At 36.7% G+C, this 66,507-nt stretch overlaps 15 protein-coding genes and 1 long non-coding RNA gene across 20 annotated transcripts; 11 read left to right on the top strand and 5 right to left on the bottom strand.

Moving 5' to 3' along the window:
- The first annotated feature begins 207 nt into the window (after positions 1-207).
- On the top strand, positions 208-1,050 carry LOC108825861 (F-box protein SNE). The gene has a single exon (XM_018599217.2). It carries the CDS (start codon positions 406-408, stop codon positions 874-876), a length of 471 nt encoding a protein of 156 aa, XP_018454719.1. The 5' UTR covers positions 208-405; the 3' UTR covers positions 877-1,050.
- A 3,324-nt stretch (positions 1,051-4,374) lies between these two features.
- On the top strand, positions 4,375-7,290 carry LOC108828047 (protein OBERON 2). Of its 2 annotated transcripts, none has more exons than XM_018601595.2 (3): positions 4,375-4,526; positions 5,046-6,202; positions 6,563-7,290. In XM_018601595.2, exons 2-3 carry the CDS (start codon positions 5,074-5,076, stop codon positions 7,186-7,188), a joined length of 1,755 nt encoding a protein of 584 aa, XP_018457097.1. In that variant the 5' UTR covers positions 4,375-4,526; positions 5,046-5,073; the 3' UTR covers positions 7,189-7,290. The 2 variants fall into 2 exon arrangements, with proteins under 2 accessions (XP_018457097.1, XP_018457098.1); XM_018601596.2 differs by having other exon boundaries at positions 4,388-4,526; positions 5,049-6,202.
- Positions 7,291-10,258: 2,968 nt separating this feature from the next.
- On the top strand, positions 10,259-12,885 carry LOC108828661 (scarecrow-like transcription factor PAT1). Of its 3 annotated transcripts, none has more exons than XM_018602409.2 (3): positions 10,259-10,441; positions 10,880-11,942; positions 12,232-12,885. In XM_018602409.2, the coding sequence occupies exons 2-3, from the start codon at positions 10,906-10,908 to the stop codon at positions 12,680-12,682; spliced, it is 1,488 nt and encodes a 495-aa protein (XP_018457911.1). In that variant the 5' UTR covers positions 10,259-10,441; positions 10,880-10,905; the 3' UTR covers positions 12,683-12,885. The 3 variants fall into 3 exon arrangements, with proteins under 3 accessions (XP_018457911.1, XP_018457910.1, XP_056851061.1); XM_018602408.2 differs by having other exon boundaries at positions 10,260-10,629; XM_056995081.1 differs by lacking the exon at positions 10,259-10,441 and having other exon boundaries at positions 10,670-11,942.
- Positions 12,886-12,949: 64 nt separating this feature from the next.
- On the bottom strand, positions 12,950-14,444 carry LOC108825290 (F-box protein At3g28330-like). Its single transcript, XM_018598599.2, has one exon. It carries the CDS (start codon positions 14,396-14,398, stop codon positions 13,124-13,126), a length of 1,275 nt encoding a protein of 424 aa, XP_018454101.1. The 5' UTR covers positions 14,399-14,444; the 3' UTR covers positions 12,950-13,123.
- A 3,989-nt stretch (positions 14,445-18,433) lies between these two features.
- LOC108825288 (40S ribosomal protein S27-2) lies at positions 18,434-19,378 on the top strand. The gene is made up of 4 exons (XM_056995452.1): positions 18,434-18,559; positions 18,668-18,769; positions 18,853-18,881; positions 19,038-19,378. The coding sequence occupies exons 1-4, from the start codon at positions 18,557-18,559 to the stop codon at positions 19,156-19,158; spliced, it is 255 nt and encodes an 84-aa protein (XP_056851432.1). The 5' UTR covers positions 18,434-18,556; the 3' UTR covers positions 19,159-19,378.
- Positions 19,379-22,530: 3,152 nt separating this feature from the next.
- LOC108826099 (uncharacterized) lies at positions 22,531-23,450 on the top strand. The gene has a single exon (XM_018599475.2). The coding sequence runs from the start codon at positions 22,642-22,644 to the stop codon at positions 23,188-23,190; it is 549 nt and encodes a 182-aa protein (XP_018454977.2). The 5' UTR covers positions 22,531-22,641; the 3' UTR covers positions 23,191-23,450.
- An 86-nt stretch (positions 23,451-23,536) lies between these two features.
- On the bottom strand, positions 23,537-24,467 carry LOC108825823 (NADH dehydrogenase [ubiquinone] 1 alpha subcomplex subunit 2). Its single transcript, XM_018599174.2, has 3 exons — positions 24,307-24,467; positions 24,113-24,219; positions 23,537-23,823 (listed from the first exon to the last, which is right to left on the bottom strand). Exons 1-3 carry the CDS (start codon positions 24,390-24,392, stop codon positions 23,720-23,722), a joined length of 297 nt encoding a protein of 98 aa, XP_018454676.1. The 5' UTR covers positions 24,393-24,467; the 3' UTR covers positions 23,537-23,719.
- Positions 24,468-24,823: 356 nt separating this feature from the next.
- On the top strand, positions 24,824-25,870 carry LOC108824206 (enoyl-CoA delta isomerase 1, peroxisomal). Its single transcript, XM_018597579.2, has one exon. The coding sequence runs from the start codon at positions 24,972-24,974 to the stop codon at positions 25,689-25,691; it is 720 nt and encodes a 239-aa protein (XP_018453081.1). The 5' UTR covers positions 24,824-24,971; the 3' UTR covers positions 25,692-25,870.
- A 1,763-nt stretch (positions 25,871-27,633) lies between these two features.
- LOC108825287 (uncharacterized) lies at positions 27,634-29,082 on the top strand. The gene has a single exon (XM_018598596.1). The coding sequence runs from the start codon at positions 27,634-27,636 to the stop codon at positions 29,080-29,082; it is 1,449 nt and encodes a 482-aa protein (XP_018454098.1).
- Positions 29,083-30,617: 1,535 nt separating this feature from the next.
- LOC108825654 (DNA repair RAD52-like protein 2, chloroplastic) lies at positions 30,618-31,708 on the top strand. The gene is made up of 3 exons (XM_018598981.2): positions 30,618-31,104; positions 31,183-31,315; positions 31,409-31,708. The coding sequence occupies exons 1-3, from the start codon at positions 30,740-30,742 to the stop codon at positions 31,544-31,546; spliced, it is 636 nt and encodes a 211-aa protein (XP_018454483.1). The 5' UTR covers positions 30,618-30,739; the 3' UTR covers positions 31,547-31,708.
- A 1,283-nt stretch (positions 31,709-32,991) lies between these two features.
- On the top strand, positions 32,992-35,829 carry LOC108827280 (serine/threonine-protein kinase-like protein CCR4). The gene has a single exon (XM_018600658.2). It carries the CDS (start codon positions 33,309-33,311, stop codon positions 35,577-35,579), a length of 2,271 nt encoding a protein of 756 aa, XP_018456160.1. The 5' UTR covers positions 32,992-33,308; the 3' UTR covers positions 35,580-35,829.
- Positions 35,830-35,981: 152 nt separating this feature from the next.
- On the bottom strand, positions 35,982-37,961 carry LOC108823941 (adenylate kinase 2, chloroplastic). Its single transcript, XM_018597259.2, has 6 exons — positions 37,723-37,961; positions 37,557-37,661; positions 36,893-37,156; positions 36,656-36,802; positions 36,499-36,573; positions 35,982-36,404 (listed from the first exon to the last, which is right to left on the bottom strand). The coding sequence occupies exons 1-6, from the start codon at positions 37,891-37,893 to the stop codon at positions 36,300-36,302; spliced, it is 867 nt and encodes a 288-aa protein (XP_018452761.1). The 5' UTR covers positions 37,894-37,961; the 3' UTR covers positions 35,982-36,299.
- A 151-nt stretch (positions 37,962-38,112) lies between these two features.
- Positions 38,113-40,269, top strand: LOC108827665 (uncharacterized). Its single transcript, XR_001945711.2, has 2 exons — positions 38,113-39,294; positions 39,897-40,269. It is a non-coding gene; the product is annotated as an uncharacterized LOC108827665 (long non-coding RNA).
- Positions 40,270-40,316: 47 nt separating this feature from the next.
- Positions 40,317-46,708, bottom strand: LOC108827664 (kinesin-like protein KIN-4A). Of its 2 annotated transcripts, XR_001945710.2 has the most exons (22): positions 46,215-46,708; positions 45,491-45,787; positions 45,165-45,415; positions 44,650-44,837; positions 44,425-44,549; positions 44,306-44,342; positions 44,134-44,225; positions 43,793-44,029; positions 43,627-43,720; positions 43,435-43,544; positions 43,260-43,358; positions 42,945-43,172; positions 42,767-42,847; positions 42,614-42,685; positions 42,412-42,505; positions 42,304-42,335; positions 42,121-42,206; positions 41,715-42,035; positions 41,472-41,634; positions 41,150-41,305; positions 40,754-41,057; positions 40,317-40,655 (listed from the first exon to the last, which is right to left on the bottom strand). XR_001945710.2 is itself a non-coding variant. In XM_018601116.2 (21 exons), exons 1-21 carry the CDS (start codon positions 46,326-46,328, stop codon positions 40,827-40,829), a joined length of 3,108 nt encoding a protein of 1,035 aa, XP_018456618.1. In that variant the 5' UTR covers positions 46,329-46,708; the 3' UTR covers positions 40,317-40,826. The 2 variants fall into 2 exon arrangements, 1 of the variants encoding a protein (XP_018456618.1); XM_018601116.2 differs by having other exon boundaries at positions 40,317-41,057.
- A 2,944-nt stretch (positions 46,709-49,652) lies between these two features.
- On the bottom strand, positions 49,653-51,432 carry LOC108823960 (uncharacterized). Its single transcript, XM_018597276.2, has 4 exons — positions 51,069-51,432; positions 50,902-50,997; positions 50,096-50,268; positions 49,653-50,040 (listed from the first exon to the last, which is right to left on the bottom strand). Exons 1-4 carry the CDS (start codon positions 51,364-51,366, stop codon positions 49,846-49,848), a joined length of 762 nt encoding a protein of 253 aa, XP_018452778.1. The 5' UTR covers positions 51,367-51,432; the 3' UTR covers positions 49,653-49,845.
- Positions 51,433-61,192: 9,760 nt separating this feature from the next.
- On the top strand, positions 61,193-63,895 carry LOC108827282 (proline dehydrogenase 1, mitochondrial). The gene is made up of 4 exons (XM_018600660.2): positions 61,193-61,910; positions 62,458-63,109; positions 63,290-63,530; positions 63,607-63,895. The coding sequence occupies exons 1-4, from the start codon at positions 61,347-61,349 to the stop codon at positions 63,644-63,646; spliced, it is 1,497 nt and encodes a 498-aa protein (XP_018456162.1). The 5' UTR covers positions 61,193-61,346; the 3' UTR covers positions 63,647-63,895.
- Positions 63,896-66,507: the final 2,612 nt, after the last annotated feature.

Here is a 66,507-nt window from a genome sequence, read left to right on the forward strand (position 1 = left end):
AATTGGATATACATGTGTCGTTTTGTAGCAATGTTAGTCAGGTAACTCCATCCATCATATCAGGATAGATACGTTTAATTAGAAAAGTAAATAAACAAATAGTTATAAGTTCTACCAGCAGCTTTTAAAACAAAAAGACAACAAATAATGATATAGACTAAGGTTATAAAAGCAACAAGAACCACCCAACCAACATTAAATTTTATTCTTTTACAGATTGAATATAAACATCACTCCCCGTTGCTAAAAGAAAAGAATATAAACATCACTCCCTCTCTTCTCACTCACACAATATTTTTACATATATATATTTATATGTCCCCGTATGATTTCAATAGCTGTATCAACCTTCTCTCTTTGAAACACTAAACCTCTCTCTCTCTCTCTCTCTCTCTTTTTAGTACCATGTCGAGTAAACGAACTAGGATGGTCGAGAAAAGTAACAACAAGAGACAGCGAGTGGACCTCGTTTCCGAGTTCTCCATCAACGACCACCATGACGTGCTAGTAGAAATCCTACGGCGACTAGACGGCCCTTCTCTATGTTCAGCCGCTTGCGTGTGCCGTCTTTGGTCGGCTGTGGCTCGTAACGACTCAATATGGGAAGAGCTTTGTTTCCGGCAAGTGTCACCACGACCTTCACTTTCCATACGCTCCATTGTGTCGGCTCTCGGTGGCTACCGACGTCTCTACTTCCTTTGCATCCGTCCCGTCCTTGAACGACTCCCCAAGATTATTTGGAGCCGAGACCAGCTTCAGCTCTCGCTCTCTCTTTACTGTGTCCACTATTACGAGCGACTTTACGTCGGTGCGTGGCTTGGAGACGCGCCACCTTCTTCGCTCATGTTCCTCCGGAAGCCCGTCAACGTCGTCTGATAAGTCTTCTTGCCGGAACGGCCTATAATAAATTATTAGTTTCGAAGACTGTATTCTTTATCATATTCTTATTATTATTATCTGCTCGGATTTGTTATGAAATCATTTCCTTTTATCACCTTCATTACAAGATTTTGATTAATAAACGAGGGATCTTCTCCTTTTTTTTTCTCACTCTCACTTTATTTTTTCCCTATATACTGCCAAGTGCCAACGTTTAGCTATTTTTAGTGTTTTGTCTCTTTTGCTTTTCTTTTTTCTTTTAGACAAACATCTAAAGTTCACACTTCATTGATTTTGCTTTTTGGTTTAATGCGGAAAAAATTGTTTCGTTGAACATTTACTACTTCTCCACCCCCCCCCCCCCCCCCCCCCCCCCCCCCCCCCCCCCCAAAAAAAAACAGCAAAAGTACATAAAGAACCAGAGAAAAAAATAGTAAGTTAAAGTTTGTTTGATTTTTTTTTAATGTAATTGTAAATGATAAACAAAATTGAATTTTTATAGTAAAATATTAACTAACAGCAAAAGAAGTCTTAGAAGAATTTCAGTGAAAACCAGTCTAATTGTAATGGAACGGGGGAAGCTATACATTACAAAGACCACAAAAAGTCGAGTGCTATCCTTTTTGGGGAGAGTTTGGCTCCAATGGATGGTTATGTGTGCAATGTCAAAGGCGACAAAAGAAGAGTTGGATGATTTCATGCGAACTAAAATACTCATACCTTAAAATAGTTTAGGCTCGTAATACTTGTACCGTGATAATCTTATGACGAACAAAACATAAATGAAAAATGTCACAATACCGTCTTCTCAAAAACCAAAATACTCAAAAGTTCTAAACATGTGTGCATCAATCCACCATATCATCACTTGAATTTTATATATACTAATACATTGTGGCATGAAAGTATAGTCTCACGAGCATAAAGAGGACCATGATGTTAGGGAGGGTTCAAGTGTGCGCAAAAAATTTTTGTTTTAAAACAAACAAATGATACCAATATCTTTTCTACTCAAAATTTTTTATGTTAGTCAGTTATTTAGATTTCTAATGTACTTTGATTCAATTTGGTTGATCCATTAATTAGATTCTAGCTTTGTTAACTACAAATAAGGTGGATCTTCAAAATCTTTTGAAAGAAAATCATATACAGTGAAACCTCTATAAATTAATAATGTTGGGAGTACACCAAAACTATATTTTTATTAATTTATAGAGATTATTAATTTATCGAGATACTAATTGAACCAAAAACTCAATTTGGGATTATGAAATTATATTAATTTACAGAGATATTAATCTATCGATTATTAATTTAAAGAGGTTATACTGTAAATGAGTACATACCTGTTGGCCAACAATAGTTTTATACTAGATGATATATACAAACATACGCATACTAGAGTCCAACGCAGCAAACAACTCATTGTCTCATATGAAAAGGATATTGTGAGTAAGATGAGCTAGGAATTTGAAGAAGTGGATATTTTTGTGTATGTACTTTTGTTGTTGTAGTATAGATTCGTGAAAAGAGGTCAAGCTAGTTGATGGACCACAAAGACAAAGGCATACAACTTTCTTTGCTAATCCCTATCAAAATCTACTAAAGGCCCATTCAACAACAAAAACAGCCTGCCTTGATTTTGACATTTCCATCTCTATACTGGCCCATATAATTCATCTTTGTGCTAATTTTACTAACAGAAGTCATACAGAAAAAAATCTGGGAAAATCACATAAAAAACATTCAGAATGGCATTCACTTACACTTTAAATCCTGAAGTTATTTTACTAGCATATCAAACATTCAAGTTGGCTTTTGTATCACTAAAAACCTTCAATATGGTTTACTTGTTCATCAAGCAAAAATGATGACTTGTTGACCTGTTAAAATGGTGATGTATCAGTTTTTTATTTTTTATTAATATTTACTTATATTTAATTATAACCCATCTAAATTATAAATATTTAGTTAATATATATAACTAACAATAAATACAGAAAATGATTTTTTTTTAAAGTTGAAATATTTTCTTAAAAATGGAAAAGATTTCTTTTCTAAAAAAAATTATTTTCAATTTTTTTATTTTTAAATTCAAAAATGTTCTGAAATTTTCTAAAGAGTTAAGTGAAAGTCAATTTTTTTTTAAAAAAACATTGTTTGAAATTATTTATTAACTCTAATTTTCAGAAAATTTATTTTGAAAATAAATATATCAAAATTGGGTTTTAGATAAATATATCAAACTGTCATTTACATAAATTGATAAATAATTTCAAACAAAATATTTATACTTCCCATTTTGATATATTTATTTAAAAACCATCATTGTCATTATTAGTTTGTCAAAAGTCTTACAGTAAACAATGATATCGATTTAAAAGAAAAATTTAGAAAATTTCGAGATTTTGTATGATTTTCAAAAAATAACTCAATGTCTTACTAAAAATATTTTTATTTTATTTTGAAAATATTTAGTTTTATTTATTATTTATGTAATTAAAATATATTTTCTAAATAAAATTTTCTGAAATCAATAAATAATTTCAAACAAATTTTTAAATACATATATCAAATTTTGCATTCACTTAACTCTTTAGAAAATTTTAGACCTTTTTTACTTTAAAAAATAAAAATGTGAGAAGAAATTTGTTTTTTTATAAAATAAAATCCTTTTCATTTGAAAGAAAAATATTTCGATTTTTTAATGATCTATGATTTTTCAATTTTTATTTATTGTTAATTGCTTTAGTAACTAAATATAAGTAAATATTAATAATAAAACCAAAAAAACTGACATGTCATCATGTTAACAGGTCAACAGGTCACATTTTCGGCTTGATGAACAAGTAAGCCATGTTGAAGGTTTTTAGTGATACAAAAACCAACTTAAATGTTTAATATGCTAGTTAAATAACTTCAGGGTTTGAAGTGTAAATGATTGCCACTTTGAAGGTTTTTTATGCAATTTTCCCAAAAAAATCAAAGCGAAATAAAATAAAAATAGATACAACTCTTATTGGCATGAATGAGTTTAAACACTGGTGGTTATTTCCTGGATCTCAAAATAATTGATGTTTTAGAAAAAATATTTTAAAAATACATTTTTACATTTTAATATATTTTATTAGATACTAATGATGAATTGTAAAATTTGAAAATTTAATTATGATTAGATAAAAATTGTGAAAACAGTTAATTATATAAAGAATTTATAAGTAAAATCTGAATTTTTCCTTAAAATGTTTTTTGAAAAACTCTAATATATACTTTTTGAGTGTATTGTATTAACCCTTTTTTTTAGCAACATGAGTATTGTATTAACTTCAGAACGAAATCTTTGTTGGTGGGTCAATGGAGTCAGTGTAAGAAAATTTAGGAAAAAGACTGAAGTCAAAAGTCAACAAGACACAGAGATCACCGGCTGGTTCGGTGACCTTTACATAGTAAGAAACCGGCAGCTGTATGGAGAGAAGTTAGAACTTTCAACTATTTCAGTCAAACACCCCCAACATTCTTCTCTATTATTTATTTTTATCCTTAAAAAAAAATTTAAAAAGTAAATTATTCTTCTCCTTACAGGTTGTCTTTGCTCGCACTCTCCTCCCCCCTTCGTTCCTCGGCTTCATCTCCCGCCGTCCGTTCCGGTGAGTCATTCCCCCTTTGTTATGCTCGGATCTATTTTACCTGTTTTCCGATTTGAGTAAAAACGAAGATAAGCTTTCCTGATCGAGTTGTTGAAACTCGATGATTGTTTGAAAATCCGATGCTAGATCAATCGATTTCTAGTGACGATTAAGTTGTATATACACTATCTAATCTTGATATTTTATCTATATTTGTTATGAATCTGTAAGATTCTCCGTCTTTTTCGTTTCGGATTTGTTTAATCATAATAGGTCTGCGTGTTATTTGATGTTAACGTGTCTTGTAATGAAATGCTATAGAGAGAACATTACTCTTGATCTGGTTGTCTTAACGACACCGGAACGTGCTTTTGTCTTTTTAGAAAAAAAAAATTTACTGGGATTTTTCTAGGGATTTTGACTAATAATTTGGGTTAAAGTCAATTTTTCAGAGCTAAACTAGGTAAAATGTGTCTTTAGTTACATTTATTTACTTTTGAGATGATGATTCTAGGTTTTTTTTTTTTTCTTTTGATGCAGCAGCAAGCCTCTTGAAACTTTGTTGTGGATGGGCACATCATCCGGCTCCAATCATCCTCACCAAATGTTACCTCCACGTCAGCAGCTCCGAACCGGAGGAGGTCTAGAAACAACTCTTTCGCTGGTCTCACACGATGGCCATGAGCCACGTTCTAACAACAACTCCGACACCGTCCGCGAGTCTCCAGCCGAGAGCGCCAGCTCTCAAGAGACGTGGCCACTCGCTGATCCCGCTACGGCGAAGAAGTCGCCGGTGGTGAGACAAAAGACCGAGCCTGATTCCTCCTCTCAGGAGCAGCAACAACAACAACAACAACAACAACCAGTGATGCACCGTGTCTCTAGCGCAGATAGAGTATCTGTCCGGGACATAGCTAGAGAAAGAGTCGAAACAGTCGCCGAGAGGATGCACAGGTTGCCTGACGAGTTTCTCGAGGAGTTGAAGAGTGGTCTGAAGTCTGTACTCGAGGGAAACGCAGCGCACAGCGCCGAGGAGTTCGCGTTCTTGCAGAAGCTTGTTCAGAGCAGATCCGATCTGAACTCTGCGACGACGCTTGTTAGAGCTCACCGTGCGCAGCTCGAGATCCTTGTAGCGATCAACACAGGTATCCAAGCGTTCTTGCACCCCAACATAACTCTGTCACAGTCATCTCTCGTGGAGATTTTCTTGTACAAGAGGTGCAGAAACATACCCTGCCAAAGCCAGCTACCGGCTGATGATTGCCGCTGCGACGTATGCGCCAACAGGAAAGGGTTCTGTAGCCTTTGCATGTGTGTGATCTGCAACAAGTTTGACTTTTCTGTGAACACCTGCCGTTGGATCGGATGCGACTCGTGTTCCCACTGGACTCACACGGATTGTGCTATAAGAGATGGACAGATCACCACGGGTCCGGGTGAGATGTTGTTCAAGTGCAGGGCGTGTAATCACGCTTCTGAGCTGCTGGGGTTTGTTAAAGATGTGTTTCAGCACTGTGCACCGAACTGGGATAGGGAGTCTTTGGTGAAGGAGCTTGACTTTGTTAGTAGGATCTTCAGAGGAAGTGAGGATCAAAGAGGTAGGAAACTGTTCTGGAAGTGTGAGGAGCTTATGGATAAGATTAAAGGTGGCTTGGCTGAGACAACAGCTGCTAAACTGATATTAATGTTCTTCCAAGGTTAGTGTATGCACTTTATTTATGTATAAACATTACTTTGTGACCATGACCATTGTGTGAGAGGTAATATTACATATTACTTCCTCCATTCTATTTTTAAAAGATAGACTTTTTAGTGTTTCTACATATATTTTAAAAACGCATTAAATCACTATAATAAATTTGTCGTTTTCTTAATTTTTAATTTTTAATTTTCAATAAAACAAATTATTTTTCTTAAAGTTTGCAATCTTTTTCATACAAAACATAAAATATACATTTTTTGAAACAAAATATTTTTCCAAAACATGAATCTTTTAAGAACGGAGGGAGTATGTGTTTAGTCTTAACACTTTCTATGTTATGTCCATGTCATTGAAGAGATCGAGTTAGACTCTGGTAAGAGCTTTGAAAATGGAAGTCTGATAGCACCTCAAGATGCATGCACCCGAATCGCCGAAGTTGTGCAGGAGACACTGAGGAAGATGGAAGTAGTGTCCGAGGAGAAGATGAGAATGTTCAAGAAGGCACGGATGGCTCTCGAGACGTGCGACAGAGAGCTGGAAGACAAAGCCAAAGAAGTGGCGGAGCTGAAAGCAGAGAGGCAGAGGAAGAAGCTTCAGATAGACGAGCTGGAGAGGATCGTGAGGCTGAAGCAAGCGGAGGCGGACATGTTCCAGCTTAAAGCCAACGAGGCAAAGCGGGAAGGCGAGAGGCTGCAGAGGATTATGTTGGCGAAAACGGACAAGTCCGAGGAGGAGTACGCGAGTAACTATCTGAAGCAGAGGATGAGCGAGGCTGAGGCGGAGAAGCAGTATCTGTTTGAGAAGATTAAGCTGCAGGAGAGCTCGAGGGTTGCTGCAGCGTCACAGAGCAGTGGTGGTGGAGGAGATGCGTCGCAGGTGTTGATGTACTCAAAGATACGTGATCTGCTTCAAGGGTACAATCTCTCGCCTAAGGTAGATCCTCAGTCAAATGAGCGCCATCCGTTCAGATCCAACCCTTGATGCTTCTCTTCCCTTTTTATATATAATAGTTTTCATATCCTATAAAACTCTTTGTAAACCGAATGTTTTTAGCGTTAATAACTCTATCAACTTGTTATTCTATTGTGTGGTTTCTTTATTAGTTGATCAGGTGATTTGTGAAACGCAAAGAGACTTTGTTTGTAGAAACACAAGACTTTATGTCTTGTCTACAACTCTTGATTTGGCTTTGAGCTGAAGAAGAGATTGCTTAAAACAAACAACTTAATGGTTCATTCAATACCATATTAATTATAACTCAGCTATCCAGCCATGCTCGAATTTATTTTGTTCTTAACTTGACTTTGAAAACAAGTGTCTATTTGTGATTGTTCACATATGTGGTAAGCTTGTTCACATATGCTCGGGTGCCAGGAACCATCATTCCTGTTTGTACTCGAAGCGAGAAACCAAAAGTTTATGCATACTCTCTTGGGTTGTGAACTAGGGGAACACCTTTCAGTTTAAATATCTAATACATAAAATGGCTCACTCATTGAATCATACTTTTTATCCTTTATCTAGCAAGATTAAAATATTTGAACATTTGCACTTTTACGGCAATATAGATGATTAAAAAAGTGGTTAAACCGGCAGTAATTTTCTTTTAAAACATTTTATGTAAATAAATTTGGATAAATAACAAACGTTTTGGATAGTTTAACTGATATAACTTAAAAACATCAAGGGATGCTTGATCATTTTCATAATTTGCTATCTTCTGTGTGGATATTCAATTTATTAAGCATCCCACGGTGTCTTTGAGTTAAAGAAAGGCAATTATGTTATGACAATTAAATTGGTGCATATATTTTCGTTATTTCTAATTTGAGAACTACATGTGTTATTTCCATTAATAGGGGGTTAGGAGGACTGCAGAAATTTCTGCATTTGGTTGGAGATGGCGTGAAAGTAGTTGAAGACGCGGTTAATAGAATTAAGCCATGAAAAGAACAAGGAATGCAAGAAGAGTTAAATTAGATTTTCTTTTGGTTTACAAGTCATGTACATACAGATTCACATCACACAGATTGTCCATGGATCCTTCTTTGTATGAAGTTACAAAAAGACAGATTAGATGTATATAAGTTTTAAACACATTTCATATCTTTTTTTTTATTAAGTGATATCTCCATATTATAGTGGGACATGTGTTAAAACGAAAAGAATAAGGAACAGCAAGGGGGTTTTGTTGTGGGGTCAAAATGACACACCATTCAGTTCACTTAACAAAGAGAGAATAAAGGTGAAAAAGAAAGCTAATCCTCTATAAATTTCTTACTGCTTGGGATTCTAATTCAATTATATCTTGTTGCTTTGCAAAAGTGAATCTACCCCTATCTGACATTCTGACTTACTATTCCAAAAAAAAAAAAGAAAGAAAAGGATTGGAGTAATTCAATTTTATTTTTTCGGTTTAATATGTTAGTTTCATTCATAAGTTCATAACCTACAATTTATTTATGAAAATACCATCATGTCATTTGTTGATTCTATAAAAGATTATCAATCAATTATTTTCAGCTTAAATATTTAGTTTATAAAAAAAATGTTTAGTTTACAAAAATTCTCAGAAGTAAATAATGCTTTAAGTTAAATATACAATGGCTGTTCTTTTTTTTTTTTTGAACAATGGCTGTTCATATTTGACCACTTTTTTTTTTTTTTTTCCGTCAAAGTTGTATTAAAGGCCCATAGGCCCAGAAACTATTACAACTCTAAATCCCGAAAGCCCAAGAAACAAATGGGCCCAAAATTACAAGCAAACCAAGGTGGCAGTTAGGCCCAAACAAACCAGGCCCACACTCCGACCGACATAATCGAGGCGAGTCGTCCACGCGTTTCGATCTCCCGCATCGCGGAGACACGCGTCACGCCCTCGCCATCCCGATCAACACCACTACGCCTCACCGTTAAACCGCCGCGCCGGAACCACTTGTTCGACGGCGCACGCCTGATCTTGTTCGCTGAAAACGCCGGAGGCCGTAGCTACAATCAACTTGCTTCATCTGAACTTTCGCGGAGAGCTTCATCGAGGGTTTCTCGAGATCTCAAACCACCCAAAGCCATCGAACAACCCAAACAACACAGATCTATAAACCGAAAAGAAAATAAAAACCCTAAAACAAACCGCCGTTAACTAAGTAGGGCTAGACGACGCAAAACGCTAGAGCCGGCCGTTCTCCTTTAACGGAAAGGAGCCACGCCGGAGACAGGAGCCGAACGCCCACCGCTTGAAGGATGCGACGCCGGAAGCAAAAGCCGCACGCCCACCGCGAGATTGGAGCGACGCCGGAGACTTACGGAAGCTTACGGAGACTGGAGGTTGGTGTAGATCAAAGGCCGGACCGACGGCGGCTGTGAAAGCCCTCGCCGTCGGCCGGATTTACAGATCTCAATCGCTTTCTCTCTCTATCGCTTTCTCTCTCTCTTCGCTTTTTTCCAAAGTTAGCTTAATTTGTTTTTGTTCACCTTCCTATTTGACCACTTTACACTACTAGTTTTTTTTTTTTTTTTTTTTTTTTGTATTTTTCCTTATGCTCCAACATGTTTCCGACCAAAGATATATCGGTTCTGTTCGAATGCTTCTGTTCGCTCATCAAAATGTGGTCCTAAAATCAAAACAAAAACTAATTAGGAAACTTTGAACTTATTATTATTTTTTGAATTCAAACTTCAAACTAATTACAGAGGCTTGAAAAGCAATCAAAATCAACATAGCTGTGTTTTCAACAGTCGTCTGTGGCATGGAATCACATCATTTGAATTCTAACATTGTAATCTTTCTCTACGCGGTCAAGATGCTATGACTTTGATTTTCTATGGACTATGTTATTCCCCTCTTGTTTTGTTTTTTCCTCTTGTCTATATATTCTTGAATTAAAACTAATTATATAATTTCATACATTTTCCTTATGATATAGATTCGAAATGACTGAAAAGTTGAAAAAAACGGATTGAGACAAATATTGGACTGGGGACATGTATCTTAAATATTATTTGATGTGGTGGTGGTCAAGACATGTTTGAGTGGTATAATCGGTTAATAACACGCCTGATTGAGATTCCTCTCTCTCTCTCTCTCTCTCTCTCTCTCTCTCTCTGGTAAGAAGAGTGGCTTCTGTTTTTAAGTCACATGTTCCTTGTCTCCGACAACTTTATCTCTCTTCTTGCTCCTTGGCTCTGTTATAAGATTCACTAACTTTAAGGTGCTGTTTCATCTCAGAAGAGTCAGGTGGGTACTACTAAGATTATATTTTTTTTCTTCACAGCAATTCTATTTGATCTTGAATTCCTCTGGCACACATAAGATCATAAACCCCCCCCCCCCTCTCTCTCTCTCTCTCTCTCTCTCTCTCTCTCTCTCTCTCTCTCTCTGTCTTGATACTGTCTGCTCAAGTAATCTAGCCACCGACCAAAAAGGTATGAATTTGCTGCTCTGTTGAGTTCTTGATCTCTGTTTTCTATACAGAACTTTTTAGTAGATTTGATTGGCTTATTAGATATTCTTCAGTTAATTGAATTTCATTTTTTTTCCTTATTGGGTTCCTTTGCAAATAGAGAGAACTTGTGGTTATGTGTTACAAAACTATATGTTAAGACAATTCAAGTCTTGAAATATGAGCTATAGCTTCTTGGATGATGGTTTGTGTTTCTACTTGTAATTGTGCAGATCATTTTATTCTGTGAATTAACAAAATGTACAAGCATCCAAGACAAGAGGTTGAGGCTTACCCTTTGCCTCCTTCTGAGTCCAACTCTGTTGGTAAGCTTAGGTACGTACCGGTTAACAACTCTCGTAAACGGTATTGCATGCTCGAGCCATCATCATCACCTGACTCTACCGTTTTGGTATCAAACAACAACAACAACAACTCCGGATATGAGGATACATCCGCCTCTTGTGTGACGGACGATTTTAATGACAAGATAAAGGAACTGGAAACGGCGATGATGGGACCAGACTCCTCGGACTTACCCCTCTATTACAACGATTCCTTTGCGTCAACGTCATCTCAAGAGACTAATAGCTGGAGATCAACTCTAGAGGCCGTCTCAAGACGTGACCTAAGAGCTGATCTCGTCTCATGTGCAAAAGCCATGTCTGAAAACGATCTCATGATGGCGAATTCGATGATGGAGAAGCTACGTCTGATGGTTTCTGTTTCCGGCGAGCCTATCCAACGGTTGGGAGCTTACTTACTAGAAGGCCTAGTGGCTCGGCTAGCTTCATCAGGTAGCTCCATATACAAATCACTTAATAGATGCCCTGAACCCGCGAGCAACGAGCTTCTCTCCTACATGCACGTCCTCTACGAGGTTTGTCCTTACTTCAAGTTCGGATACATGTCAGCAAACGGTGCAATTGCTGAAGCCGTGAAGAATGAAAACAGAGTTCATATTATCGATTTCCAAATCGGTCAAGGGAGTCAATGGGTTACTCTTATCCAGGCTTTTGCGGAGAGGCCCGGTGGGCCTCCTTGGATACGTATAACGGGTATTGACGATATGACATCAGCGTATGCTCGTGGAGGTGGGTTGAGCATTGTGGGAAACAGACTCGCTAGGCTTGCTAAGAAGTTCAATGTTCCGTTTGAGTTCAACTCGGTGTCGGTGTCAGTGTCTGAAGTTAAACCTAACAACCTTGGAGTCCGTCCAGGGGAAGCTCTAGCCGTTAACTTTGCCTTTGTGCTTCATCATATGCCTGATGAGAGCGTGAGCACCGAGAATCACCGGTACAGTTTTTTTTTTAAACTTGTTTAAGAACATAATATTTATTTTTAAAGTTTTTTATTAAATGTATTAATATTTATTTAAAGTTTTTATTAAATGTTTTCAAAAGAATATTTTAAATTATTTTTAATAAAATTTATGTTGAGAACAGTTTAGACCTTTTTATTAACTTTTTGTATAAATAATACATATATTTAAAAAACTTCAAGCCATCAAAAATGATGGAGCACGAGATTGGATCCTGGACGGTCACACTGTTTGTGCCTTGACTGAGTATGTACATTCTTGCAGGGACCGGTTACTGAGAATGGTGAAGAGCTTGTCTCCCAAAGTTGTGACTCTAGTTGAGCAAGAAGCAAACACAAACACGGCTGCTTTCTTCCCAAGGTTCATGGAGACGATGGACTACTATGACGCTATGTTCGAGTCTATTGATGTGACGCTTCCAAGGAATCACAAGCAGAGGATCAGTGTGGAGCAGCATTGTCTAGCGAGAGATGTCGTGAACATCATCGCATGCGAAGGAGCTGATCGGGTGGAGCGGCACGAGCTCCTAGGGAAATGGAGGTCACGGTTTGGTATGGCGGGTTTCACTCCTTACCCGTTGAGTCCCCTGGTGAATTCCACTATTAGAACTCTGCTCAGGAACTATTCGGACAAGTATAGGCTTGAAGAAAGAGATGGAGCCTTGTATCTTGGTTGGATGAAACGAGATTTGGTCGCCTCATGTGCATGGAAATGACGTGAAGAACGAACACATATACGTATATTGTACTTTCAGTTAAAAGTGTTTCTACTTGTAGGCAAATTTAGTTGCTCATTTGAATCATCAAAACATTAGAGGTTCTTATGTCTAGTATTAGAGACCAGCGGAGATGAACAACAATGAGGACCGGCTCTAAGGTTTATTAGATTTTAAAGAATTAAGATTTCAAAACATCATCATGATCCATGCATATATTTTGGTATGGCTTGGAGGCCACATATAAAAACTATATACATATTGAGAATTTAACACTGATGCCATCCGCATTAAAAAATCTTTAAATCAGATATTCTCACCATTATTATTACTAACAAAGTTTTTCAAAAGACTAACAATAATCTCATTTTAAATATATAAAAAAGGACGTAAGTTCTAGACTTCTAGTGATCCATCAGTACGGATTGGAGTCACTGCTCATCAACGTAGTGTTGCAGTTGTTGTTGGCTCTTTAATACTCACCGTGTTTGGGATCCGATGCAGCCATTGTGGGAGAACGAACGGGATAAAGTAGTGTGTTCGTCTGATGATGAATGGGTTTTCTATCCACCTATTGAGGGAAATCATAGCTTCCGGGTCGTTAACTGGAATCATAATGGGACCGTCGCTTCTACCTTCACACTGACGGTGGAACACAAACTTGCCGTTGTGTAAGTTAATAGATAGCAAGCGTTGTTGTTTCTTGCTCCAAAAGTAGGCTGTTTTCGCATCTAAAGGGTTTATCACCAGAGGTAAATAGTCGAGACCGGTCAAGGTAAAACCTGGGGAGATTTCAGATATTAGTTGCCATCCCTCGCTCTGTAGCCTCCACAAACATAAGTTGCTTCCATCCACTATGTTCATATACATGAGAAACCCTTGACAAGGTGTGCAAGTTCTTGTGAATTTCCTAATTTTCTCCAAGTCAGGGAAAGGTGTAACACGGCATTGATCAGGACCCGTCGTGCTAGAAGCGTAGAAATCTATGGATAATACAACTTCTTGATCGTCATTGTTCCGGTCAATCCAGTGAAGATTACCGTTCAAGCTAATAGGATACCCAAGAAAATCATAGAAGAAAGGGTCAGGAAGATGTACAGTTTCGAGAGTCCACAAGCCTGTCTCAGATGAATATATAAGACAACTTAACCTCTCATGGCCCCACTTGTACATCTCAAAGCTGACAACCTTGTAACCGGAAAGGTGGCCGTTCTCGGCTCGTGTGACAAGTCCCCATTCCCAGCGACTTTCATTCGTTTCAAACTCTATAGGAAGAGCATCAAGAATGATTTCTACGCATTCCCGTGAAACAGGGTTAGCCACGTAGAGGACTCTCTTCTCCGTGAAGGTTGACTCTTTATGGATTAAGATCAAACCAACATCGGAGTAAGCCTCGAGTTTGGCTCGTCCGTATATGCGCTTCTGGTTCTTTTCGGTCAGGAAAGACTCGATGAAAGAGCCCAAAGATCGCTTAAGTCCCCATGTATCGCATTGGTAGTGACCCACCATCTCTGGAGTAATACTACAATAGATGCACATGACCGACCATGAAGAAGAAGAGGGTGAGCTTCGGTGGACGAATATAAAAAGATCCCGGAAAAACGTTGACTCTACGATTGATTTCCACTGCTTGCAAACAAGTTTGAAACATGTGAAGATCTTAATCGGTAATCTCGCAAGTACCATCGTCCATAGATCCTCTGTCAAGTATTCCATCTTCCTCTTTTCTCTGTTTCAGTTGCACCTTTACTATTAGGGTTTTTCTCTGTAATTTGATCTTATATAGGGCATCATCTCACCTATCGGAATATTTTAATTTTTAAGATATAACATAATTACAAAATTTATGTTTAAATGTCTTCTCAATTATAGAAGAGATTTAAGGATTATTTTAAGATATAACAAAATTACAAAATTTATGTTTAAATATCTTCTCAATTATAGAAGAGATTTAAGGATTATTTTATTAATGTTTTTTTTTTGAAAAAGAAAAAGGTTAAACCCGGGTCAATGATGACACAAGCCTAACTCTCGGCGGAGGTACAACCCATGTATAGACCCTCTCCTGGATATTTTATTAATGTTAATATATTAAATTACATATTAATAGATTTATGGAATCTTTCATTAATACTAATATGTTAAATTGCATATTCAATTTTAATGGTAAATTATATAAACATGATTTTAAATACTACAATCATTAATAATATAATAAACATTGACTTTGATCTCCAAATTTTTGAAGGTTTTTATATAGGTATAAACTCCTAAAATTATATTAAAAAATTATTAAGGTTTTTAATGAAATCTCTATCTAAGTTTCAAAAATCTCAGATCTGGCAAAGGTTCACTGAATTATCTAATTAAATATCTAGAAAGAAGCAAATAACTTTCTATATTGTGCACTCAGATGAAGTGTTTTACATGTATACAATTTCGGTCGCTCATTTCATTTCTACAACTAGAAACCATTTTAAGACACAACATATCTTGAAATACGGTTAAATCGTTTTGTATGAGCACATACTTGAACCCAGAAACAGCAAGACCTGATGATAAAAATACATTTGTGCATGTGCGTACCTGTTTTTTTATAGTTGACTTGAGCAATATATTTTATAAAAGTACAGACATATGAAACCCCTAATCGGTATTTAGATCTTAAAATGACCAGCGGTAGTCTCGTGGAGGTGGGATAAGCATTATCGGAAACAGACTCGCTAAGCTTGCTTAGAAGTTCAATGTTCCATCTGATTAGTTCAACTCAGTGTTAGTGTCAGCATCCGAGGTTAAACCTAATAACCTTGGAGTCCCGTCCAACTATGCATTTGTGCTTTCTCATATGTAAGACAAAAAGCATGAGCACCGAAAATCACCATCTAGACGCATCCAAATCAGTTCCATAGTCTATAGGAAGATCAAAAGATCAAACATTTTTTTTTTGCAATCCATTGAAAGTCGTATACACGCTAGGTTATTTAGTTATGTGCTTATGCAGCTCGATTGATGCAGCTTATGTACCAAAGTGGTGATTAGTGGAGAAAGAATCAAACAACAGACGCAGCCGCTTCTTCCCAAGGTTCATGGAGACAATGGATTACTATAACATGGAGAGGTGAGACAAAGAATCAAACCCTTTTTTTTTTGCTTGAAATAAAGAATTAAACTTATATAACATCATATGTCAGAGGAAAGCATGAGCACCGCGAGAATCACCCCTACATACAGCTCTTTTTTTTTTTTGTAACAGCTCATTATTTATACAATTGTTATTAAAAAAAACATGATGTATGATGATTCTTGTGTGTTCATTGCAGGGACCAGTTACGTTACTGAGAATGGTGAAGAGATTCATCTCCCAAAGTGGTGACTCTAGTGGAGCAAAAATCAAACACTAATAGATAGACAGAGCTAGTAATCATGAATCACTCAGGCAAATCATCATCAAGGGCTTCAAATGGATTTGACAGCTTGATTGCATCAGTATGAATTGCCGTCCCTACTTTTCCATGTGTTCTATTTTTGGAGGGAATATCCTTTAACATGTTGGGCTTCTGTTGAGATTTGTCTGGCTTCTCTTTGTAAACACAAACGGCTTTGACCTTGCCTTTCTCTTGAATAGTGAATGGTCTTTTGTTGATTGTTGTTGTTGGCTGTTTAATACGCACCGTGCTCTGCGGGATCCGATGCAGCCATTGTGGGAGAACGAACGGGACAAGGTATGATTGTTCGATGGTGTAATACATATCTCTCGAGATTTTCAGATAAATCCTTGCTCCCGGGTGGTTGCTAACGGGAGAAGAAGGTATGTTTGTCTGACCGTTACTTGTACCTTTCATCTGTTTGTGGATCACATACTCACCGTTGAGTAAGTTAAAATATAGCAAGCGTTGTCGTTTCTTGCTCCAAAAGAAGGCTGTTTTCGCATCTAGAGGGTTTATCATCAGCGGTAAATAGTCTAAACCAGTCAAAGTAAAACCCGCTGAGATTTCAGCTATATATTAGTTCCCATCCCTCCTCGCTCTGTAGCCTCCATATATAGACATAACTTGCTTCCATCCACTATGTTCATATAGTGGAGAAACCCTTGACAAGGTGTGTAACCTCTTCTGAATTTGGTAGTTTTTCCCACGTCAGGGAAAGGTGTAACACGGCATCGATCAGAACCCGTCGTGCTAGTAGCGAAGAAATCTGCGGATAATACAACTTCATTATAGTCATTGTTCCGGGCGATCCAGTGAAGATTACCGTTCAAGCTAATCAAATTCCTAGTAAGTTTGGGAAAAGGATGGTGGGAAGTTTCGAGAAGTCGGTCTCAGATGAATATATAAGACGGTTTATCTTATCATTTCCCCAGGAATAATCAACGAGAATTACTTTGTAACCCAAAAGGTGGCCGTGCTCAGTTCGTGTGACAAGTCCCCATTCCCACGAACATTCAACCCTTCCAAACTCTCTAGGAAGAGGATCAATAAAGAATATTTCTACGCATTCCTGTGAAACAGGGTTTGCCACGTAGAGGACTCTCTTCTCCGTGAAGGTTGACTTTCTCTCGATCAAAATCAACCCAGCATCGGAGTAAGCCTGGATACTTACTTGTCGGTATCTGTGATCCTGCTGCAGGTTCATGTCGGTTAGGAAAGAGTTGAAGAAATAGCCCAATGGTCGTTTAAATCCCCATGTGTCGCAATTGTAGTGACCCACCAGCTCTGGGTCTACGTTAGATCTGTACATGAGCGACCATGAACAAGAGGCCGAGTTTTGGTGGACGGACATGAAAAGTTTACGAAAAAAGGGAGACTCTAGGATTGTTTTCCACTGCTTGCAAACAAGTTTAAAACATGTGAAGATCTTAATCGGCAATCTCGCAAGTACCATCGTCCATATAGATCATCTGTCAAGTTTTCCATCTTCCTCTTTTCTCTTCTAGTTGCACTTTTACTTTTAGGGTTTTTCTCCGTTCCTATTTATATAGGGGTAGGTCCTCCGTAAAACTACAGTATGTTTAAATGGCTTCTCTATTGTTGAAGAGATTTAGGGGATCTTTCATTAATATCTTAATATATTAAATCATATATTAACATATTAAATTACACATTAACATATTAAATTACGTAATGATATTAGCATGATATTATTTTATCTCGTGGTCGTGGTTGTGGTAAGAGCATGTTCAACGCTAGAACTGCTAAAAAATGCTAAAAGAACAAAAAATATTAATATTATAATAATTTATTTGTTTTCTATTTTTCTTTCCTGTTTTCCATTATTTTTAATTTATTTATTTTAAAAATTGAGTTAAGAACCTGTGGTTAAACATGCTAAGAAATTCAACATTCCGTTTGAGTTTTGAGTTCAGTTCGGTGTACCCGAGATTAAATCTAAAAAGCTGGGAACTCATATAATGGTCCCTTTGCTTATGTTGTTCTTGTTAATTGTGTTTCTTTTTTCTGCTCTCTCTTCCTCTATTTCCTGTTGTAATAAGTTGTTCAACAACAACATTGTAACCTTCTTTTTAGAAAATGGTAAGCTTAACATTTTACCAAAAAAAAAAACTCATATAATGGTCGTAAATGTTTTTTTTGTAAATTTTAATTAATATTTTTGATAATTAAAATGTGTTTATACTAACTCTTTAAAAAGAGAGGAGGAAATTAAATAACAAGAAAGAAAAAAAAAGATTACAATGATCCACTTAAATATCTAAATGGGCTTGGTTAATTGGGCCCGAAGTTTGTCATCTGTATATATAAAGTCCGTAAAAAAAATTCCTTGAGCAGCCGCATTTGGAGAGTGAATTAGTCAGTTGCATCCTCCTCCGTCCGTCTAGGGTTTCACCGAATCGTCTTCGTTGCATTCTCGCAAACAATCATGGTGGAGCTTCATGCCTTTGTTTCCCCTATTTTTTTCTCTCTCTCTCTCTCTTATTCATGAATTTCTAAGTTTTAATTGAATCATTTTTGGATGTGTGGCGGCTCTCAGGTTCTCCAAAACGACATCGATCTGCTGAATCCACCTGCTGAGCTGGAGAAGAGAAAGCACAAGCTCAAGCGTCTCGTTCAATCTCCTAACTCCTTCTTCATGGTAACTTTTTTAATTCCTCCAGTAAGACCAAAAAAAGAATTGGATGCGATGCAATTAAGTCTTGTTTGTTTGTGTGTTTGCAGGACGTCAAGTGCCAGGGATGCTTCAACATGTAAGTTACTCTCGTCACTGATTCTTCTTGTATAGAGTCGATGCTGTTTTATTTACTAGAGTTTGGTATTGTCTAGAGGTTTTTGTAATAATTAGTAGTGATGTGAAGAGATTACAATTTAGTAACCTCTTTGTGTGGTGGTGGTGTTACTTGCAGAACCACTGTGTTCAGTCACTCTCAGACAGTTGTAGTGTGTGGAAACTGTCAGACGGTTCTTTGCCAGCCCACCGGTGGTAAAGCTAGGCTCACTGAGGGTTGCTCTTTCAGGAAAAAGTGAAAGAGTATGAGAAGCTTCCACCCAAAAGTTATCGTTTTTTCACTAATGTTGATGATGTGAGAGAACAGAGATCAGATCTTTTATTCAGTTTGGGTTTTATTGCTTAAGTAGTTTTTATGAACTTATTATGTCTTGCTTATGAGAAGATTCTTAAGGTATCATCATCAAACTACGAGTTGAGTTCTTCATCCTCCGCGCTTAATCATTCTTGAGTTGCATCCTTTTTGTGGAGACTTGTTCTTTTGTCTTTTTAAACAGCTTAGTTTACTGCCTCCAAAATACACTTATGAATGGATTGTTCAAAAGCATTGTAAAACTGCTATGATTAGAAAGAAACTCAATGTCTTGAAAAAGTTAATTTATAACTGAATGCACGAGATTATTATTATCTCAACTGATGAATTGGACTCGTTTTGTTAGCACCTGTGTTCATTAAGCAGTGCTCTAAAAGCATGTCTAGATAGCAATCTCAGATGCCTTTTTTCTAGTACTCAAGAGGTTATATGGCCTTTGGGCCGTGCCATATACCCGTAGAGCCCAATATTCAATATGTTCCTTTACATGTACAATTGCGTAAACACAGTATCCTCTAAACATTCTATTGACTCTGAGGTTTCAGTGTGGACTGTGGATTCACACTTTAAACTAATGCTGATAAACGATAAGACTAAAAGGCTGATAAACTAATGTGTGAAATCTAAAAAATCTAGAAAACTATCAAGAGTAAGGATCAAAGTGTGGCAATAAGTGAAAGAGAATCTTATAAAGCTTAAATCATGGAGCAAGAAAATTCGCGGTGCCTTGAAATGTGAGACCGAAACTGCGTAAAACACTCACTTTCCTTTTTTTTTGCAATAGCGCCATCACATGCAATCAGTTTCATTCATTGTACTTCAGTTTCTAGAAAAGTAAATAGAGAATAACTTCAGAATGAAAAAAGTAAGAGAAGTAGTGAAGTACAATGAATTTACGACGCGCCGCTGGATCTCTAAAGCTGTACGAATCTTTAGCAAAACATCTTTCCGATCCTAATATTTTCTGTCACAAGTTGGATGAAGGTTCTTCTCGGGGGTACAAATGACACTTTTGTTTCGACCGTATAGTTGTCAAGTGCTTTTGTAGGTAAAGCTAATCACATTTATTAATAACAAAAGTTGTTTCTCTATCAGATCTTTAATTTGAGAATTAGTGATAGAGAGACGACAGAAAGTATTTGAGAATTATTAATAACATGAATATTACTAATATCGAAACATAAGTTACACTAGAGTTTGACCCGGGCACCTGCCCGGGTGTATCTTTTAAAATTATTTTGCTATTTGATTTTCATGTCAATATTAAGGCGGGATGAAAAATCTAAATCTGAAAAATCAAATTGATCATAATTCGAAAGAGTACTACCAAATTCGAACCGAAATTTATTAAATATTTAAATTATTTAAAATTTTGATATTTATGTAACCAAATCCGATCTGAACCGAAGTATTTTGGTTACCCAAATGTATCCGATAAAGATTTATATACTTATACATAATTAATCATTTTTAGATTTAATGTATATTAAAACATTTAAAAATATATGATATTTTTAAGTTGATTTAGTACTCGAAAATATATACAAATAATCAAAAATAAATATCTAAAATAGTTAAACTATGCTCAAACCGCCAAAAAATACTAAAAATAATTATTAATTCTTGATCCAAATATTTAAACCCAACCAGTTTAGATGTTAAGCTTAGGTATTCTAACATATGTTATTCAAATTTATATGTAATATATTATTTTGTTTATAGATTTTGAGAAATTTAAAATATATATAGAACACTGATACTAAAGTGTCTTGGATTTGGAGAAAACTGCTTAAGCTAAGGGAGATAGCATATCATCGATTTTCTGTTTGAAAAAAAAAAGTTAAAATAAATTTTGAATCCTATTTATATATACTAAACCTAATGGTTTTTGGATTGTATATAATTCATGTAATACAGTTGATCCGGTTTATTGTTGTTCTCAACTACTCCCTCTTTTTTTTTTTTGTCATCAACAAACAGACTCATATAGACTCTGCGAACCAAACTGGGGGCTCTGCATCCATGTGAACGACGAAAGACGATTGTTGTCTGGCACTGCGTGCTAAACGATCCGCCTTTAAATTCTCCGTTCGTGGTACATGTATGATCTGTGAGCTCGAGAAATTGTCTTGTAGACTCTTGATGTCTTCCAAATAGCTGGCGAATGCTGGCCATTCTTCTGGTTCTGAAACCATCTTCACCAATTGAGAACAATCCGTAGCAAACGTAACATGATACTGTCTTAGGTTTTTCATACACTCCCTCTATATCATATTAAGTGGTGTTTAAAGAATTTTTTTTTGTTCCAAAATAATTGATGTTCTCACTATTTTATGTAGAATTTAATAGCATTTCAATTTTGTGACCAATTACAAAATGCTGTTTTTTTTTCTTATTGGTTGAACTATTATCATTTAATGATATTTGTATATAACCAATATAAATTTTATAAAAATTAATATTTTCTTAATATATGTGCTAAAACCTTAAACATAACTTATAGTGATACAGAGGGAGTATTACATTAATAATATATATATACAGGTAATAGGGACACATGATTTAGTGCCTAATTACTAAGGCTATGAATAAGTCCTGGAAACGTAATAATGACTTCAATAAAATTTTGGCACTTAATTCAATCACTCTGGTTTACTAATTCATTTAAACCATTTCATGTAGAAATTGAGACTGTGATAACACGAAAGATAATCCATTTTATGGTTAGTGATAAGCAAATGCAATTATTGGATAAGAGAAATATTAATGGGTTTGTCCTTTAGCATATGGCGGAAAGCCTTTATTAAATTTTAGTGAATGTATTAGAGATAATCCAGTGGCATGGCTTGTAATTATTAAGGAAAAATCGGGTTAATTTATAATTGTACTTCAATTTTAATAGATTAGATATTTATTCGTTTTAAATTTAATATTAGTCCTTTATGCTTCTACCCAACTGATCGCCAAACCAACATGCCAGGTCATATTTATAAACCAAACTTAAACGTAAAATTAGTATCTTGAAGTTCTTTAACAAATATAAAAGACATCTCATATGCATACGTACGTGAAATCTAGGCGCGAACGAACCGCACGATGTAATTGGATGAAAGGGGACGTGACATAAAAGCTTTAAAGGTTAGCCAGAAAAAGGCAAGTGATCCACTATAACAAGTGGTCTATATCCACGTGTCGAATTTTGGGAAGATTGCTCCGCCATTAAGTAAACCATATAGCCGTTAATCAAATAATACGACAAGACTCACAAAGCCATGACTCCTATATAAACTCTTCAAGACTCTGACCACCAATGTTCCATTCCATGCTAATTAAGCAACATCTTCTTATACATTATTATACAAACACTTTATTGATTAAAGCTTATAGCTCTTTCAAAGATTAAAAAAAAATGAAGAAAGCTACGGCACTGATGAAACGTGTCGTTGCGTTGTTGAGCTCCGTTGCAAAGGCTAAATCTATAGCGGTAAAGAACAAAACAAGTGCCTTCAAAACAAGACTCGTGGTGTTGTCTCTCGTGAAACACAAGAAGCTCGGGTTCCGTTCCATTTCCAACAAAATCCACAACCTCCTAGGCCATTCTGATGATCAAGACCATGATCAAGACAGAGACGAGAGCAAGGCTATAGTGCTTTACAACACTGGGGCATCCACAAAGGCTCATCATGAGAGTTACGACGTACTAGAGGAGGAAAACGACAAGTATCCAGATCTTAGGCACACGTTGTTCGAAGGAGATGATGATTTTGGGGAGTTGGAGGAAGGTTCGGTGATAGATATGGTGAAGAACTCGAAGGAAGAGGAAGGAGAGAGTTTCAAGCTAGAAGACGAGATCGACCATGTCGCAGACCTCTTCATTTCAAGGTTTCATAAGCAGATGAAGCTTCAAAAACTCTTGTCCTTCAAAAGGTATCAAGATATGCTAGCCCGAGGCACATAAACTCATATCCATGTGTACACATGTTGGCATAGATATGAATAATAGATTCATATTACGATCTTTGCTAACATTTATATTTTGTGTTGTCGATCATTAAGCCTTTGATCATCGTATTTTCTAGGATCAAAAGTACTATGATCTTTTTAATGTATTTCAATTACTGTATCAAGTTGGGTTGAAGGAAGGATCAGCTTTCCTATATTGTGTGTTTCCAATTTGTTATTTTCCAATAATAATTGAGAAATCATGACTTTCATATCGATCACAAACCTAACACTAATCATAATTGCTTTAAATGGTATCTACACTTGTTGCGTTGATTTCCACCTCTCTCTGACTTCAACAATCACACGGAACGGTTCCATTAATACCACTAAGTTCAAGGAGTAAGAAACAACTCAGAACAAAGAGGCGATATGACACCAGAGAGTTGCAAAGTAATAGAATGACAGGAAATTGTCAAATTGAGTGTTTCTAGTTATTAGCTTATTCGTGATCATCTAGATAGGTAAAAAAAAAAAAAAAAACCTTAGGCTTTAGCAGCTCCTCCGGCTTTGACAAGATCTTGAAGAGACTTGAGAATCTGTGTCTCGCTCATCCCATCCAAGTTTACACACCTCTCCACACCCATATCTGCCACGTAAGTGTGTACGCCCAAGAAAAAATTAAAAAAAAATTAACGAACCAAAAAAAGATGAAGGTCACATTCTTCAACTAGCAATGAGCACATTCATGGTTACATACATTACAATTTCATCCAATGGTTACACACAACACAACAAACAATTCATGTAACTAACCAACACCAGTACTATGCACAACCCAAATACGCATAGTGGTTACACACTGTTACATTTTCATCGATAGCCAATGCCTTTAGCAGGTGAGAGTGCACATATTAATAAAATCAATGAGAGATTACCATATCTAGCCCACATCTGAGGCTGGATCCCACTACATTCTCGGATCAGGAAGGGAAACTTTGGGTTTAGAGACTTCAATTCTTTGTAATTCTTCTCCACGAACGTCCTGAATCCCAAAACCAAAACAAAATTGAATCGTCCGATCGCATAGATTTGGTTTGATCAAACCGGAAAATGAAAGGTGGAGGAGAACCTGGTGGAAGCACTAGCAGGAGAAGATTGACAGAGAAGGATCCTGAGCTCTTTCAGAGACTTAGATATGTTTCCTCTCCATGCCATCCCTCTTCTCTTCACCCTTCAAAAATGCCGCAACACAGAATCAAAAATCTAGACGAGTGACCTGTGTGCTTAGATAATGAAATCATTAATTAGGCTCATTTAAGTGATCCTACTTAGTAGAAAAAGGTATCGGGCCAAAGCCCATTAATCTGAGTCCATTAAGTTAGGTTTAAACATGACTAGTTTACGACTAATTGCTTGTATGTGTTCATCGTTGTTTTCTCAGACATGGATTGTGTTCATCGTTGTTTTATGTTGATAGATCATCTATAACGGTACAAAAAAATATTTATGTAAATATAAGAGTAATTTCAAAAAAAAATATGTTTAAGAGTATTGATTAAGAACTAAAACTTTGATTTGGTAACATTTTAGGATATTATAATAATTATTTCCGTATCAAAAAGATAGAGCAAATCAACGTTTGTATAGTAGTATTAAATACACCCTCTAAGTTACAACTTTGAGTTACATTTCTCGGTAAATGTCACGTGACACTGTAATAACAAACCTACCTACCTGCAAGTATATTATCTAATTACGCATAATCGCTAATCTAATATTATCACAGACACAGAGATGTGTACACTGGAGAAACGTGGTCAACTTTTCTTGCTGACACTCACCGGCGACGGCGAACACCGTCTCAACCCCACCTTACTCGACAGCATCCGCTCCGCCATCTCACGAATCCGCTCCGATCCATCATCTCCACAATCAGTCCTCATCACAACCTCGCACGGAAAATTCTTCTCCAACGGCTACGATCTCGCCTTGGCCGAATCCGATCCTTCCCTCCGCGTCGCCATGGACTCCAAACTCCGATCCCTCGTCGCCGATCTCATCTCCCTCCCCATGCCGACCATCGCCGCCGTGACCGGCCACGCCTCCGCCGCGGGATTCGTTCTCGCGATGAGCCACGACTACGTGCTGATGCGCCGCGACAGAGGGTTCCTGTACATGAGCGAGATGGACATCGGGCTTGTGATCCCTGCGTGGTTTGTGGCGGTGGTGCGGGCGAAGATCGGTTCTCCGGCGGCGAGGAGGGATGTGGTGTTGACGGCGGAGAAAGTTACGGCGGAGAGGGGTTTGGAGATGGGGATCGTGGATTCTAGTTATGGCAGTGCGGCGGAGACGGTTGAAGGCGCCGTTAAGTTGGGAGAGGAGATAGTTAGACGGGGTGTTGATGGACACGTGTACGGTAGGATGAGGGAAACTCTTTTGAAACAGGTTCTCCACGCGATTGGTTCAAATGAGAGCGGTTCCGACAGAATCCAAAACAGTGGATCTAAACCGTAGGTTGTTCAACCACGAATACAATTTGTCAGAGTTAATAAAATTAAAATTAAAATATTATAAATAGAGGTCAAGTGAAATTTGCTAGATTTGCTTTTTTACACATTGTAGGCTTGTAATATTAAAAATGAAATAATGTAATAAACGAAATTTATGTTAATTAGATTTTAGGCAACCATGTATGGCTGTATGGGAACAAAATAGTTTTTTTTTTTTTTTATTATGGGAACAAAATAGTTGTAATAAACGAAAAAAAAGAAGACATGTAAGTCGGGGAAAAAGATAAAAATAGGAGACAAAAAAACCGCTTTGTCTCTCTGAGTGCGATTTCTAGAACAACACAACTTTTCACTTTTCTGATCACGACCGGTGGTTTCGGCCGCCGGTTTCGTTACGCTTTCTGTTTTTATTTCTACAGTGACCATATGTTCACTTTGATTCTGTTATATACGTTTGGGTTTATCACCAAACGACGTCTTCATCCATCTGTTCGTCGATATTGCTATCTTCACTCTCGACCATCGTCTCTTAGGCTGGTTTTTATCACTGGTTTGAGTTTCATTTGTTATGTTCTTAAGACATGGGGGAGATATTTGGAGCGATTGCGTCGAATCGAAGGTTTTATTTTCTCCACTTTGGAGCGTGATTATCCGGCAAATCTCGTAGGTTTTGTCGATGTTCTTCCGGCAAATCTTCATGGTTTTGTCGGCGCCATCTCCGAGCACTTGATGCACGATGTTCTCTTTTCTCCTGTTAATTTTGGAGAGTTGCAATCATTCCTGAAGGCGCCTTGGCCGGGAGACTATAATATCACTCTTTTCTCAAATCAAATGTTAATAGTTTTGTTTGGGAGTTGGACGATGCAGAAGCCACAATGGAAACACAATGCATCATCGTACAAGAGTGGATGGATTTCACAGCAGACAAGATCATTTTATTGGAGCCACAAAAAGAGTATTATAGAGTCTACTTCAATAACAAGAACACATATACGGACTAATTGGTACCGTGTCGAGTTTTCAAAGCATGTCTCGTATGCAATGGATTTTTTCTATACGATTTGGAAAAGGAATAAAATGCCAAAATGGCATATACCAATCGTATCAGAGTGAGACGAATTCTGGAAAAGGAAAATAACAGAATATATGTTCTGTTAGCGTGTAAGGCTTCCTGCAAAAGAAAGCAACGTCAATATTCACTTCTACAAACGATTTGTCTTTAGCATATGTCGCATATTTCTGCTTATGTAATAATTTGTATTCTATTGCTTTGTATACGATTCTATTACTCGATTTGTACTTTGATCTACTAATAAAATCTGTTTAGACGTTAAAAAAAAAAAAGAAGACATGTAAGTCTTAGGGAAGTTTTAATGGACTTAGGGAAAAAAAAGAAGACATGTAAGTCTTTAAAATAAATTTCGTTTTTTTTTTATTATGGGAACAAAATAGTTGAAACTACATGCCTTTAGAATAAGACTTGCAAGTCCATTAAAACTTCCCTAAGCTATATTTCCCATATACTATATTTAATATTGTGTAGGATATGTTAAATATAAGACGTTTAATCATGTAGTTTTTTTTATAAAGAATTTAATCATGTAGTTAAACATATATTGAACAACATGGTAGGCTAGATAGTTGAAAAATAAAATTTCTTTGGTGGCTACAGCTCAGCCATTTTGTCGAACGTGGGCATTGTAACTTGACAGTCATAGTTGCGATCACGTTACGTAGCTGTCAATATCTTATGCAATTAAATTAAGATTAATGAATGATCTCGATAAGTTTGTTATATAATCATACCAAAAAGTCTTTTACATAAGAATAAGGGAGGGTGTTAAACAACATAAAGTCGATCCTACCAAAAAGGAAAAAAAAAAGAAACATCAATCATACAACTAAGGGCTGCCACAGCACAAAGCTAATTAAGGTGTTCACAAACCATGGCGAATGATGAGATAGAGCTAACAGTAACTAATCCATCTCACGGACACTCTCTCCAGCACAATGTAGCTAAATATTCTCCAGAGTGTCTCATCTGTAAAGAGAGTGGTAAGCCTGAATTCTATAAATGTCACCTTTGTGACTTCAATCTATGTCCGGCCTGTGCGAGGAAGCCACTTATCGTAGAACCCAAAAGGTCGCATGAGCATCCACTCACGCTCATGCCGAAGTCTTCTTTTATTTTCACTTGTATTGCTTGTGGGGTGGGTGATCTCCGCTCACCTCTTTGTTTATGTATCCCATGCTGTTTCACAATTCATAGGGAATGCGTTGACTTGCCACGTGTCATATGCATCAATCTCCACGACGAGCACCGCATTTCATTTGTTCTACCTTTAGGCGTTGGAGCGTGGAAATGTGGGGTTTGTCGCAAGAAAGTTGATGGAGAGTATGGTGCATTTTCATGCTCCACTTGCCCTAACTATGCTGTTCATTCGAGATGCGCGATCAAGTGGGAAGTGTGGGATCAGATAGAACTAGAAGGAGTGCCGGAAGAAGATCCTCAAGAAATTGCACCATTCACGGTGCTTGGAGATGATGTCATAAAACATTTCAGTCATGAACACAACCTTAAGCACATCATACAAGATGCAGCTGAGGCCGCTCATTACGAAAGCAAGCAATGCAATGCATGCATCCTGCCCGTCTATTCGGATCCATGCTATATATGTACAAACAATGAATGCGACTTCATTCTTCATAAAGTCTGCGCTAACCTTCCAAAAATGAAAAGACATCCGGCTGACCCTGAAAGATTCAGTCTATTTACTGAGGATGTGGGCGGTATAAGCTGCAGTTGTTGTAAGCAAATTGGAAGCGGCTTCGCCTACATAGCTCTTGGCTGTGTGATTGATATTCGATGCGCTCTTATACGCAATGGACTCATCCACAAAAGCCACCCTCATTCACCACTCTTCTTTTTATTCAGGGCAGGCCGCTCAGCCATTTGCTCAAATTGTAATCAAAATAACTTCTATATGATGAGTTGTGATGAATGCGACAACTTTTGTTTGTGCTTCAGATGCGCTACTCTACCAAGTGTGGTGAAAAACAAGTACGACCAACATCCCCTTTACTTAAGCTACGGTGAGAATACGAATGGAGAATACTGGTGTGAGATATGCGAGGAGAGAACAGATCCAAACAAGTGGTTCTATACTTGTGACGAGTGTTCTTCCACGCTTCATATCACTTGTGTATTGGGTAGGAAACCTTATTTTAGGAAGGGATTCATCCATAAATCTGAAGACTCCGAAATCCAAATTCTCCCCAACGATTACATGACAAGGCCACATTGTCGACGTTGTTCCTCTCGTTGCGAAGGTCCCTTGGTCATGAAAACATTGACACTTAAAGATTGGTTCCGTTGTTTCAATTGCACTGTTTAATTTTGGATTAACATTTGTTGGAAAAGATTACGTGCTATGTATGTTCTTAAAAACAAAGGTAGATGTAATCGATAGCTGATCTAGAATTTTTCTATCAGAATATCATACAAGAATTTGTTTTATAAATGGAAAATAATAGGAAAAAATTTGGATACTGATGGAGATAAATATTTGGAATATTTCCATTTATCTTATTATTTATTTTATAAATTATTTGATAATTATCTTAATGTTTTAGGGTTTTATTGTTTTCTTATATATAGTCTTTTAGACTCTATGGTTGTATATCAAAAAGAAGAGGTTTTGATAAACCACTGAGAAGAGTATTCTCAAACCCTAAAGAAATTTTTATAAACCACTGTGAAGAGTATTCACAACCCCTAAGAGCTTTTAATTAAGCACTGTGAAGAGTATTCACAAACCCTAGATTCGTGTATTTTTGGAATAAACGGATCTAATTCTGTCTCTAGAAACTTCCGCTATATCAGATACATATTTTTTATAAGAGATTTTAATTTGAAAACAATAATTTTATTTATTTATTTTTAAATTTACACTTATATATATGTAAATTGACTAAATTATCCAATTTTAACAATTAAAATTATTTTAATATCTTTTGTCATTGTTCAGGACACAATCATGATGTGACTTTGGAATTTGGATATTTTTTGTGTTCTAAGCTCTTTTGCTTTGAATTTGGTTTTGGTTACTCTAGTTTATTTTGCAATAAAATTTAATTATTCTCATAAACATTTTGTAAGTTACGGAGGAACGGGGTTTGGAAATGGGAATCGTGGATTCTAGTTATGGTAGTACGGCGGAAACCGGCGTTAAGGCACCGTTAAGTTGGGGGGAGGAGCTAGTTTGAAGTAGGCATAGGCAACCGAACCGAGGATCCTCAAATAACCAAATGGTTCCTATATTTCTATATCTTAGATAACTGAATTAAACCAGAACCGAACCAAAAACCAAACGGATATCCAAATATATAAAAATATTAATTATATAAATATGACATAATTAAATATATTTATAACTAACAGTTTTCTTACAAAAATCCAAAAATATGTAAGAATAACTAAATTATTATAAAATATTCGAATTATTCGAGAGTATCCGGATAATTTTATTCAAAATATCCAAAGTAATCCATAATATCTAATTTTTTATCTAAATCATCATAATTATTTAATATTTTATCTTAAATAACGATATTTTATTTGAACTATCTAAATTGCCCGAATTATTCGAACCCGACCGGAATCAAATGAGAACTAAAATTATTTCAGATATTTTTCAGTTCCATAGTTTTACTATCCGGACCAAACCGAACCCGAAACTATTCTAACCGAAAGTGCAGCACCTCAGCAACTCGAACTCACAAAAAGTTATTCGAAAGTGCAAAAAAATTGATTTGTAACGGCTGAATTCGTTGAAATAAATGCTAAATAAAATAGAATAAACAAATACTTTAAATATAAAGTCAGATAATTTATAAATATTTGTTTTCATATGGAAGCAAAATCTAAAATACATTAATGTATGATTTGGTTTCTTCACCTATCCCACCTACCTCTCTACAACTAGAGAGAGAAGAAGAAGTAGCAGGCAAATCTCGTCTCACTCTTTTCCTGTTTTCCTCTTCCCCCTGCTCATGTCTTCTTCCATCTCCTCTTCAACAATGTCTTTGCAGATGCAAACCTCCACGACCGTCTTCAGAAACTCCGCCCCATCTACCGCCTCCCAAAGACTCCTCCCACTAAGAACCGTCGCGGTTCGCCAAGAAACGTCATCATCGTGGAGAGGAGTCAGATGCAGCGGCGTTGGAGACGCCTGGAAGCAAAAAGCAGTTCCTAACTCCAACTATGTGGTCCCTATGGACGACAAGTTCTCCTCCTCCTCATCCATCACTCGGCCTCTGATCGAGATACTTCGCGATCTCAACAAAAAGATCCCCGATAACATCGTCAAGAGCCATGGTCCTGGATCCAATGCCGCTTCTTCTGGCTTCATCCCCTGGTACTCTCTGCTAAACCTTGTTCTTCTTGTTGTTGCTTCTTGTTTGATCTGAGTTCTTGGACTCGTGTCTTTCGTTAGGTACCATGCAAACCGGATGCTAAGCTTCTACGCACCGGGTTGGTGTGGGGAAGTTCGAGATGTCATTTACTCTGAGAACGGTTCCGTCGTCACCGTTGTTTATCGTCTCACCATTCGTGGCTCCGATGGTGAGGTAATAAGCAATACATGACTTCAGAGTTTTTTTTTTTTTGTCTTTCTTTCTCTCTCTGTGTGTCAACACTAGGTTTCATGTAATGTAATGCAGGCACATCGTGAATCTACTGGGACAGCAACCATGACTGGTGATCACATCGAGGATCCAGTTGCTGAAGCTGAGGAAATGGCATTCTGCAGAGCATGTGCAAGATTTGGTCTCGGCTTGTATCTGTATCATGAGTCGTAGGGCTGGCTGGTATGCTTACCTTCTTTTTTGGTTGATGCGTCTATCAACTTGTTGGATAGACCCTTGTGTGAATCTGTCATGATGTTCACAAACAAGTTATTAATTAATATCATCATTTTGTATGTATACATTTTCCCTGGTGTTATTTAGATTTTTTGTGTATGTTTTGTGTACATTTGTGAGTAACAGAGCACATGATCTCAGAAGCTTTGGACCCATATCTGAACTCAGTACCCTGTTGCAAAGGAAGACCGTAATCTCCTGGAAGTGTACGGATAGATAGACATGTCTAGTTTTGAGCTTACGGATGATTCCACGCCAAGCACCTATAACAGAGAAAATGGACTACTATTTAATCCGGGGTGGGAGTTTCCACACATACCATATCCCCCACTAGACTACTTCAGTTTTTTCTAAAAGCTCAAATATACGTGATCGAAGAATGGCTAAAAGATTACATAAAAAAACTGCAACAGCACAAAGATGATATAAAAATGCTGAGGTGCTGCACCAACAAATAGCCCACCAACGAAATGGAACAACTATCTATCTTTGGTTTCGAATTTCTGAGCATGAGCACCCATGCTACAACAGTTCACAAGTATCTGATTTGGAATAGGCATATCAATTTTTTTTTTTTTTAACACACAACTGTATTAAATTCTAACCAGATTTAGTCAAGGCCATAATGGCTAGTTCAGCAGACAAAATCAGTTTTGCTAACCCATCTGCTATCTTGTTTCTTGTCACGTGATATTCAGGAAAATGAGATGAACTTTAAGAAAAGGCAAAAGAGCTGATATCAGCACTTATGTTACAACTCTACAACAGAAAAAAAAATCAGAGTTTAAAGATTTGATAATTCGAGCAAAATCTGATTAATAAAGGATCCTTGAAAATTGAGATCTCTGCACTTCAGAATAGCTTTATATAATATATTAAAATATTAATTCATTTTTTTTTAGTTTAAAAATTATCTTATGGTAATGCTTTCTTTTACCAAACATCATATTTGTCTCCTAGCTAATTGTTATGATATAAACAAACCAATAATACTTCATCTAGGTGTTTCTTGTAAAAAACAACCATACTAGTTTAGCTTATAATTCACCTTTTTCACCTAAAACTAATTATTATGATATTAAGTAGTAACAAACCAATAATACATCAATACTTCATCTAGGTGTTTCTTGTAAAAAACAACCATACTAGTTTAGCTTATAATTCACCTTTTGTGTCACCTAAAACAAACTTGAGTTAGAGCCACTCAAAAAGCAAAGTGTAGAACTTTTCAAAGAGTTGACCATAAAAAAAATCTAATATGTTAGAATACGAAAAATCATTCTTGATAAGTAAACAAGACTTGGTTTTCTTTCTCATTAGGGCACCTCCATTGCACAACTCTTAACAGAGTTTGTTAGCAATGGGGTCCCACCAATCCCCCATTTTCTTTAAAACTCCCACTCTCTCACCTCTTAAACCTCTTGTTTAAGAGGTAACTCTTACACTGTTTCGCGGGTCCCACGCACACGTGGTGACCCGCGATTGGTCAGTCTTTTTTTTTTTTTTTTTTTTTTTAAAAAAATCGATTAATATTAAAAAAAAAAAAAAAAAGTTATGAACCCCAAAATTGGGGGTTCAGGGATGGAGATGGTCTTAGGGTCCTCACACTAACCGCGTTAATCTTCCCCCTCTTACAAAAATAAACCATTCCACAAAAGACCCAACCAAACACACTCATCGCCATGAGAAGTCTTCTTCAATGGCATTTAACTATTACTTTCTATCTCTCCTCCTTCTTCTTGTCTCCTCTTCCTCCTCCTTACTCTGCTTCTCCTTGACCACTGTCTCCATCTCCCACACCTCTGATCAAACCCTCGTATGTGCTCTCACCAACACCTCTCATCTTCACTGCACCAGCCTCCAAATCAATCCTATTCGTTTCTCTTTAACCGGCACGCTCCGGAACCGTAGATTCTCCGGAGTTGTGTCCGGAAACGGGTTCGTCTGCGGTTTGAGATCCCCCTTAGGTTCCAACACTTCTACAGTCATTTGCTGGAGATTCTCAGGTAACGGAGCTAACATGTCGTACAAGAGAATCTACAAAGGTCCGGAGCTCAAGGAGTTAGAAGCTAGCACTTCTCGTATCTGCGGAGTTGAGAAAGTCACGAGCCTCACACGTTGCTGGCAACCTGTCTCTCCTCCTCCACGGTCGGGTAACTACGACTCCATCGCCCTCGGAGATGACTTTCTCTGTGGTTTATCCAAGCCACCTGGAAACATCATCTGTGAAGGTAACATAACCAACGTGCCTAGCGAGGACAGCTTCATAGCCATCGCGGCTGGCTCAAGACGAGCGTGTGCCATCACAGCAGACAACGATGTGAAGTGTTGGGGAGAGAGGTCTACTACTACTACCTCTCCGCCAAGTGAAAAATTCTCAGCACTTGCACTCGGGGAGAACCGTAGCTGCGGTGTTAGATCGGTTAACGGAACGGTGACGTGTTGGGGAAGTAACAACAACAACAACGGTTTCAGTTTACCTCAGAGACTCGAGAATATTAGTTTCGCATCTATTTACGCGAAAGGGTCAATCTTTTGCGGTGTGGCCAAAGCAAACTACACTCTGTTTTGCTGGGGAGATGATGAGAATGTTTTCGCTCCGTTCCGAGACCAACCTCTACTTCCAGGACCGTGTAGAAAAGAATGTCCTTACGGTCCGTTACCAGGATCAGTTTCGTTATGCGGTAATGAATTGATGGTTTGTGATTCTATGAACATAGTTCTCGTTCCGGATACGCCACGGGGGCAAGGGCAACAACAAGACTCTAAGGACAAGACTTGGAGTGGTAAAAACATCGCGTTTCTTGTCGTCGGATGCGTTGGGACGTGTTCTTTGCTCCTCGTTGTCGGATTCTTGGTCTATAAAAGCCAATGTCGATGCCGTGTTCATGACTCCGGACGTCTTGATGATAATAGGATTATTGTGGACATAAACGAACCTAAGCTCGAGAAGAGGCTGAGCAGTTTAGCTAGTTTAGGCAACCACGGCCAGCTCGTTGAGTTCTCTATCGAGGAGCTGGCTAAAGCCACGGACGGATTCTCCGCTCAGTTCCAGCTCGGGATAGGAAGTTTCGGGATCGTTTACAAAGCTGTTCTGTCTGATGGACGTCACGTCGCTATAAAACGAGCCGAACTAACTAACCCCGCCTCCTCCGGGATAACGAGGATCCGAAACCGACGAGAGGACAATGACTCCGCGTTCGTCAACGAGCTAGAGTCCATGTCGAGGCTTAACCACAAGAACCTCGTTAGACTTTTAGGTTTCTACGACGACGCGGAAGAGAGGGTGTTGGTTTACGAGTACATGGCCAACGGGTCTCTCGCGGACCACCTTCATAACCCTAGGCTCGAACCCCTGACGTGGGAGAAACGCTTGACGATAGCTCTCGACGCAGCGCGTGGGATACAGTACCTCCACGACTTCGCCGTGCCTCCTGTGATCCACCGCGACATAAAGTCTTCCAACATACTGCTCGACGCCACGTGGACGGCTAAGGTGTCGGACTTCGGTCTCTCTCAGATGGGTCCCACCGAGGAGGAAGACGTGTCGCATCTCTCGCTGCGAGCCGCTGGTACGCTCGGGTATATAGACCCGGAGTACTACAGGCTCCAGCAGCTCACGACCAAGAGCGATGTCTACAGCTTCGGCGTCGTGCTGCTTGAGTTGCTGTCGGGACACAAGGCGATACACATGAACGAGGAGGAGAACCCTAGGAACGTGGTGGATTTCGTGGTGCCTTATATTCTGCAGGACGAGGTTCATAGAGCACTTGACCGGAGGATACCGCCGCCCACACCGTACGAGATAGAGTCGGTGGCGCATGTCGGGTACTTGGCGGTGGAGTGCTTGGTGCCTTGTGGCCGGGAAAGACCGTCAATGGCGGAGGTAGTTAGTAACCTAGAGAAGGCTTTGGCTGCTTGTTTAGCAGCTCCAGAGACCGAACCTCTTTCACGTTCCGCTAGTAATTAGACACGTGTCACTTTATATTTTTTTGTTTATATTATTTTCAATTCTATTGGTCGTCCTTGGTACGGAAATGTTGATAATACTTTTCAAAGAAGAAACCGTGGCACAAGCAGTTTGTTTGATGTGAAAGCTCAAAAAGCAAAAGCCAATAAGAAACGCTGCTGCATGTTTCAAGCATTTACATGAGATTCCAAGTCAGTCGTTTTGGAGACTAAAAAGTAGTATAAAAAGCTTATAAACTTGTTTTAGATTCCTCGGAGAAGTCAAAAGTCAAAATCATCAAATTCTAATTAATCATGTGAATATAAGTGGAGATTATATCACACATTGTCAAGTTGAATCTAGACGCCAGCGTTCAAAAAGATGACTCTATTGATACCAAAAAGACTCAAAGAACTTTTCAAAGATCCAAAAATGACTTTAAAACTAATAGAAATCAATCAAGTAAACAAGAGAACCACAAAAGGTTATTTTCAGTAAATCTACAAGAGTACAAAGAAGGTCACAGACATACATCACTTTACTGGAAACAAACAGATTCTTTATTGGTGATACAAGTGGTATCAATCGAATTCGATAAATGCTGCGAGAAAGGGATATTTACCGCTGGTTAGGTCCGTGACAAGAATGATTCAACTTGAAAGTGAAGTTCGAGCAGCGTTCCCTCTGTTGAAGCATTTCGGAAATGGTCAAACACTTCTTCAGACACGCACCAAGAATGATTCAACTTGAAAGTGAACTTGGAGAGGTGTTCCTCTGTTGAAGCATTTGGGATAGAGCAGTATCAATTTGAGTAAACACTTCCTCCTTTGAACGGTTTCCCTTTATCTGGATTATATAAAACAATCAAAGAACCATTTTCCTTATTGATGCAGAGAGAAATAAGACCGAAATGAGAAGGGTGTGGAATGAGATCTGATACCTTAATAGTTATATCGTCGTACATGGAAAGCACATCGCTCACATTTTGGTTATGAGTCTTCAACCGCAGCTTTGCCTACAGCAAATGGAAAAAAAAAAGATATCAGAGACAGAAATGGACTAAGATAGAAAGATATATAAAAGAAGTATAGACTTGCCTTCTCTTCGGTATCATCAAAACGTTGGGTGAGTCTAGCAGCGATCTCTTCCGTCTCCGGAGGAGAATACTTCAAGTGATAGATCTTTCCCGTGACAGGATCCAATCTACGTCCCACAACTCTTTCAATCAGAATATCTTCAGGAACCTGTCCCAAAAAAGCAGAGCAGGCGTAAATCAAAACGATCCCATCTACCAAGTTAGCCATAAGATGAGAGATCAGAAAAAAAGTGCTTACTTCGAGGACAATGAAGAGATCAGGCTGGAATCCAAACCCCTTGAGAGCAGTTGCCTGGGACGAGCTTCTAGGATAACCATCTAAAAGCCATCCGTTCTTCTCAGAATCCGTCTGCGACAAACGGTCTTTCACCATCATTACAACGATTTCATCAGGTACCAACTGTCCTTTCTCCATATATTCTTTAGCCAGCTTCCCATTTTCACTACCAGAAGCGATTTCAGCTCTCAGCAAGTCTCCCGCAGAGATATGCACCAAACCGTACTGTAAAAGAGGTAATATTCATTTACAAAGCATAAGTTAAGTCTAAAGAGGATGACTTCCTTCACCTATTCGACAACAACCAGACCTTCTAACAAAACTAAAATAGAAGATAAGAATGCAAAACACTCCACACGAAACTCAAACGATTCTGATTATACAAAACCGATCCTAAACCGAATCTAAACCATACAATAAGCAAGATTGTGAAACTCTATTATTATTCTTATTGATGCAGAATAAGAACACACTCAAGAGAGTGATTCTCCTTAGCTATTCAACAATCTAAGCTTTTTTATTTATTCTCATTGAAGAAGAAACTCAAAACGATTCTAATTATACAAAAACCGATCCTAAACCGAATCTAAACCGTACGTTAACCAAAAGAGGAAGAGAAGCTTACTTTCTGAGTGATGAGCTCGCATTGTGTCCCTTTACCAGAAGCAGGAGCTCCTGATATCATTATCTTCAGAGGCGGCTGCTCTGCTTTCTCGGCCGCCGCCACGACCTGGAGATGAAATCCGAAATCAACAGCTGGCATTTAAGATTGGAGCTCGAAGGAAGTGTACCTGGAATCTGGGAGCAATGATCGACGGAGATCTTGTAGCACGGCGGAGGAGTAGGGTTGGTTCACGGAGGAGAGAGTGCCCGGCATCGCCGGAGAAAGAGAAGGAGGAGCGTGAAGGTGGTGGAGATAGAGAGGCGCGTGGCGGAGAGATATAGTTCACGCAGCACACCATGATGTCTCTCCCTCTCTCTCTCTCTCTCTCTCTCTCGCCCAACCTCAACGAACGAGGCTTGTGGTGGTGGTTTCAAGAGGGATCAACACACAAGAAAAAAACAAAATTAAAATCAAACCGGAAAATCAAAATCAAAGTCTAACCGAATAAACCGAACCAGAAAACAATTACAAACCAAGTTTTTTAAAATTAAAGATACTAACTAACAAGGGAATAATCCGAGCCGGAGCAAAAGAAGAAGAATACTTCTAATGTAAAAAAACAGAGTGTGGACAATTTTTAAACACAACAGGACAAGGAAAAAAAAAAATTCTCTCTCTCTGCGAACAAACAATCGCAATCTCCGTCTTGCTCCGGCGCCGGATTCGACGGTGTCGGACGCGCCTCCCCTAACCTGTAGCTCTCGTCTTTGTTTGCTCTCTGCTTCTGTTTCCTCTCTTGCGTCCGATATGCAGGGGGCTCTGATTTCTTCCGGCTTCACTTCTCCGGCGACCTACTCATGAGGTTTCGCTGGTGGCGGAGCTCGTCAGTCTTTGGAGTCCCGGCGAGGCTTGTAAGATTGGTCAGTTCAGGGAGTCGGTTTTTAGGGATTGAGGGTTGTCAGATCTCGTTTTCCGTTTGGAGATCTCTGGCGTTCCTCTCTGTTAGGCAGCGCGTGAATCGGTTGAGGATGTTCCTCTCACCGGCCTCTGTGTGTTATGGCTCTATCCGTCGTTTAAAGGCCCGGTGGAAGAGGTTGGTGGCGCGTGAGAAGTTCTGTTTCTTGGTATCTTGCGACAGAGTTTCACCCCGCCGGTATCGTTCCAGCTTGTTTCGTTTGCGGCTGTCTTTAAATCCCGAGTGTCGTAGTTCTAGTCTTGTTGTCCTTGTTGTTTCTTTCGTGTCGTCGTTGTTATTTCTGTGCATGTTTTTGACCTGTCTTAGTTGTGGTTGTGCTGGTTTGTTGTTGTTGTTTAGTACTTGGTTGTGTTGTTGTCGTATCTTGGTTCAAAAAAAAGTAATTTAGTGTTTTGGTGGTTTCTTGGAACAGTTTGTGGTGGTAGGGTTAAAGCGTGGTGAGATTTGGGTTAGCAGAGTTTTCTCGTAGAGTGGTAGGTCAGTGATCGCTTATCGATTCGGTTCTTAGACAGAGTGTTTCTGGAGAGTCCGGGTGGTAAGGCCTCGTCTTAGTTGGGATTGTGTCTGGGCTTCTTTCTAGAGTAAATGGGCGCAGAGAGCGTCGCATTTGTATCCGAAGGATGTGTTCCTGTCGGGTCTTGAAGTCGCAGGGTTTTGGGTTCTTGGACGGTATCATTTGGCGTGCGTGTGCAGCAGCGATGAGTCGTGGTGCAGGAGGTGGAGATTATCGGGTGGCGAGCTATGGGCAGCAGCGACAATTCCCGTTCATTGGCCTCTACAAAGGTTTAAAATCTGCTAATTATCTTCTCTTTCGCTTTTTGGTTTTATGCCTTGTCTAGTTTTTACTGTCATTTCAGTTTCTTGGTACTATATGCTACCCCTGTGTGGGTACTTTTGTTTCTTAGACTATATGCTACCCCGGTGTGGGTTTAAGTGGCCGCATTTATTTGGGCTTTTGTGTATGGAGATTGCTCACTCGTCTCCTAGTTTATGTTTTAAGTCATCCCGGTGTGGATTCTTGTAGCCAACTTCATTTGGCATCTTGTATGTTTTCTTTGAATGAAATAAATTACTTTCGGGGAAAAAAAAAAAAAAAAAAAATCCGAGCCGGAGCTGAAACGTACACAGCCAGAACCAATCCGTAGTTGTAAGTTTTTAACAAAAACCGAACCTAAACCAAAACCGGTTTAGAATCTGTTTGATTATCGATTTGTGAGTTTGCGGTTAGGTGTTCCATGTGCTTTATGGTTTTGTTGTTGGGGGCTACTTTGTTTTAGAAGATGAGAAACACGTGTGATGACCTTATGTGTATATATGGTCTGAGTTGACCTTTCTTCCTTGTTATCTTCCCTTTCCTGAGTCTGTGTCTATCTTGTTCTGAACAGGTAGTGATGGCAATGAGAAGCCAAGGAACAGCTAGTCTACACCAAGCTGGCTTCTGTATTTGCAGAGTGTGCTATTACGGAAGCACGTATCAACATCAAGGAGTTACTTGGTGACAAGATAAAGCAGGAGATGAAGTCACACAGATCACGCTTGATGCCTTTGCTGACGAAAACAGCTTTATCTATCTGCAATGCAGTGGTATGGTTAGCATCCATAGGAGAGATGATCACTATGCCTACTGGTTTAGCGTATTTTTTTTGGCTATGACATGACAAACATGTCTCATACGGCAACATCCTAGACTTGTAACGTCTATTATGCATAACAATAAAAGCTTGAATAAAAGACTTTTTTTATCATGTCTCTTAATCTTTTCTTTACCTTTGTCTCGTTTTATGCCTCAATCTTAATATATATGATGAACAAGAACAAACACTGAACAATATATATTTTATCATTTACAACAAAAAAAAAAGAACAAAATAAACTGGTAAAAGTTCTTCCATACAAATAATATCTGCAAACTTGAAAGATGAGGTTTTACTTCCTCCAATGAGCTTCTTTAATGATGATGTATAAGATGTCAATTCTATGAACATGAAAATAAAAACTCCTAATTAAAAAGCCAGTCTTCTATCTGTTACCTAACAACAAGCAAGCTCGTCCTGGTGCTTCTCCTTAATACGGTACACACACGCAAATATCACACAACGTTAAACAGTTTTCTTCACACACACGGAACAGCAACTCCAGTCTCTCTGCTCGTGCATGAACTTGAACTTTGTTAGAAAAAAATAAGACAAAGGACAACCTCTTCAAGTTGCTTAAATAATCTTAGAGAGAAGGATTTGATCACCTGCACCCAGTCGTATGAACCTTTCCATAAAAGTCTCATACTCATCATAGGTAGATAGAGTTGTTACACTTGATCACATGATCCTATTAGTGATCTTATTAGGGAGAGCCTTATGTCTTGGTTTTGCTTTGAGAAGTGTTTCGTCACTGTGCCTAATCCACTCAGAGAGCCTCCATGGCTTCTGCCACTTCCATTTGAACTGAACGATCCACTGGTGATGGCTTCTCTTCCACCTCCAAAGCTTCCCACTCTGTTGTCCAACTGCTGATAGTTTCCTCATCGATACTTGTCCCATTGGTACCATCTGCAACCAAAAAACAAAAGTAACATAGGAACTCTTAGCTACCATCATATAATCATAATCCTAAGGAAGCAAGAATTAAAATGAACTTTAACCTTCTTGTTTGCATTGATAAATGCAGCCGAGTCTCTCACTTTTCCGCTAGCAATCCCTGGTGTAAACTTGAGCTGCTTCTGTGCTGGCACAGTCATTGGAGATGGTGTGTTGTTCATGTCTTCAGCTATATGTTTCACTGCACTCGGTGGGGTTCCCTATACCAAGTTTTATGTTTCATGCGTCATTTCCTTGAACAAAACCAGTGTTCTAAAAATCGATCTAGTCGGTAATCCTCTATAAGGCGCGTAACCAATGCCTAGCGGTTTCTTGAACATTGAACAAAACTAAACTAAAATGTGGATAAAAATGGTATAATCTTACAAGTGGAGATGGAGCTAAGGAAGTTGCAAGTTCCTGCTCTCTTAATTTAAGCTCCTTTTCAGCTTCTTTCCTTCTCAGCTCACTCTGCCTCAGAAGTCCAACAATCTCTTTGAACTGCTCTTTCATTTCTTTTATTTCTACATCCTTCTCCCATACTTGGCACCTGCATGGGGCATAAATAAAAGACCTGAGAATACTGATTGAAGATGTTTGGAGGTGTGTCACTTTGGAAACTAGAGGCACCTTATCTCCGCAAGAGAGTTGAACATGTATTGAAGCAAGTTCTTTGCCTCTCCCATTGATCTTAGCTGGTTCCAGCGGCCACGGCTTGTAAAAGCACGTTCCCGTTCTTCTGCCTCAGAAAGCTGTGAGGCCATGGCTACTAGAGAGTTAGAAGATATCCCCAGCATGTTCTCAAGTGAAGATATACGAGCCATCCTCGCATTAGGTGACAGGGACGACGCCCTGGCGAAGCCGTTCTTTCCTCTTGGAGGGCTTAAGCCTTTCACTGCAAACTCATCCACTTGTCTTAACACAGACAACTCTTCTGCCAGAGCAGCTCGTCTGAAAATTATATCAATCACATAAACAATTAAGTAAACAGTCTTTGTGATGAGCAAACTTATTACAAAAGGTTGGGGGGACATACACATGGCTTTGTTTCTCGTACTCATGGCGCACTTCATGCACATTCACCATGACTTCTAGCTCATGATCTAGCCATCTCTGCAACGCCTTCTCATTGGTATAAAAAAGAATATGAACTGAATTAGATTTCTAAATAAACCACAAATGATAATAAACAAAAAAGGACTATGGTGTCAATTCTCACCTGAGCATTTGTTCCAAAACCATTAGTACCACCTGCACAAATTGTGTTTCACTTAAGAATCTCAAAAGACATGATTTCATTCAAGTGTTCAAGTATTTTACAACATACCTGAGTGTTCACGAGGAGAAGATTTCCGAGCTTCAAGCAACTCTTTTAACCTCTTGGTAGCCATTGCAGCCTCTTCTGTCTTCCTCTGAAGAACCTGAGAGTCCAAATTTTCCTTAGTCTCTACAGCGTAATCATCTTCTTTACTTGGTCTTTCAGAGACCATGGAACATTATTAAGGTAAAAAATTTCAAAATTACATTACCATTTTCTGGCGCTGATTCAAAGCTTGCAGCTTATGCCTTTCATACTCACTCTTTCTGCCTTCTTTCCGTAACTGTGTTAGCCAGTGAAAGTATTAGGTATAAAAGGTACAGTTAGAATCTAAGATTACTTGAGAGAGAAAAGGCAAAGGTACCTGCAAAAGTTCCTTCTCCCTGGAGGCTTTCCACTGTCTAAACTGTTCTGCTTCTTGTTTCATTCTGTGCTGCAGCTGCACCTATAAAATCCAAGGAAAACAAAAAAAATCATTTTCAAAGAGAAGGTGTGAAATGAGTATAGATGCATGACTGAAACATGCATATCATGTTTATTACCTTTTGTGCCTTGATGGATTGAATTTCTTCCTGTAACCTCCGAGCAGCGTCATCGCTCTTTTGTTTCTGTTTCAGTAGCTGAACTTGGTTCTCTTGCTTTTTCTTAAGTTCTTGAATCTGTGCTTCAAGAGATTTCAGATTCTGCGCATGCACATCTTGCAGCTTCTGTGCTTGACCATCAGAAGAAGCAAGGTTCTCTATCTCAGCCAACAAGCGGTTTCTCTCTTCCTGTTAAGAAAGAACCAAACACTTCAACAACTTATAACATGTTTTGTAACGAAACTTCAAAGATGAAAAAATGCAGCTATATTTAACCTGAACAGCTCTCTTTTCATCCTCCACCTCTGCAATTTTCTTTCCAAAATGTTGCTTTAGAGCAGCCGGATCATAGCCGTCAAACAGCTTCATTTCAGACTGTTTCCATACATGAACCATGTTAGTTATAGACAAGAGTAAGCTTTAGTTTCATAAAACAGCAAGTGAAAGAGACCTCTTTTTCCTCCAGACGACGGTTCAGTTCATGCAACTCCTTGTCCATACTATTCTGCAAGAGTTTGTGCTCCCACTCCTTTGCCTCTTCATCTATTTCCCTTGAATCACCTGCACATAATTTGAACTCTCTTCTTAAACAACATTGCTTTCTTCTAGTTTCACAACTCTTTTTTGATAGCTTTCTTTTTACCTATTGTGGCTTCAACCATGGGATAATTAGACGACTCTATACTGTGCAAGCTTCTTTTCAGCCCATCCGGTCTTACAGAACCGACGATTTCATCCTGCCACCAAAGACTTCAATAACGAATATACACATATAATAAATTAAAAGAATGTATCAGTTTGATCATCACAGTTTGTATGTCTTTAAAGTCTTTATCAGAATGCTCCACACCAGCATATCTGCTTCTGTACTGATGGAGTTCACGGCAAAGGTCTTCATTAGTAGTTTCAAGACTAGCAATCCTTTCCTTAAGAGCCTGGAGCTCTGCACATGAGGACCCTCCATTCCTTAAGGAGAGCTCTGCCTGCAAGTATTCTAGCTGTTGGCGCATTTTTAGCATCTCAGTGGACACAGGATCTCTATTAACCTGTTTTTAAAAGGTATCAAATAACAGAGATGGAACATTAGAGTAATCTAGTTTCAGGCAATAACTAGATTCTTTTATTGACATGACATATAAGAGTAGCTTACAACAGGTTTGTTCCGGATGTTCCGAGCACGGTTTGCATACTTAAGCGTGTTGAGTGTTTCCTCAGCATTAATATCTGCAGGACTGATGCAAGCTGGAACCCAAAACAGCAAGCATTAGAGATATGAAATAAGCATTAATTAAAGGGCTTAAAATTAGAATCCTGCCGGTTACCTATCATCACAGTTCTGCTGTTGCCACCAAGAGAATCCTAACGAAGTCAACAAAACTTGTGAGAAAGGAGCAAACACTGAGAAATGTGATTTTCAAGAAAAATTGAAAACAAATAACACCTGCAAAAGCCGTGTAAGTTTACTGTCTCTGTAAGGAACATGAGCACCGTCTTTACGCTTTTTCTCATCTCCAAGCGCACTGATGACATTGCCTAACGCAAGGAGGCCTTTGTTTATGTGAACTCCTGGTGAAAAAAAAAAGAGAATCAAACTTCCATTACAGAACGGTGATCAATAAGGCTTTTGTTTCTGGTCTTAAAGAAAATGAAACAGAAGAACACTAACCTTCTTTAAATCTCATACCATCAGAGCCAGTTCTTTTGGCTCGCTCTGAACCAGCAAGGTCTACTAGGTGCAGCTTAGCACATAGGTACTCTTCTTTCAAGCTCCCATTGTAAGTACCATTTTCAGGAGAATCTGTATTGATCTTGCGCATTTGCTCCACAGAGATAGTGAAAATGGCATGTGAACGACTACAAGAAAAACAGACTTTTATCATTGCACTGTCCATTTTGGGTTTTAACTAGTAGACATATATTCGCTTCTTCAAATTATATGATATTCTAGATTTTTTCACACAAATTAAGAAAACGGTTAAATGTTCAGTTTTGCTCTCATTTAAATATTGAATTTTAAATATTTCTCAAGTTATGTAAAGATAAAAGAGATAAATTAATGACATAAATTACATTGAAATTTTAACACGACACTTATTCTATAACCAAAATTTTACTCTACAGCGACACTTAATATATGAAAGGGATTGAGTAAATAATAAAGATACAAGATTATAAGATCACCTGGACTGATTGTTCATGTTAGTACTACCAGTAGCTCTGCTGACGGAGCCTTGGTCAAGGCAAGCAGCCATCTCTTTGAGAGTACTGACGCTTACTTCCGTGGATCCTGCTAATGTGATGACACCATTTGATGATTCTCGGATCTGTATAGGTGGCTTCCCAGGGACATGTGCTACCTTGCCATTACTAGTAGTATCCGATTTGTTAATACTAGAAGGATCCAACAAATCTTGCACCTCTTCTTTATGAATCTACCAAACAAAAAACGAATCATCACAAAAACACTCAAACAAAGAAACCGTCACAGCTTGTCTAAAAAAACCAACCTCGATGAAAGAAACATGGATTTGAAACTCGATCTGATCCTTGAGAGTCTCAATTTTGGTGAAAAGAGCGTTCATAACTTGAGGTACGATCCCTGTTTGGCTGGTGTCTCCACAGCCAGTACCCATTGTGTATGTTTTACCTGAACCAGTCTGTCCATAGGCAAGAACCGTAGCATTGTAGCCTTGAAATAAACCATCAACGAGCGGTGCAGCACATTCTTGATACATTTCAGTAGATGGAGTTCCAGAGCTTCCGTATACATGATCAAAAGTAAAAGAATGTGATCCAATTTGTACCTGTATCAATCATAATTCACAAAAAAAAAAAAAATATATCAATTACATTGAAATGTACTTTCTGATAATATTTCAAAAATCCAACTTAAAGGATTTAATCTTGAGAATTAGCAACAAGAATATTTGATCTTCAGACCAAACTTAACTAAGGAATTAAGTTAAGATGCAATAATTGTAGTTATGTCCTAAAAAGAAAAGAAACAGAACTGACTAAGTCAACCATGCATAAGATAAAATAAAGAAACATCACTGATCCTAAACGTCGCAAGATCTAGATCTCAGGGAGGCGCAGATGATTCAGATAAAGAAGCTAATCGGTTTAGAAATAATTCTATAAAATAAAGAATCTTTTGAAGTCAAGATCAAGAACACACAAACAAGAGAACTGTGTGACATTGTCTGAAGCTGAAGAAAAAAGGAACAGTACCTGTGGTTTACCAGAAACGACAGTGACACAATCTTTACAACCTTGAAGCCGCTCATCGCCGATGAGCGGTCTGATGTGGACAGCAACCTTAACAGAGCAATCATCAGACTCCATTGACGAAAGAAAGGAAGAAAGAAGGGAGTGATCTTGAAATCAAGAAAGAAGAGAGAGTGAAGAAGCAGGGAAAGGTTTGAGAGTTTTGCAGCAGACAAATGTTGGTTTGAATGATGTGTGTGTTTTGGAGAGAAAGAGACGAGGGGTAGAAATGGAATATAGAAATGATTTGGCGAGAGGAGGAGAGAGCTTAACTGCAACGACAACAACCTTATTCTCTTTATCTTCCCTTAGGCTTCACTCCTTCACTTACTGTCTCTCTCAAGACCAAAACGGACCGACGTGACTTTACTTTCACTCTTTCCCGTTTTAACCTTCTTGGATGTCTCTCTTTCTGTGCTGGGGAGAGAATGAGTTTTCTGACAAGAAAAAAAGTTGTGTGGAGAAATTATCAGAATGGTTTTACTTTATTGCATGTGCCAAACTCTTTATTAATTAGTGGGGTTGTCCATGTATTATTTACATACCAAAATGAATGATTCTTACTAATTTATGTCACTTGAGCTTTAGGTTCTGCCAGTGGCGGACCCAGCAATAAAGTTTACATGTGTCATAGTATATATACTTTTAAAAATATACAGCAAAAGTGTCAATATTGAGGATTGAACCCGAGTTTAGGGGTGTCAAAGTGCACTCAACCACCATTTACGCTACAGATTTCATATTGTTTTGTCTACAAAGTATGAATTTATCATATTTAACCTGTGTCAGCTGACACACCTAATACTGTACTGGGTCCGCCTCTGGGTTCTGCATCCCTTCATTTTGAGTAAACAAGTAAACAACCTGTTATTAGCTGGTAAAAAATCATGTAGGAGGTGTTACTCAAGTTCGATCCAATATTATTCAATTAATGATTTTAAATCATACTTTGATGTTATTGTATTTTTTTATTTATAAATCATATTTTAACAAATTTGTTAGCCAAAAAAGATTTTGAAAAATACATTGTTATTCAAGACTAAATGATTTTAAGTATTTGAAAGAAATTACAAGAAAATTTCATAAATAATATAAAAAATCTAATACGGATAGTTGATATAATATAACATAATTCATGTAACTAGAACAATCAATATCTAAAAATGTAAAAGCTTGATTCATATCCTGAGTTATTTAGGTGTGGTAACAGGTCATTTTGGATATATTCAAAATTAAATTTGAAGTTTTTATATAATATTTATATTTCGTATATTTTGACAATTTTTAAAACTTCTAACATTCTTTGATAAATTTACATTTTTATTACCAAAATGGACAATATTACAAGAGCCATACTCTTATATCCATTGTCATGAACAAAATTTTGATCCTAACATTTCTATTAATCTTCTCAAGACAAATTCAAAAGTCTGAATGTTACTAACTACTTCAACATGATTGCATATGGCGTAGGATCAGGTGATCTGACCCAAAATGCACATGCATACTTTTTAATAGTGGGGTTGTATACATCTAACTATCTACACGTACAATTGCACAAATACTAGATACATGATTGTAGTTATTTATTACCTGAGTTTTATGGTTTGGAGCTAGATTTTTTTTTTCAGGCATAAAAAGGCAATTATGTGCTTACCTAAACTGCAACTACACTCATCTATCCCGCTTTTAAGTATTTGACTTCGTCTTCCTTAAAATTGCCGGCTTTGCTTCAAGTAACAACCTTCTATGTATAGAATTAAAAACCAACGTTTTGGTTAAAGGTTTACATCCAATCTAAAATTATTTATGTTCACATTGCTATTTAGATATTGTGAGATAAGAAACCACAAGCACCGCCAAATAAAAGGGTTGGTGTCGTTGACGTAATCCTGAAGCAAAGACGGCCATGATATTCTTTCCATATATAATGAGGGGAAGAGAACACCAGATTGACACTACAACGATATTAGTGATAACTACTAGAGAAAATAAATAGATATGTAAAACAAATATTTTCTGCAAACCTTAACATTAATTAAACCCAAGTAAAAATATTAGTTGACAAAAAGGATAATATTTTTTTCTTCAAAGTTTAATGCGTAGAATAATATAAGAAAAAAAATTAGGAAAAAAAAAGAAAGCAAAGGACGACTTTTAGGGAAGGGGCCACAAGGAGAGACAATGCGAGCTGGCGGTGGAATCGTGGTCACGTGGCTGTAGCGATGGGGTCCCAAAAGTATAGGCTGCTTTATTGGTAAGTCACACTACTGCCCCCAAGAGCCTTTTCTCGCGTCCACTCCTTAATTTTCTTCCTTCAAAAACTTTGCATCAAACGTCTTTTTCTTTCGGAACGTTAGGGTTGGTTTTGTGTATGTTGTAGAACAACACGCCACATCGTTTTGTATGTTAGTAATGGTCCTAGTGGGCATGTGTCGTGCGGAGATGCGGCAATATTTGTTTACCAACAAACCAAGTATGAATCACTGTATAGTAGAAACGTGAAATAAGTGTCGTAAAAACAAAATATATCTTCTTATATTATTTTATCAAAAGATGATTACACACATTTTCGGAATTTCTGTTTGTTATGTCGTGTTGATAACCTCAATTCCAAATAGATAGGACATAAATACACAAGCCCAAACCAATATCATTTCAACATTAAATGGCCAGTCTTGAACCAACCCAATCTTTTTTGTTGTAACTTGGTGAAATGATGTGCCTGAGTGTGCCTCCTCTTTGACCATTTTTCTGGGTATTGCCTTCTTCTAACATAAACATTGTGGATGACAAAATGAGTTTTTACTTTTGTACATTCTCCAACGTTCTAACAAGATTTTTTAAAATGTTGGTAAAGAAAGTTATTGAAACATTATTCACATGTATTAAAAAATAATTGAAATATATTTGTATTTTCATTAATTTTGTCTATCTAATCAATAGTTTTTTAGATTAATAAAATTATTCATAAGATCAATACACTTTACGGTTAATATAAAGCTAAAGTTAATATTGAAATAGTAGAATAACACTTTATAACAAAAAAAAAAATTAAGTGACACTTTTAAAAAACAAAAGGACCATGTATCATTTGAAGCCATATACCATATATGAGATTATTTATTGGTTCATACAAGATTAGGAAAAAAAAAAATAAACTTTCATCAAAAATTAACTCAGAACTATGGTACTATTTTATGACTGTATAATACTATAGCAATTATCTGCACTCGCCTTCTGGTAAAATTTGAAGATGGGCAGAGAAAATATTATTTTGTGCACTTTTTTTACTTTGTAATTTAGCATAGTTAACATTCAAGATGGCCTGATGAAATCACAACTGTTATACAAATGCTCAAACATAAATCCTTGTGTGCAGATAATATAGAAACTTATATGTACAACCTTAAAACGATATTTTTAATCATGATAGTGGTAGTAGTTCAAAAAAAAAAAGAACTGGTGATAATGGTAATGATACATGCTTGACGAGAAAAGCATCACTTTCACAGCGTCAAAAGATGGTAAAAGTATGTACAGGTTTTGAAATTAGACACATGGGTACAACACTCTCTCTTAGTAGCAGAGGGTTTCAGATGTTGGGGCCTGACCTAAGAACCTTTTCCAGCTTCTCGGCCTTAAGGTAATCAATCTCTGTAAGCGGACCAGCTGGAAAAGGTGTGATCTCAACCACCAAATGTGGCGTCGGTAACTCATCAAACAAAGCTCTCACGTTGTTGCAACAGACGCTTTGACCGTGTGCACTCTCTCGCCGTATTTGACAGCCCTGCAATAGTACTGTCTCAGTTTGGTTCTATTAAACAAGTGGAGATTATTGTTACCTTGTGAGATGTTGCATCTCTAAAGTGGTCATCATCTGAGAGAAGAGAGGCAATGGCCTTGAGCAGACGGTTTCCTTCACCTTTGGAAGGTACCCTGTAGTTCCTTCTTAGTGTTCCCTTTGTCGTTGGGTGCCATTTGCTCACTAGCTTCCTCTTATCAGCTGCATCCTTATCTGACCATACATAAAAAAAAAGATTTGTCTCATGCTCAACATTTAGGCTGGATAGCTGAATGTACAGACCACAGACAAATAGCAGTTGGAACAAATTCAAAAGCGCAGTTTCTTAGTTTATTAGAAGAAAGGTTAACAGAAGATGAATAAGATCAAACTTATTCGGTTTTCGAGTTTAGAATCTGAGATTATTTACACTTAGTGCACTGTACAGCTTATATATACAAGTATAAAGAACTGGTATGTTGCATGTTCTTACTAAACCATTGACTAAACCATCTCTATATCTAAAAGAGTCATAGAAAACATATGTCACTTAGTCAAACTCGATAAAAAGCTCTAGACTTGGACACAAATTACTAAACCATAGACTAAACAATCTTTATATCAAAAAGGGTCATAGAGAATATATGCCACTATGTAAATTGGATAGAAAACTCTAGACTTGACTTGGACAGAGAATAGTACACTGTATACAACTTACAATAATACAAGTTACTAAACCATTGACAAAACCATCTCTATATATAAAAGGGCCACAGAGAATATATGTCAACGTGTGAAATTGGATAAAAAGCTCTAGACTTTGGACACAACTCCCATAAAGACAGAACAAGTCATTGAAACTAAAACCTGGTTTGCCCTTAATGTTCTGAATCCACTTGGAGAAACCAAGATCCACAGCTGCAGTACCATCATCTTCAACATCAACACCGCCACTCTCCAAACCTAAAGAACGAATCCCAATTAACATCAAAATCAAAGCTAAAACCATTTGACACAAAAAAACAAACACTAACCAGAGACGATGGGGTTAGACTTGGATCCAGCTAAACCAGCTCTGACGAGGGCGTAAAAGACGCAGATTCGACCAGCCCACAAGACAGGCGTCTCGAGCAGGGAAGCGCGAGGAGACCCGTTTGAGGGTTTCTTCTTCGTGGAGCGGAAGATCCGGCGGAAAGCTGTCAACTTGGTCGAATCAGGAAAGATTGACTTTTGGAGAAGTATACCAGAGGAGGAGGAGGAGGAGGGCTTGGGAAGAGTTGATTGGGATCTCAAGTAGGACACTGAAGCGGCTTGGACTAGTGACAGTGGCATTGCTTTCTTCTTTGTTTTTTTCTTTTGGGCGGCGCAAAGAGAATCTTACGGGTAAGGAAGGACTCGGAGTGGATCATGTCGAAGCGATGACGTTCTTTCTAAATTGAAGTCAATGTTAGACCGGTTTAAATTAACCTGAACCGGATAAGGTACATAAAATAGACCGGTTTAAATTGAAAAAGATTTCTAAATTTGGGCTTTTGATAACATGGACATTTGATAGGCCACACTACCAGCTCTAAAATTAGATTAGTTACAAAATATCTTTGCTCAGGCCCATTGGTTGATAGGCACATGCCTTCGCTGAAGTGGGCTATAACTCTTGAATCAAAATATAAAATGGATTGAATTCAACTCCCACGTGAAGCTAATTCATTTTCTATCTAGTCGACCTATCTATACTATTAAAGTACAAGCACATTTGAATTTTTACTCTGTTTACCCCTATTAAAGAGGCTTTCTTTTGTATTCATTAATAACATTTTAGACATTTTGCATTGTTTTCTTTTTTAATTGTTTTTGGTTTGTCATTAACCACCGGTTTCCTAATTCAATTTTGGTATGTGATTATTCTGTGTTTGATACTGCATCATTTTACAACCGGACATGTTTGAAACTGTATCGTTTTTTCTCAAACTATTTAATGGTTTGGTTTTAAACCGTTTTTTCCTAAATATAATCCCAACTATCTAACAAAAATTATTTATAAAAAATAAAAATTGTTTATTGGTTCAACCAGTGGTTCAACCGCAGGTCTCAATCGAATTTCAAAACACCGATCAAAACTATAAAACTGTTATATTGATTTATATTTAAAATATCTAATTCAAAATTAAAAACCTAAAAATACATGTATAATATAGTTTTACCGAACATAAATCTGGATATAAAATACATATATGAAACAGATTATATAAATACGTATACAAGACGGATTATATAAATGTGATTATATAAAATTTTCACCAAACATAAACCCGCGCTTTGAAAGCGCGGGTCAAAATCTAGTCTAATCTATTAAAACCGAAGTACATTTAGTACTTAACCCTCAATTTTCCTAAATAATTACCAACCAATGCCACTGATATTTTTGTCATTTAGCACCATTATTACATAACCAACCTAATTCGATTGATTGATCTACCCAAAATAATTCTTGAATATAACCATAAATAATTCTCGGTTTAATGTACCACTATAGTCATATATTCCAATTTCTCCCTAATGTGATAGAATAATCCTCATTTAATGCAAAGTCGTGTGCATAAAATTAGTTATCGATGTTAAAAAATATTAAATCATCTCTATCAAAAAAATTGTTTTCATGTAATATACTAAATCCAAACCAACCCATAGAATATGTGTTTAAATATAGTACATCTAATTATGAAATTGTATCCAGTTTTGTGTATATAATAGCATATACAGTTTTCAGTATCTAAATTTTTTATATATCATGTCTCAACATTCGCATTTTAGAATATTAATACTCCCTCTGTTTTTAAAAGATGGATGTTCTGGAAAAAATATTTGTATCAAAAAGATGTATTTTTTATGTTTTCTATATAAAAATTGCAATTTTCAATAAAATTAATTGAATTTATTGAAAGACTATTGGTTAAAATGCATTGAAATTTGATATTTTCTAAAAACAATGCATGATTAATGTGTTTTCTTAATATGTGTGAAAACTCCAAAACATACATCTTTAAAAAACAGAGGGAGTATGTAATTTATAAATAAAAAGCAAATGAAACCGGATCCCATACATTGGTTTGTATATACTGACAATATTCTATAACCAGCTGTCTATAATTGAGCCTGATTTTTAGGCAATCACCGTATCAAAAACGATATAAATCTTTCGAATACAATAAATATTCTTAAATGAGCAATTAGGATATTTATTTCCTATATACTAGGCTCGAGATAAAAAATAATAAAATATATCAAATTTTTTGAATGAATTCAATTTTCTTGAATAACAGTATTGGAGATACCGATTTAGTTGGAACTAAATCGATTATAGTATTATAAATATTTTGAATATCCTCTTTTTCTAAACTATTTAATTATAAAAAGAATATCTATATTATTAAAACTAAAATACAAATCGAGTTTGTTTGAAAACATGAATATCAACTTTTTAAAAAAAAATTATTTGAAAACATGGATATCAGTTTTAAAAAAAAATTTGTTTGGAAACATATATTTATATTATTAAAAAAGAAGTACAAATATAAAATATCTTTAAGTTTTCCAACTTATTTACAGTGACATGCCACTGAAGTAATTAAATAAACATATTTTAAAGAATCATTTTTTTTATTAAACTATTTCATAGATCAAATTTAACTTAATTTTCGTATTTAATATATTTCCTTAAACAAATTAGCTAATTTTATGGATATTCAAATTTAAAATCAATTTTAATTATATTAAACTCGGATAATGTTACCATTAATTATTTTGAACAAAAATCAAGTTTAAATTCGATATTAGACATAATTATGAATATTCCTAAAATATATGTTTAACTTACCATTAATTATTTTAAAAAATAAAATTTATATATGCTAAGATTTGAATATCTTTAAACAACTTATAGAACAATATGAAATATTTGTAAGTGAATATTAATTTTAATATAATATAATCCCACCTAAGATTATATTTCAAAATTTTCAAACATATACGTTTAATCATTTCAGTTACTATTAATTATTTTCGACAAGAAAATTTAAATATCTTCGTGAAACAATGTTTAATGCTTATAACCAGATATTTGTTTCCTAACGTATTTAAATCTCACCGTATTGTCTATATCTGATCAAAATATTTAAATTCTTATTACATTTGAAAAATAATTTCATGTTAAAAGAAATATTATTCAAACATATCAATAGATCAATGTTTCGTCAAAAATTTAGTAACGGATACGAGTCACTACTTTCAACAGCACGTAAACTATTTAATTGTTGTATTTATAAAATATTTAAAATATAATAAATATTTAAAATATAAACCAATAAACATTTAAATAATATTCATTTATATAAAAATGAAAATAACAACCCGTGCGGGCGCACGGGTCAAGCTCTAGTTTGAGATTAAATTTAAAGTGGAAAGATTTCCATCTGATACGAACTTTCGAACCGCTTTGGATTTTGTGTCTATATTTTCTTCAGTGACATGTCTGCTCCATAAACGGACCATATCTGTTGAACCGCTAATGAGAATGAAAACGGTGCCAAAATGAAGCAAGTGATAGTAAACTACTCGACATATACAACGTTTCATCTAGACAAATATAATGTTGACCAATATCAATGTGCGAAGTGAAAGTAAATCCTAATTAACACTTCATTTCACCCACTAATTTTTCCATAACATATATTATACGAGTTTGTTTGGAATCTGATGTCGGGACACAGTTACAAATATAATGTTTGTATTATCTAAATACACACACACTTTAGATAATTTTTTTTTGCGTTCTCGTGTTTTTTTTAGTGTTTTTATTCTATGGTAAATTCTGAACTTGCTGTGTTTACTTATTTATATATAGATATTCCATATCTGTTATAAACTTATATACTATACATTTTGTTTCCAATACCGTTTTCAACTCTCTATTGACGGACGAGGTGAAGCTAAGATAAATTAAATGATGTTTGGTGAATAAGACAACGGAAACGTGTACCATATATACCATTGACATTGACATGATATGCTCATGCTGTGTCTTATAGCGTGGTTGGATCATAAAAGCAGGTACGTTTTTCAGATACATATTTTCGAATGGTTTAATAAGTTTTATAAACATGCAAAATTTAATTTCATAATACGTTAGTTAACAAGAATATTGTGAAAAAATATTATATTGCATCAGTAAGAATGTGTTTCTTTCCCTAAGAGCATCTCCAAAAGACTTTATTTTAGAGTTTACAAAAACTCTATATTTGAAATTTCAAAGTGTTTTTCTCCAAAATCAAAACTTCAAACTTAACTTCAAAACTATTTGTATTTTACTATATGATCTTTGTATTTATCATAATTAATATAAATCCATAAAACTTTTATAAATAACTAACACCTATATAAAAATATTACAGAAATATTAATTAATAAAACCTTACACTAAAGATTAAAATTATAAATAGAGATATATAATAAAAATTAAATTACAAACAAAAATTATTAATAGTTTTATGAAATAATTTGGTATTTTATTTGTAGTTTAATATTTAATTATGCATTTTTATTTATAATTTTATTTCAAAACTAGAATTAGACAATAAGAATATTACAAAAGAAACTTAATAATTTTGTTTAAAAAGGTACATGAATACATAATTATTATGCAATGTGGTATTTTGTTTGTAATTTAATATTTGATTATGAATAATAATTATTTCTTCTGTACCCTTTTAAAAAAGTTTTTTATTAAGTTTCTTTTGTAATATTCTTGTTGTTTAATTGCAGTTTTAAAATAATATAAATTCTATTTTAGAAATTTTATTTAATTTTGTGTAAAACTTGAATTTATAAAAACAAATCTGAAACAATTATGAGAGATAAAAACTTTAAAGATTAAAATGATAGACAAAAATAACAATTAAGAATTATAAATCTGATATGTAATTAATTATAAGGATCAAATTGCAAATAAAAAGATGAAACTTCACTCCACAAAACTCTAAATTTGACGTTTTGAAGTTTTTTTTAGAGTAAAAAACTCTATATTTGAAGTTATAGAGTTTCTTTTGGAGATGCTCTAATGATATCTCTAATAGAACACTAAAAACAATTAAAACACAATAAAGTAAAACTACTAATTGAAATTATTGAAAATATTGATAAATAAATAAAAAACCTAAAATTATGGAGAAACTGATACATAAGTCAAATCACTTCATAAACAATAATATAGATAATTGCATCCCCTATTATCTACTATATTAGACCATCACTAATAAAATACAAATACTTACGCTATATTTCATTCTAAAATAGATCAACATTACACTCTATAATCCACTCTATTAATTATAGATTGAATCATTGGAGCAAATCCAACTTTATTTTAGAGTTTCTCTATTTTAGAGTGAAATATATAGTGAGTTTTTGTGTACTATTGGAAATGTCCTTATAGATTTATTATAGAATAATTCTATTATAGAATAATTCTATTATAGAATTTACTATTAGAGCAAATTCAACTTTATAATATAGGTACTCTAAAAAAAGTGAAATATAGAGTATAAAATAGTGTTCTATTGGAGATGGTCTGTTTTTTTCTGCAAATGTTTAATTTTATTAAATCATTAAAAGTAATAAAAATAAAACTGGTGATTTCTTTATGCTAAATTCATCTTTTACAATAAAAACAGATTTTATCCCCGATGAGTCCAATTTAAAAAAACTTAATACACCAAAAAGTTATACAAAATCGGTCTAAACTGACAACTTTGAAATCCTGAACTGTGATACAGATTTTGAGTATTGCTCTCATGATAAATAAGTTAAAAAGCCTTCAACAGCTGAGAAAACAAAAACAAGACCGCATGGCACATGCCACATGCCACATGCCGGACCAAGGCACCAAGAGACGAGAAAGTCTGATATTGAAAAAAACGACTTATAGATCTGTTTACGGAAACCAACAACCGCGGCGCGACACCAATCATATACGACATAGCCGTCCCAAATTAGCATGCAAACCTGATTGGCATAGTGCACAATGCCTATTGTACTTATTATCAATAAAACTTAAGAAATACATCACTATTGAGATAACTATTAAACATAACTAGATAATGATGTAATAAGGTATTGTCAGATTTTTTGTCAAAAAAAAAAAAGGTATTGTCAGATTAGGATCTAATTTATGTGTAAAATATCAAACTATTACTATTTGAAAAAACACAAACTATTTCATTATATTTCAATAATGTAGTCTAATTTACACACCAAACTATTTTTTAGTGCAGTACCATCAAGGTCATTTTCAATCACCTGAACAGAAAAAAAAAGAAAGGGAATTCAAATGAATATGACTTCATTTTCAATATTGTTTTCAGAAAACAAAGAAAACGAATATTGCATGGAAGGTTTGGGCTGGACCAATGAAAATGGCGGCGATAGCTGGCAGCACTCGTGTCCAATGCTCACCTAAACCTCTTTACTTCCTCACGTGACCCTCCTACCTTCTCTAGTTCTCTCTATCTACCGGCTCAAATCACGCGGCAATTCTGATACATGTATGAATGTACCATTTGCAAATACTTGGCCATTTTCGGATGGAGTGGGTCCTACTTGTTTGCTTTTTATTTCTTTGCTCTATTCTGTCAAAGACTCAAAGATTCTCTGTTGTAGAGAACAAAATAATAATGAGTAATATATTTGCATCTTATCATTAGCTTTGGTTGGTTCGTCTTATACGACTCTTAACTACTGCGTAAAGTGGTATCGGTTGAAAGAAGAGTAGAATGCTATAATCGTAAGCCCTGATCATGATAAATCAAAGGAGTGGAATATAAAACTCTCATTCTAAAAAAATTTTCTATAATTTTCAATGGAGTTTGGACCTTGAACCTTATTCTTTCCTAGACCCTAAGTCAACTTTTGCTGATACCATTTATAGCGTAAAGTACTTTTTTTATGGTGAATGGAACTCAAGAACACAACAACATCAAAACATATGCTTAAACCAGCTAAATTATCACATTCGTGGTTCATTCGAACATGTGTTATTACATAATAGTTTGAATTTCATTTTCTGAACACCACAATTTTTATTTCATAATAACCAAAATTATAGGAAATTAGGAAACATATATTTTTTTAATAAGATGTATGTTTTCTATGGTTGAGACATATGACCTGATATCATATAGAATATACTATTATAAAAATATATTTTTATGTTTGTTTAAAATTTTACGTTAAATATATATATGATACTTAAAGACCATATACAATAAACTAATTGATTATTAGCGATTTTTTAGTTTTGAAAAATTGTTATTAACAATTTTTTGGAAATTAATATTTACTTTATAATTCTGAAGAGAAACCCTGAAGAGAGAAACCTCTGACATCTGACTAGAAACAGAAAGTCAACGTTCGCTGGCCGGTGGTCTCTGCCGCTGGTTACCACCCCCGTCTCTTACCTTTTTTCTTCGGCTTTCTTTGCATGTCTATTATCTCGACATCGTTAGTTCATCGGAGCTGCATGTCCGTTTTCTGTTCCGGTATCGCACCCACCAATGGGTGGATGACTGGTTTTGGACTCTAGGACCGTACTGTTCTTTTTTGGCGGTGGTCGCCGGCTATCATGGATTCCCTAGAAGCGTTCGAGCGGTGTGAAGGTTTTGATTTGTGGTTGGTGGCCTTTGGTTGGGTGAGATCTCGAGTATACTTGATTGACGATCCCCAAAGCCTAGGCGAATGAGTGAAAGATGTTGAACCCTTATTTCTCTAATACAGTCGTTGGAGGTGGTTTGGGTGTTATTATGGTGGTGGTTAAATCCCGGTCGTGTCCGATGGTCAAGTGTGTTGGTTTGTTACAAAAAAAACTTTATAACAAATAAGTAAAATTTACTATATAGTTAAAAACAGAAGAAATTTGTGGGTGGCTCAATATTTAGATTGTGTTGCAGCCAGCCATTTTTACTTCCCATATATATTTGATTACTTTTGTTAGGAGAGAATATTTGCTGATTAATTCAGAAGAGTTATATTAGAACATCTTTATTGTATGGTTTTAAGAGTTTTTAGGGGAAGGAGAGCCCATCAAAATGAAAAAAAGGAGGAAGAAAGTTGCTAATAGAGAAATTTGTTTTCTGGGTTTCTTTGACTATTTCGCGGGTTTCATGACACGTGACGGCCCGTAATTAGTGTATCTTTTAATTTTTTTTTTTTTAAGTCCGAAAAAATAAAAAAATATTTTTTTTTAAAAAGAAATCTGATAGGTTTCTGTGAGTTAAAGGTGCTCCTAAGATTCCAAAGGTTCCAAGTGAGAAAAGTCAAAGAACAGTTTAAGTCTTCATGCTGTATCCGATTCACCGTCCACTCGTCCTTCGCATCTTCCCCACCGTCATCAGAATAAATCCTTTAATTTTAAAATTTCCTTCAAATAATAAAGTCTATCATGTTACATAGTTAAATATGTTATCGGATGACTTTATTCCATAGCCAGGGACTCAGGGCCTTGCTGTTTTTATCGTCTGTAAGTACTATTTTGTTTCCAAAGTTAAATATGCTCACTCAGAAAATTATGGCGCAATCTACTTCTTACATTTCCAAAAATGTATTTTTAAATTAAATAGCTAATTTTCATGGACCAAAATAAATAGAGTAGCTTCTAGATTCTGTGACTGTATTAATCCTGTAAATTAGAAAATTATGAATTTCAGTTCGTCAGTCACATTTGTAGATTTTTATAATCGTTGTATTCTTGATTCCTCAACCATACAAGTTTTTTTTTTTTTTTTTGTCATCAGCGTAAACAAAAACTCTCATCTAGGCTCGGAAAACCAAGCCGGCAACTCTGCATCCATGTGAACAACAAAAGACGGTTGAATCCTGACACTTCGTGCTAGTTTGTCCGCCTGCATATTCTGCGTTCGTGGTATATGAATTATCTCTGAGTTGATGAGAACGTCTTTAAGGGTCTTTATGTCTTCCAAATAACTTGCAAAAACTGGTCATTCCTCTGGTTCCGAAACCATCTTCACCAATTGGGAACAATCCGTTGCAAACGTAACTCTGAACTGACGTAAATTTCTCATACATTCCATTGCCCATATCAGCGCCTCGACTTCAGCATGAAGGGGAGAGAGACTCGCTCTGACATTCCTTGCTCCCATTAAACTATCAAAACCTTCTAGAGTACTATACCAACCTTGTCCTGAGGCTTTCTCTTTGTCTTTCCATGAACCATCAGTAAAACACCATTTCCCTGGTCTTGATACAGGGAGGATTTCATCAATCTGTCTCCCTTGAATCTGAGTATTCGTATTCTGTGCTTCCATCCATAATGCGGATTCTGTCTCTGCCAATTTCAATGTATCTCTAGGATTAACATCAAGGTTACTAAAAACCTTTAGGTTCCTTCCTTTTTAGATGTACCATAGAATCCAAACAAATTGATAACTGTCCACTTTTGGATCAATTCTCCAAAATAAATAATCTATACGAGTTATGCTAGTATTTCAAGATTCTCCACTAAACCATGATTGAAAAGGAACAATATATAATTTAAATTAAGATATCTTCAGAATCGCATTGAGAAAACATTAAATTCCAATTATTTTCTCACGTTGACCCACATGACATATGATACCAATTCCATAAAGGTTTACAGAAATAACCATATCACATAGATGTGGTGGTATTCCGAGGTTATGATATTTTAAGATTCTTTCTAATATATTGTTAGAGTTTTTGCATTGATAGTTATACAGATGAATCTCTTAAAACAAAATTGTATTAATTGTAATAATACTTAATTCTTGTAAGCACAAGTACAAAATCATATTAATCTGAAAGATTTCACTTGACATGATACTTTTACCCCCAATAAGTTTCCTCGGAATGTATAATAACATATATTTTTGAGTAAAGTTGGAAGTATATCTTCATACTAGACTACTAGTCAAGAAAAATTGAAGACTTTGACTTTATATAACGATCCCATCGTGATTGCCGATGATTAATTTTATCTCTATCCGATTAAGAATCGTACACATTGGCATCTATATACACCATACACGTAAAACGTACGTGTATGGTCTTATGTTCTTATATAAATACACGAGGCAGTAACAACGGTGGAGAAATATATCACACAACAAAGCGTTGAGAGAAATAAGAAGAGGAGAGAAAAAAACAGCGATAAAGCCGAAGAAACATCAAAAGAGAGGAACACAAATTCATTTTTTTTTAGTTTCAAAAAAAGAAAATCTTTGAATTTTATGGCAACCCGTCTCCTCCGAACAAACTTTATCCGGCGACCTCACTGTTTCTCCTCTTTACGACCGGTGGGTCCTCCCACCGTGACGGCTTCAACAGCCGCTGTCCCGGAGATTCTCTCCTTCGGACAACAAGCACCAGAGCCACCTCTCCACCACCCCAAACCTAACCAAACCCACCATGACATCGATCTCTCCGACCAAGCCCGTCTCTTCGCCTCTGTCCCCACCCCTGATCTCCTCCGTTCCACCGCCGTGCTCCATGCGGCGTCGATAGGTCCAATGGTGGATGTGGGAGCGTGGGTCATGAGCTCTAAGCTCATGGACAACGCTTTGACACGTGGCATGGTCCTTGGCCTTGTGAGAGGTACGTTTTATGACCATTTCTGCGCCGGTGAAGACGCCGGCGCCGCCGCGGAACGTGTGAGGAGCGTTTACGAGGCAACGGGTCTTAAAGGTATGCTTGTGTACGGCGTTGAACACGCCGATGACGCTGCCTCTTGTGATGATAACATGCAACATTTCCTTCGAACTATTGAAGCTGCCAAGTCCTTACCAACATCCCACGTAAGCAAATCTAAACTCCAAGTTATTTTATATTCCGGAATAAACATTTTTAAAATCATATCAGAACGGACAATCACTGATATTTTGAATCTTTTTTTTTTGCTAAATTGAATTTATTGATTTCATAACTATTTTCTTTATATTTTATGTAATTCTCAAATGTGGACAACTTATTTCGACAGCCAAATCTCCGTACGCTGACAAAGTGCACTTGCATAGATCCATAACCTTTGATAATTAGCAAGTACATAGCCAACTTTGCCTTTTCACTTATGAAAATGACTTTGCTTCTAATTTATTTACTTTCTAACGGTAAAAAATTCAAAGCATACGTCATTATCGGACTAGATTTATATGCACGAGGTCCTCGTTGGAGCTTGAAAATCTGACCTTGTTGGTGGACTAGAACTTTCGGAAGTAAACTAGTAAAACACACTTTAGGAATATTCTCCGGTTTATTTTTTTGTGATCAAGATTCGGTTTGTTCCGGTTTATCTATTATCTTTGGTTATAGAGTGACACGTTATTTTTCTCTTTGACCTAACAGTTTAGCTCAGTGGTCGTGAAAATAACTGCGATTTGCCCCATTAGTCTTCTAAAACGTGTGAGTGATTTGCTTCGGTGGGAACACAAGAATAAGAACTTCAAACTCTCATGGAAGCTCAAATCGTTTACGGTATTCTCGGATTCAAGTCCTCTCTACCACACAAACTCAGAACCGGAACCGTTAACCGCCGAAGAAGAACGTGAGCTCGAAGCAGCTCACCTAAGGATCCAAGACATCTGTCGGAAATGCCAAGAGTCCAATGTACCTTTGCTGATTGATGCGGAAGACACAATCCTCCAACCGGCGATCGACTACATGGCTTACTCATCTGCTATCATGTTCAACGGGGACAAGGACAGACCGATCGTTTACAACACGATTCAGGCGTACTTGAGAGACGCAGGCGAGAGGTTGCATTTGGTTGTACAAGAAGCCGAGAAAGAAAGTGTTCCTATGGGGTTTAAGTTGGTGAGAGGCGCTTACATGTGTAGCGAAGGTAAATTGGCAGATTCCTTGGGACACAAGTCACCAGTTCACGACACACTTCTGGACACGCATGCTTGCTACAATGACTGCATGACCTTCCTAATGGAGAAGGCGTCGAACGGATCGGGTTTCGGTGTCGTTCTTGCAACACATAACGCTGATTCGGGTAAGCCACTGGATTACAATTTAAACCTAGTATCTAATTTTGGGGGATCATAATTAACATTCCTATGTTTATTTTAGTGAAAATGTTTTGATAATTTGCGGACCATGCGACTTATTTATAATAACTATTTAAATTCTTTTTAGTGAAATTGATTGTTTATTGGAGAATTCTGAATTTTAGGGAGACTTGCATCAAGGAAGGCGAGTGAGCTCAATATCAATAAAAAGAACGGGACGATAGAGTTTGCGCAACTATACGGTATGTCGGATGCATTGTCCTTCGGTTTAAAGAGAGCCGGGTTCAATGTCAGCAAGTACATGCCTTTTGGACCGGTAGAAACCGCTATACCGTATCTTGTCAGACGTGCTTATGAGAACCGGGGAATGATGGCCAGTGGAGCCCTTGACCGTCAACTCTTGAGGTAAAATATTTTATCATATAGTCCGGTTAACATCGACTTTGGTCTAGTTGAACAATGTTGATATTGGTTATTGCAGGATGGAACTTAAGAGAAGACTAATGGCCGTAATTGCGTGAAGTGAGGATTTCAATTGTCGTTATGTATGGAGCCACTAGATGGAATTGGGAAATTTAGATTATAAGAGAAAATTATCATATAAATAGGTAAGAACATTAGCCTTTCGATGCCAAAAAAAAAAAAAAATAGGTAAGAACATTTCATGTGGCTTTGTCGTAACGGTTATATTAAATTTATCAATATGTTATTCACCAATGTATATTCAGTTCACACTTCCTTGTCAATAATAATGGAATTACCTTTTTGAATTTACTCTCTTGATTTGGTCATTTCTTTTGCTATGAAATATAAGATGTTTTAGCTCATACAATGTGATCATAAAAATTTAGGACACTTGTAAGTTACAAGTTGGGCTCAATCGATGTCAAAAGAACAAAAGTTGGGCTTAATCTAGGCTTAAATAGAAAATTATGTTGTGTATTAAATACATGTAAGATTTGATTGCCATTGATCTTTTTTTCTACTTTTCTACAAAATTGCTAACCGTTGTAAAACTTGTATTTCTTCTTATTATTGATGTGCCAATAGGCATCTATATATATACATGTTACAAGGAAGAGATAAATGGAAAGATCATATTTCCAATAGGAAATAGGAAATACATGGAAATAGTAATATCTTAATACAAATATGCTAATACATAAATATGGTAAAGTCTAAGTCTTCCTTTCTTCCTCATGCGTCTGGTCCGGTTCGGTATTGTCTGTCCGGTACGTCCGCCCGGTACTGTCCGGTACGGTTCGGTTATGTCCGTCCATCCAATGGTTTATAACACTCCCCCTTGGACGCCATAACCGTTTCAGAGTTCATAGTGTGCTTCATGTTGCCTCATTAAAACCTTACCAGGAAAACCCAGTGGGACAAAACCTTGGTGAAGGAAAAAGAGTACAACACACACTACTCCCCCTGATGAATGCATCACTGAAGATGTCCGTGTAAGGACTTGTAAATATTGATTCAGTGAGCTTGGAGTGTCTGTGTTTCTTTCTCTTAGAATTTCGCAGAAGAACACTTGGACGTACTGTGCCTTATGTCGTCCAACTTATAATATGGTCGACCATTATGGTCCTTGACCAAAAACGTATGTCTCCTAGACTACTAACCACTTTACTTGGTTGGATCTCATCCATAAGTGTTTATGGATCGTCCTATAGTATGACCTGGTCGTTTATGGACAATGAGATATTTCTCTTAAGTACTATCGAAAATGTACTGAACTGGTCGATCCATATTGTGTCATAGACCTTGTCTATACACGTCCATAATTTTCTCATGAGTGTCTTAGATCATGACTTGATCAGTGATCGTTACTACAATGAGTTTTACATACTCATTAGACTTTGGTTCTATAACCAAGTACACTCATCGGACCTTATTCTTGGCAATCAATCTTTCTTGCCATATGTACTATCCATACTGATAGTTGATACCTCAAAAGTCATACCACGTTTTGGATGAACAAAATTAGTCATCTCTCATGGATGATTCGGCCGGAAAGAAGCCGGACATAGTCTTTGATTTGGTATGGTCTTTGGCGTGAACCATAATGGTTCTCTTCGCTTTTTGCTGTGACCATCTTATATCTTACTTAGGGCGTGCTGATCTCATACACATACCCACGACTATGGTCTCTGCTATGAGTTATTGCAGTCCTTATATACATAGTCTTAAGAATCAATCTTGTTTATACACACACACAACCTTTGATGGATGTCTAAGATGTTGTTGGTGTGTTGCTATCAAGCCTTTGCCGTAGACCATTGGGTCATAGACCACGACCAATCACATGGTGATTGGTACTTCTCTCATACGGCTATATCTGTATATGCAGTCCCATGTCCTTAGTTCGTATGGACCTTTGCTAGGCGTGCTTATGGACTGCTACATGATAGCTGATCTTTTGAGATCTAGAAATAAATTGTATCAACCTCTCTTTAGGCTGGTTCCAAACACAAGGGATTTTGTACTTCTTATAAGTATGTATGGACTGAATTGGATTGTTCTTAGACAGATCCTTTACTTATACAGCTGCTTAATGATTCAGTCCATGAACAGCTTTAGGAACAATGCTGTTCATTGAGAATTTCTTTTCTCATCTTTGTGGTACCTTTATAATATTTGATTCAGTGATCCATATGCTTGCTTACTATGTTTTTATCTCTTACTTATGACCAGACCTTTGTCAATTTCAAATCTGAGTAGTAGCATCCACCACATAGGAGTATATCTTCTTATAAACTGTTTTTCGGTCTCTGTGAGTAACCTTGTGTAATCAGCTATGTTCAAATGCTGTAAATAGGCACATGCACGTCTTAGACCATTTGACCATGTCCTTATCTCACGGTTTACTTTCCTCACATGACCCATTCACTGGTTTTATCACTTGATGGTGTTTTATGGCCAATACGTCCATCTTTCTTTACTTTAAACCCCACGTCCATTTTATTCTTTGTGAGTACTCTCGTGGGTTTATGATCCTCGCATTATATCTTATACTCAAGTGCTACTTTCTTTTATGAGTTCTCTTATATGTAAATACATCAGTGGTGTTAACACTCTTATTTATGGTTCCATTGTGTTCCAGACATGTCCAAATCGATTTGAGATTTCATTATCTAGGACCTTTATTTCCTTGCAGTTTGGCGTCCCAAACTACATGGTCTGGTACCTTAGATGGTTAGCTGGCCAGCCTTATCTCCATGTCCGGACTGGTTCCCTTTTGAACTCGGATTTATATCATTCTGTGCACCTTTTCATTTCTTTCTATCCGAGGTTCCTTTATCTTATGGAACACTTTGGTCTATCTTGTATAGACTCTGTAGCAACTTGATTGTGTCTCTTAGGACATCAAATTTCGTGG

Source organism: Raphanus sativus, chromosome 9 (genome assembly GCF_000801105.2).
Source record: "Raphanus sativus cultivar WK10039 chromosome 9, ASM80110v3, whole genome shotgun sequence".
Taxonomy (NCBI): domain Eukaryota; kingdom Viridiplantae; phylum Streptophyta; class Magnoliopsida; order Brassicales; family Brassicaceae; genus Raphanus; species Raphanus sativus.

What these genes read in the sequence shown, in the direction of transcription:
- LOC108825861 (XM_018599217.2), top strand. Translation starts at nt 406, where the DNA reads ATGTCGAGTAAACGAACTAGGATGGTCGAGAAAAGTAACAACAAGAGA.
- LOC108828047 (XM_018601595.2), top strand. Translation starts at nt 5,074, where the DNA reads ATGGGCACATCATCCGGCTCCAATCATCCTCACCAAATGTTACCTCCA. An exon ending in GATATTAATGTTCTTCCAAG is followed by an intron (nt 6,203 to 6,562) that starts GTTAGTGTATGC and finishes ATGTCATTGAAG; the next exon opens with AGATCGAGTTAGACTCTGGT.
- LOC108828661 (XM_018602409.2), top strand. Translation starts at nt 10,906, where the DNA reads ATGTACAAGCATCCAAGACAAGAGGTTGAGGCTTACCCTTTGCCTCCT. An exon ending in GTGAGCACCGAGAATCACCG is followed by an intron (nt 11,943 to 12,231) that starts GTACAGTTTTTT and finishes ACATTCTTGCAG; the next exon opens with GGACCGGTTACTGAGAATGG.
- LOC108825290 (XM_018598599.2), bottom strand. Translation starts at nt 14,398, where the DNA reads ATGGAATACTTGACAGAGGATCTATGGACGATGGTACTTGCGAGATTA.
- LOC108825288 (XM_056995452.1), top strand. An exon ending in CTCCTAACTCCTTCTTCATG is followed by an intron (nt 18,770 to 18,852) that starts GTAACTTTTTTA and finishes GTGTGTTTGCAG; the next exon opens with GACGTCAAGTGCCAGGGATG. An exon ending in TGCCAGGGATGCTTCAACAT is followed by an intron (nt 18,882 to 19,037) that starts GTAAGTTACTCT and finishes TGTTACTTGCAG; the next exon opens with AACCACTGTGTTCAGTCACT.
- LOC108826099 (XM_018599475.2), top strand. Translation starts at nt 22,642, where the DNA reads ATGAAGAAAGCTACGGCACTGATGAAACGTGTCGTTGCGTTGTTGAGC.
- LOC108825823 (XM_018599174.2), bottom strand. Translation starts at nt 24,392, where the DNA reads ATGGCATGGAGAGGAAACATATCTAAGTCTCTGAAAGAGCTCAGGATC. An exon ending in CCTGCTAGTGCTTCCACCAG is followed by an intron (nt 24,220 to 24,306) that starts GTTCTCCTCCAC and finishes TTTGGGATTCAG; the next exon opens with GACGTTCGTGGAGAAGAATT. An exon ending in TCAGATGTGGGCTAGATATG is followed by an intron (nt 23,824 to 24,112) that starts GTAATCTCTCAT and finishes CTTACGTGGCAG; the next exon opens with ATATGGGTGTGGAGAGGTGT.
- LOC108824206 (XM_018597579.2), top strand. Translation starts at nt 24,972, where the DNA reads ATGTGTACACTGGAGAAACGTGGTCAACTTTTCTTGCTGACACTCACC.
- LOC108825287 (XM_018598596.1), top strand. Translation starts at nt 27,634, where the DNA reads ATGGCGAATGATGAGATAGAGCTAACAGTAACTAATCCATCTCACGGA.
- LOC108825654 (XM_018598981.2), top strand. Translation starts at nt 30,740, where the DNA reads ATGTCTTCTTCCATCTCCTCTTCAACAATGTCTTTGCAGATGCAAACC. An exon ending in TCTTCTGGCTTCATCCCCTG is followed by an intron (nt 31,105 to 31,182) that starts GTACTCTCTGCT and finishes GTCTTTCGTTAG; the next exon opens with GTACCATGCAAACCGGATGC. An exon ending in TTCGTGGCTCCGATGGTGAG is followed by an intron (nt 31,316 to 31,408) that starts GTAATAAGCAAT and finishes AATGTAATGCAG; the next exon opens with GCACATCGTGAATCTACTGG.
- LOC108827280 (XM_018600658.2), top strand. Translation starts at nt 33,309, where the DNA reads ATGGCATTTAACTATTACTTTCTATCTCTCCTCCTTCTTCTTGTCTCC.
- LOC108823941 (XM_018597259.2), bottom strand. Translation starts at nt 37,893, where the DNA reads ATGGTGTGCTGCGTGAACTATATCTCTCCGCCACGCGCCTCTCTATCT. An exon ending in TCATTGCTCCCAGATTCCAG is followed by an intron (nt 37,662 to 37,722) that starts GTACACTTCCTT and finishes TTTCATCTCCAG; the next exon opens with GTCGTGGCGGCGGCCGAGAA. An exon ending in ATCTCTTCATTGTCCTCGAA is followed by an intron (nt 36,803 to 36,892) that starts GTAAGCACTTTT and finishes TTTTTGGGACAG; the next exon opens with GTTCCTGAAGATATTCTGAT.
- LOC108827664 (XM_018601116.2), bottom strand. Translation starts at nt 46,328, where the DNA reads ATGGAGTCTGATGATTGCTCTGTTAAGGTTGCTGTCCACATCAGACCG. An exon ending in TCCATGTTTCTTTCATCGAG is followed by an intron (nt 45,416 to 45,490) that starts GTTGGTTTTTTT and finishes TTTGTTTGGTAG; the next exon opens with ATTCATAAAGAAGAGGTGCA. An exon ending in TACGAGAAACAAAGCCATGT is followed by an intron (nt 42,036 to 42,120) that starts GTATGTCCCCCC and finishes TATAATTTTCAG; the next exon opens with ACGAGCTGCTCTGGCAGAAG.
- LOC108823960 (XM_018597276.2), bottom strand. Translation starts at nt 51,366, where the DNA reads ATGCCACTGTCACTAGTCCAAGCCGCTTCAGTGTCCTACTTGAGATCC. An exon ending in GAACATTAAGGGCAAACCAG is followed by an intron (nt 50,269 to 50,901) that starts GTTTTAGTTTCA and finishes ATGTATGGTCAG; the next exon opens with ATAAGGATGCAGCTGATAAG. An exon ending in GAGATGCAACATCTCACAAG is followed by an intron (nt 50,041 to 50,095) that starts GTAACAATAATC and finishes GTACTATTGCAG; the next exon opens with GGCTGTCAAATACGGCGAGA.
- LOC108827282 (XM_018600660.2), top strand. Translation starts at nt 61,347, where the DNA reads ATGGCAACCCGTCTCCTCCGAACAAACTTTATCCGGCGACCTCACTGT. An exon ending in AGTCCTTACCAACATCCCAC is followed by an intron (nt 61,911 to 62,457) that starts GTAAGCAAATCT and finishes TTGACCTAACAG; the next exon opens with TTTAGCTCAGTGGTCGTGAA. An exon ending in CTTGACCGTCAACTCTTGAG is followed by an intron (nt 63,531 to 63,606) that starts GTAAAATATTTT and finishes TGGTTATTGCAG; the next exon opens with GATGGAACTTAAGAGAAGAC.